We start from the raw sequence: 72089 nt of genomic DNA on the forward strand, positions 1-72089 counted from the left end.
CATTTTCTTCTCTCTCTCTCTCTCTCTCTCTCTCTCTCTCTCTCTCTCTCTCCTCTCACTCCTCTCTCCTTTAAGGATATAATAGATGACAGTATTTTATAATGATATTCTGCTACTACTCTATTAGTGTAAGAACTTCATAGCTTCTGCTTATAATGGTGTATCCTCCCTATGTGTGTTCTCTATTTACCCACAAAAAATTAAGTCAATAACAGAATATGCTTGAGTTCTTAGTATGAGAATCCACTTTTCTGTGCTTTCTATCAGAAATTACTATCATGAGTACTACCCTTATTTGTTTTAAAACCCAAATTTACATAATTAAAATCAAGATACATAATTCTGTCTTTAGATTACCATTTTTCTTTTATTTCTTTTAGCATTCTTTTATAATTGAATCATTTGTGTTTCACTGAGTGATTTTTGAGATTGCTTGCTTATTCTGAGCAAAAAACCATCACATAATACAAAAGTTCCAGCAAATACTTGTTTAAACTTGAACTTGCTATTTAGTTTGATAGCATTTTCTTTTGTTATGCCTAATACCGTTAAATTTTAATTTAAATCCTTTTTGGAGAATTTTATACTTGAGGACTGTGCTTATTTTATCTCTACCCCTTCCTTTCTCCTTCTCCTATGTCAACACCCCCCCAATACACTTCTCTCAAATTTACAAGCTCTTTAACATAATCAAATATAGAAAGTTTCCCTTCTGTGTTATGATTATTCTGTTTTATTTGTGAAATTCTTTCCATATTTAATAATACAAAGATACCTCTCTTGGTTGGGTGTGATGGCACATGCCTGCAATCTCAAACTATGCCATTTGAGACAGAATGATTTTAAGTTCAAGGCCTGTGTGGGTTACATATGTGAACCTGTCCCTAAGACACAAGGCAAACAATTCTCTTTTATATAATCTCACTTTAAGAGTCTTTAATGAAATCAGTGTCATATTTATATTTTTATACTGAAAACAATATTTTAAGACAATTTCTTCAATTTCTTTTTCTATACAATCAGAATCATTACACACTGAACTTTCAAACACACACAGAGCAAACACATACATATACTATACACACACATACACACTCATAGACACACACATACATAGAATGCACGAATGAATAGTACAGCACAGACAGAGAGAGATGGGGTTGTAGGAGAGGGCTTGCTGTTTGCTGATTTACAATTCCTGAACCTGAAATAACTTTTTTAGTGACAACAAGAGATTTTGTTTATATAAAGTATTGAAAGGGGCTTTATGGCAGCACGTATGGACAGAATTGGTTTCTGCTTCTTCCCACACTGAATGATTTTGGCTGCGTTTGGTTTGATTAGGCAGGAGTTATGATATTATGCTCTCTACAGTGAGGACTTCAAGAATCAGCTAGGAGGTCACTTGGTGAAATTTGGTGCAAATATAATTCAACACAGGAGAAATAATTGAGTGACCTAACATCTAATTGACATGGTGATCTCTATAGATAAAACCTCTGAAAAAAGATAAGAGTGGGTTACTCATAACCCTGGAGAATCCAGTGGGTTTTCTCTCTTTTTTTATTGAATATTTTATTTGTTTAAATTTCAAATGTTATCCCCTTTCTCTGTTTCCCCTCTGAAAACCCCTTATCCTACTCCCTTCCCCCTGCTTCTATGAGGGTGCCACCTCACCCACCCACCCACTCCTGTCTCTCTGCCCTGGCATTCCCCTACACTGGGGCCTGAAGCCTTCACAGGAACAAGGGCCCCCGTTCCTTTGATGCCAGACAAGGCCATCATCTGCTACATATTTAGCTGGAGCCATGGGTCCCTCCATGTGTACTCTTTTGTTGGTGGTTTAGTCCCTGGGATCTCTGGGGGTTCTGGTTGATTAATATTATTGTTCTTCCTATGGGGTTGCAAACCCATTCAGCTCCTTCAATTCTTTGCCTAACTCCTCCATTGGGGTCCTCATGCTCAGTTCAATGGTTGGCTGTGAGCATCTGTCTCTGTATTTGTCAGGCTCTGGCAGGACACAACTATATCATACTACTGTCAGCAAGCACATCTTGTCATCTGCAATATTGTCAGGGTTTGGTGTTTGCATGTGGGGTGGATCCCCAGGTGGGGCAGTCTCTGAATGGCTTTTCCTTCAGTCTCTGCTCCCCACTTAGTCTTGGTATTTCCTTTAAACAGGATCAAGTATGGATTAAAAAAGAAGAGCAACCCTGCCAAACTTTACCAGTCATGATTCCAACAGTATCAAGGAACATTGTTTTTCCTAATAGCTAAGAGATAAGAAACTTGTGCTTATGATGTGGCTTCTTTCTACCTTTTCCAAAGTCAAAATCATGAAATCTTGTGCACTTTTATTTGAGATCATTTGGTCTTCCCAAGGTTTGTCCTAATTAATCCAAGCAAAGGACTGATATACAGATGGATATTGTGTGTTTAGACAGACTTTGCCTTGTTGGTCTTCTTAATGTAAAAATTATGATTTTTATATTTGGGAAATTAAAACTTATACATTATGAAAATTTACCATCTCAATTGATTAAAAATAATTATGGTCTACATGGAAACCTTGTGCCCACATAAAATAGTAGAGTAGGACTCATTGGTTCTAGGTCTATAGTCAGGGCACTCACCCATTCACTCCATCAAAAGATGTGTGTTTCCCTGTACTGTTCCTTTCATACCTTGTTTGTTGTTAGCTTCTGTGGTAAGTAACCCATCTGGTCTTGATAGCTAGCAAAGGAAAGGCTGCCACATTGTCAGGACATGCCTGAGACCTTCATCTGGCATAGCTTTAAGCAGTCACCTCAGATTTCATCCAAAGTAGTCAGTTTTGTTGAAAGTGCCATCAAGTACATTTTTTGCCTAGACTTAAAAACCCTAAACTTCAAGACACAACATGGTACAATGTTCATAGGTTGGGTTTTATTTATAGAAAAGTTCAAAAACATAATAAAGGCCATAGAAAATAACCAGGTATGCTCAGTCTTTAGAATTAAAGTCCTAATGTTTGAAGTATAATCCTAGCAGACTTGAATCTAGAAGCAAAAGTGATTTCTTGTTTTGGAAATCTGGAAATAGCAATGAACTAAAATAAAATAGTGTTGGTGAAGTTAGAAAAATAGGTGGAAATAGTTTCTCAGAATATGGTTATGAAGGTTGTGTCCCTAGGAGACAGTATGGCCTTCGAATGTACCTTATAATTAAGGCAATATCATAATGAATTTAGTATCTTGGGGTTTTGAGATGTTATCTTTTTTGCTTTTACTTCAAAAGTAGATTGACCTTGGCTTTCATAATTTTTCATAGTTATATAAATCATGATTTCTGCATTTCTGAACAAACCAAGTCAAGCCAAATTTTGACACTTTCTTGGTAAGAAATTGTTAACATTAGATTTGATTTTTGTGAAGTTGTCATGCATATGCGGAGGATGGAATTCAACTTCAGGTGCTTTTCTAACCCACTCTATTATTTTTTGACACTGGATCCCTCAATGAACTTCCAGCTTACCAAATTGACTAAGTTGAATGGCCAAGGAACTCCAGAGACCTTCTATTGCGGTCTCTCCAGCACTGAATTATAGGTTTGGTCTATCATGCCTGGCTTTTTCCATGGGTGTCAGAAATCTGAGCTTGGGTTTTCATGCTTAGATGCAGTAGACATTTTACTGACTGACCCATCTCCCCAGTCCCACCTTTGCATACTTTCAATTTTTCAATTAAATGGAAATTTGGCTTAGAATAAATATATGTAACATAACAGCACAGAGAATGGTCATTTCTTTGTCCTATATACTTGCCTTTTAGCAAACAAAAACAAACAAACAAAAACAAAAAAAATACCACCAACAACAAAATTAATAAAGAGAATGTTTTTTCTTCATACTTTATGATCTATAATGACAGGGAACAGCTCAGTTTTATAGTAATCTAAAGGTGTTTACCATGTTATTATAGCATAAATGACTAAGTGAAAGCTATGCAGGGAGGAAGATAAGTTTCCCAAGGGCTGCTATGAGCCTTGACTGGTATTTTCATGGTGTTGATTACCAGTGGAAATCACGTAGTCCCAGAACTTAAGCAGGAAGTCATGATCACTGGGTATTCCTGAAATGTCAGGACAAAACTATTTCTGTCTAAGGAAATTATATTCACCTTAGAAGGTTCCAGAAACAGAGTGATGACAGGTTTATGCCACAAACTGAAGATCAATTGCAATGTATGTTTTACCAAATTAAATAGCTTTAGAAATGTTTAGAAAACAGTTGAGACATGTAAAGTTGCTAGTGCTCAATGTAGCACAGAGTATCGCAAAGAAAAAGTTGTCTTTGGAAAAAGATATAGGAAGAAAAGGGAAATTGTGGGTAAAATAGTAAAAAGACGAGGAGAAAGAAAACAGGTCTTTATATCTTTACATGGTTTTTCTCTTGGTTTTCCTTCCTTTAATTCTATCCCTGTCGCTTGGATTAGCAAACTGAGCCAAGAGTCTACTTTAAAAAATCTTGAGAAGCCAGAAGTAGAACAGGAAATCTGGTTAGATAGAGGAAGGCAATTTGCTCAACATGTGGGAGCAATGTTCAGCTTGGTAATAGACAGTCTGTGAGCTGAATTTTTACAAACATGAAAGCCATTAATTTAAAGGAGAAGTCAAATCCATCTTCCACTTGATGAAGCAGATGATTTTTCTTGCATGTTCCCTTTGAAATAATCTTGATCTTTACATAGTTAGAATATATAATAAAATCACAGATGCACCCCAACTTACTCTATAAATTCATTAATGAGTTGGAGAGGCTGCTGCCTTGGCAATGGTGGAAACATATCTTGAATGCTTCTGATTTTCTGATTCCTTGCTCAGCCATTTCGTTGGCCATCTGGATCTCAACCCCTGTTCCCTTCTCAAAACACACATCTACTACTTCCTTCCTGGCACAAGCTTAACCTGACTCTGCAGAACATTGAGTCTTTTATATAATAAGTTTGAGGGCAGAAAGTCTTTGTACTTCATTTTATTTTTCCATATCAAGAAATGTGTTTCATCTTGGATTTGACCTGCATGCTTCCTGCCATTTTTTTTAAGTCAAATAAGTGTTCATGTTGCAGAACCAGCTCTTTCTAAAATAAGAAATCCTGTTTGGTTTAAACCATTCTTTCTTTCAGGGTTATACTTTTTCTTAAACATCTCATTTATTAAAATACTATGTAACAGTATAGTATGATTGGCTAAATCATACATTTTTAAATGTAGAAATCCTTTAGAAAAAGCAATTCAATTTTTCCAAGTGAACAATTTCTTAAAAAGGAAAGGGTTGCTATGGGGCACAGCTTAATGCAATATTTTATATACTGTTTCGATGCTTTCTTTTAAAAGTGAATCACCTACATACAATTATCCTTGTATTTATTTATTGTTTGGTTAAGAGAAATTAACTGGATTATTGACAGGATTCATAGAAAAACAAAACAAAAATAAAAATAAAAACAAAAACCCTGCAACATTTCAAATGACAGGCCATTTGTGAAATGAGGAGTAATCAAAGTATCTAAACTGCAAAATAAAATGATTAGTTCAGATGTCCCCTATGAGCTTGCTACTGCCTCCCACCTCCAGTTTTTTACTTGCACCTCTAAGAAAGTAGCAGTTTGTGGGAGAAGATTGGTTATGGGAGTGCTCTGGCAAGGACAATAATTTTGAGGAAAACATGGGTCATTCGATTCTAGTTACCTGATCTCTCTTAACCTCAACAACACTTGTTCTACATGACCAGCTTATTACTTATTACTTATTACTTATTACTTACAGTTACGGGCTCAGCCTTTTCTTTGATGGTTCATGTGCAGACTACAACAGTAAAATTTCTGGAGCTTAGATCAATATACTTAAGAGTATTCATGGATCTGGTAGGTAGACTGTGTGGTCTTGGACAGGCTGAATTCTGTGGCTGAGAGTCTAATTCAAGGCCTATCTGGAAAGAACAACTATACACATGGCATGCTGTTTCATGACAAGCGAGGGACTTCAAAGATGACAGGTTCAAATTGCTATATCTCCTGAATGTTAGTATGGAATCAATACTCTGTCATTTCTGCCAACATTTCAGTTGAGCAACAGAAGTCATAAGGTCAAGCTCAAAGCCAATGCAAGAAAAAGATTTGTGGACAGAACTCAATCAGTCACCACAGGAGGCATGTTTAGTTTACCATGGATACTCAAAGAAAACAAAAATTTCCATAGAAAAATTCTTTTTTATCCAAATTACAGAAAATACCTATTAAATTTAATTGTATTTATTATGAGTATAGATTGCTATGTATTTATTTTATGTAAAATAGATTATATTTGGGGGCTGAAGAGATGGATTAGTTATTATGTTCACTACACAAGGATGGAGACTTGAGTTTAGATCTCTGACACATATAAAATATGTCAGGTATTGTGACATATGCCTATAATTGCAAATTGTATCACTAGTGATGATAAGATGGGTGGATTTTTGGAGGGTCTAGCTGCCCAGATGGTCTAGTTGAACATATGAGTTCCAGACAGTAAAAACAAACAAACAAACAAACAAACATATAAAAAACAGCAACAACTGAAAACATTGTTTCAAGAAATATGGTGACCTGAGCTCGAGGGATTTCTTGGTGATTAAGAGTACATAATGCTCTTGTAGCCCTGAATTCGATATCCAACAGTAGTGCCTAGAGGTTCATATCCACCTGGACTTCTAGCTTCAGGGATGTCTGAGAGTCCTGTTCTCTGCAAATATGTGAATTCATGTGCAATACTCCCCCTGCCGCCTGCACACTCTTACACAAGCAAATTATTTTAAAAACAGTTAAAATAAACCTTATAAAAATAAGGTAAGGGTCAAGTGAGGATGACATTGTACGTCAACCACTGGTGTCTATGCACAAATGCACGTATGTGCACGTATACACAAACATACTCACATACATATACAAGATATATTTCAAAGAGTCTCAAATCTAGGCACCCATTGTAATTCAATCTTATGAGTTTCTTTAAGTCTAAAAGAAATTATAGTTTTTCCTTGCTTTTCCTTAAGGATTTTAAGCTATATGCAGATTTTAGAATATCTTTATAGTTGGACAACCATGAAGAGTTTTTGAAAAAATTAAGACTTGAGAAAAAAGGAAAGAAGAGAGATAAGAGGTAACTGTAGTTGTTGATATATATTAGAATTTGCACAAGTGCTGCAAACAAAGAAATATTTAGAAGCAAGAAGATACCAAAATTGGTACTGAAATTAAGATCATTAAATGAAGCAAGAAATAGGCATCTCCTGTCAATAATGCACTTTTTAATAATGACCTTATGGATGTTTCAAATATGTTTGCAAAAGCTTGCTATTTAAGCAAATAATTCAACATTTTCTATTTGCCTATATGCTTTGCTTTTTGTTTATAAAATCATTGGTTACCTAATATTTTATTTTATAGTAATTCTTCCTACTCTCTCTGTATCTTCCCCTCTCCCTCTCTTCCTAGTTGTCCTTCTCCCTTTCTCTCCACCTCTTTCTTTGTGTGTGTATTATGTGTCTATTCAGTATATATGTGCTTATTATGCACATGCATGCTGGGGGTTTATGTCATCTGTCTTACTCATTACTTCTTCATCTTATTTTTTGAGACCGGTACTCTCACTGAACCTGGAGCTCACTGAATGGAAAATGAGTTCCAAGGATCCTCCTGTTTCTGCCTACCCAATTCTTGTGCTGCCTGTCCGGTTTTTAAAAGGGCTCTAATCTAAACTCACTTCTTTGTGGTTATACACAAAATGTGTTATTGACATCTCCCCAGTAATGATATTTAGATAGAAAGCATTGATAAGATCCATACTAATCTTTGGTCTTATTTTCAGGAAAAAGTTGGAGGTTATATATTACAAATAAAAGGGTTGCTCAAATCCTCCCTATTTTCCATGTTTTCTGTACAATTTGTCTAGTTATAATCAATTTTTTAATAACTCCCATGATATGAATTGGAAAAACATTTAATCCTAAGGTACTACACAAACACACAAACACATACTCATTTACACATACATGCCCATTCTATGGTGTAGAGTGCATCTATATGTCAGACGCTAATGTTTTTTATTCAGTTTTATTACGCATAATTATATACAATTGTAATTTAAAATGGAATATGGGCTTTAGTCAACTATCTCTTCATAGGCTGAGGCTGAGGAAGCTTTCATGCCTTTTAGGCTGGAATGAAAAACTTGTCACAGCCATTAATTCTACTGATGAAAGGGTAGAGACTTTCCCTGTAACAATGGTCTTTCAGCAGTTTTCCCCAGTAATCCTGGAAGACCTCTACCCCAAACTCTTTGTGGAGCACATCTGCAGATCTAGATGGGGATGGCTACCCATGAATGTGCCCTACAACTTGTTTCATTTGAAAATACACTTGCATCTCTCTATATTATGCTTTAAGGAAGTGAAAATATACTGCTCAATCCAGATGGATAGTTTTATCAATTGATGTATCTTTTTACCTCTGGGATGTGCTCTGGATTAAAAATCTGCTGACGCTGTAATTATACATGCAGGTTATACCATAATATGTAGAAAGATAATCCTCTAATTGAAAAAACATTCATAACACAAATACAGCATCCTCCTGAAATATGTGACCTTTTTCTACTGTTAGGAAACATTTTCTAAGGTCATTAGGAAAGAAATATGGAAAAGAATAAATGGCTTAGACATGAATTGCACTTATTTAAGAGAGACTTTATATCTATAAATTTTAATTTAAATGAATGTCTTAGGACAGTACTCCTTAACTAAAAAATATTGAAAATTTATTAATGTTATTTGGTCTGGTGATACTTCCTATAATTGCTAATTTCCTATCCAGTTTTTACTTTTAAAATAATTGCCCCTTTCTCAGTAGCACAATTGTTTCCCACAAACTTACTTTAGTTGTAGATGTTTCATCCCAAAGGAAAAATATCTTATGTGACAAACAAGCATGATGAGCTCTGTTTATTTTGTAGATTCCAGTTGTCTGCTATGCACACGTACCCTTAGATTCAAGTGTGTTTATCCACTTGGACCTTGGTATTTATTTAGAATTTAGCATTAGGTCCTTGGTATTGTATTTAGAAGTTGTACAGCCTTTGGAACATGAGGCCTAGCTTGCATATGGAGGCCACTAGGACCTTAAGGGTTATTGCCTGCCTTTCCTTCCAGCCAGAACTCTTTGTTTCCTGAACAAGCTCTATGTTTCTGGCTTCCTTCTGTGACCAGCCATCTTCTGCTTAAACTATTCTTCAGCCATATATCCTGCAATTAAAGACTGTATGTGCCCTATATTGTAAACCCAAACAAACCCTTTCTCCTTGCTTCTATATGGCATTTTGTTGAGGCAATAGGAAAAAATCAAGTCACAAACATACTTTCCCAAGATCATTTTTTGTATTTCCAAAAGTCCCATTCATCTGTGTATTTAACTCTATAAAAAATTATACCATTATTGGGAAGTGGGGCAAGTATACAAGTAGCTCTCACTTGAGAAACTGGAAGAGGGCAGGAAAGTGGCAGAAGGGATGGCTGAACCGTGTAGACCTGTGGCAGGGGGTGGTTTGTATTAGATCATCAGACTGAATGTTTCAGATTTCCTAGGTAGATTAGAGTAGCAGAAAAGACAGAGAAGCATGAGGAAATTACTGAATACTTTATAAATGTATAGAGTGGCCTAGCTGCGAGCAAAGCTATCTTAAAGTGGAACTAACTCCTGAAGGTAGTGAATGAGGAGCACCCAAATTGAAAAATAACAATGTGTCTCATTAAAATCTAAAAACAGGCTATTTTTCTTTCCTAGACCCCAGGACACACTAAAAGAGTTACCAACTTATAACGTGAATGTGGGTCTGAACAGTTGCATTCTCTACTAACCCAACCGAAGTATCATAGCTTCTACAATGGAATTTATTTCTCTATCTTAGTTTTGAAATTTAAGCTTTATACTGTCCGATTAGTCTATATGAAGTGTCTTCTTCACATGAGAGTACAAATCCACCCCATCTGGAACATAGACATGATTCAAAAATGACTAGCAATACAGTTAAAACATAACATAGCAGTGTTTTCTTTATGACTTTGGGATAGGCAAGTATTTCTCCTGCAGGGTCCAGGACTGGTCAAATGGTTCAGGGATTAAGAACAGGTGCTGCTATTGGAGAGAATCTGGGTTTGGCTCTCAACCCTGACTTGGTGGCTTACCTGTAATTCCTGCTGCAGAGCATTTGTTGTCCTCTCTGGTTTCCCTGGGGACAAGGTATCACAGACAGACAGACAGACAGACAGACAGACAGACACACACACACACACACACACACACACACACACACACACACAAACAGCATGCAGGCACTTACACCATACGTACATCAAAGGCTTCCTTGCGTACCAGGCATCATGTAATGTACATGTACACATATATGCAGGCACTGACATGTACACAGAAGAGGAAAATAAATAAGTCTTTAAAATAAATAGATACATCCATACAAGTTCTATTTATTAAAGTACTAAACACAAGAAATGTATCATAATACATCCCAGAGAAAAGACTTGATAGATTATACATGAGGTTATGGCACTATGGAGTAACTGGCACCTCTTCAACATATATGCACTTAGAAATTCAGAAGTAGGCTTGCATACATTTTAAGGTAATTCCTTACTCTCCACGTACAAGGATAATTACAGCATGGGGAATATAACACTAGCAAAAGAGATTCATCTTTGCAGAAACATGAATTGCAGTGTGTTAGGCTACAAGTAGCTAATACTCAAGCCAAGCCAGTGTGGCTTAAACATGCATTTCTTATTTCACATAACAAGAAGATGAAGTGAATGGTCAGGAGCAGAGAGGGACAGAGACTATTTTGTTCAACAGATAAAGAGCTCATTCCTTTAGTCTGTCCCTTCTTTGTATTTTTCAAATCTTACAGATTAGCACTTAAAGATATATTTTTGTTTGATCACAAAAGAAAACCATTGCAACCCATTTCCTCACCTCTAAATACATCCCTGCTCCTCTAGAAGTATGAACAAGGGTTGCGTGAACTTTCTCTTACTACAATAATCACTCTCCAGGAATCCATTTTGAAGACTTTCTTAGAATGAGCAACAGTCTCTTCCTAAGGTTACTGCTGATGGGACACCCCTTGTAAAACCAGAGGCTACAGACCTGGATGGAATAAAGAAGTGGGAGACCCTGTGTTGACCAAGTGCACAACAATGTCTGCCACAATAGAGTAGAAATGTTACAATCTACCATGGCTTTATGAGGGACCGCTTCAGCCATAAACCAAAATACCATTTTGACATGCATTTTATGTGGATAAGATGTTTTCTTCTGTTGACATATGGACTTTGCAATAATAAATAAAAATATGAACTGTATCATAAAAGTTTATTTAGTGAATTGGAAATGCAAGATTCTTGAAGATCAATGTTTAATATGATGAATATTTAAATCATTCTTATATTAAAATACGATAATTGTTTTGCCAAATTTCTTAACCATTTTTATTTACACTCATTTGCAAATATTTCAAATATATACAATTACTTTTAACAGTTTTAATTCAATTCTATGATTTTCAATGACACATAAAGTGTTCAGTGTAAACATGATCTCCATCTTTAGTAATATCACCTGTCCTTTACCACAAACTCGCCTGTTTTGGATGCAAAAGGCCTGTTTCCGTAATGCCAGGGACAAGAATTATGAATTAATATTCCAAAACTATGAATTTGCAGCCATTCTGTGTGTACGATGCTGAAGATAAAACTTGTGAATCTACACCTGAGAAGGTTTGGTGTGGTCAACAACTTCCTCTTTCTGATAGTTCTGTTTCCCATTCTTTGCTGTTTCAGGCAGCAAGGACTCTTGTCTCCAGAGACCTCTGGGCCTGACTACAGAAGAGCAGCTGGATAATAGGAAGAGGCAGGTTGGAACAAACTGAGAATTTCTACCAGTGTTTTTATTTGGTCTTGTGAAACATTTCAGGTATAGAGACAGAAATTTGAGATGAGAACTCTCAAAGGAGCAAAGACAGGGAAATTAGATAATCCACTTCAAAACAAAGTGTGCTTGTACAAGCTGCACCACACTCAGTAGAGCAATACTTTTTGAATTTAAAATTAGTAAATTCCTACTCTGGGATGCAACACAGGTATCTGTCCTGGGACTGAGATTTGAGATCTTGACAGTCTATCAATGATATGTTGTTTACAGGACTCTTTTCTCATTTTCACAAATGCCAAGTGCCAGCGATCCCTTTTGAGAAGCCAATGCTGCATGTTTTATGACTAGAATTACAGGTCTTAACTGTCAGACAATATCCGCTTCAATCTTCTTCTGAAACTCTTTTTCCATCTGGTCCTCATTAAGGCCAAAAAGAGACTTCTCCCTTCTAGAAACTAGAGACCAATGGGGACCTTTAGAGAAAATTTCTCTTCATCCCACTCCGTAGATTTTCTTTTGTGTGTACAAGTCTGGAAATTCTGAGCCTACCTCCATGCCCACCTACCTCACTTCTGGAGCTAGCTCCTTTGCAGCCAGACTTGTAAGGAATTTTAACATCCCAACAGAGAACTAGAGGGAGGGTGCCTGATCTGAGAGAGGCGGGAGAAGTTAGGGGCTCTCTTCCTGGGCAAGGCCCAGACCTTGCCCGCCCCCACTCACAGAGTCACAGCTCACGCCCACGAAAGCAAGTCGACTCCTGTGGGCCACCGGCCAGGACTGGGTGGAGGTGGAGGTGGAGGTGGAGGTGGGGGGTGGGCAAGGAGAGTTCGGGCATCACGTGCCTGCTCAGGGACCTCAATAAATGCCCGCGAGCGCTGAGGGGCGGCGGAAGTGCCTGGCACCAGGTCTCTGCACGCTGAGATAGCACCCAGCTGAAGCACTAGGTCCTGCGGAGCTTTCCTTTGTTCCACCTCATCCTCCAGCTCTGGAACACAGAGGAGCCCACTCTGCGAGCTTCTTTCCGGGGCCACACGGCTAACTTTGGAGCCCGTGCCTCGTTGCCCCTCTCAGGTTTTCAAGGAGTCGCGGAGGTAGGGACTTAGGTCCCCAGGGGTCAGCTCCTCACTGAGACTCCAGTGGTGGCCGGCCCTTCGCCTTCGTCGACTCTGTGAAGAGCAGAGTCCAGGCTGCGAGCAGCTGCAGAGACAAGCCGTCCTGCTAGGCTCTGCTCTCGGGGGTAACATCACACTGGAGAGGTAAGGGTGACTGATGCACAAGCCGCATCTAGACCAGTCCAGCTGCCAGGTTTTCCTGGTTCCCCATTTGGAAACAGGATCTAGGAAAAACGCTGACTTGTAGAGAAAGGTCTGGGAGAGACAGGGTAGACGGATTGCAGAGCAATCCTTGGTTTCACCTTGTCCTGGGGGCTCCCTCCCTGCAGGGCGCAGTGAACCGTGGGCTCCTGTTTTGTGTGAGGGACATGCTCTGAAGTTCTTCTGGAGCACTCTTGGCAGGGTATATGTCAAACTTTGCCGGAATATGGGAATATGATTGAATTCTCCCTCTGTGCATCGGTGAAAAAAAAAATTGCTCCAGGGACCTAAGCCATTTATTTGCAGTGAATCACAGGGCCTTTTCCAGGTACCCAGGAACATGGGTATTAATAGTGTTATGAATAGCTTTGAACCAGAGATGAAATGCTGAGATATTGTGCCTTAAAAATAAAATAAAACAAAGCAAACAACAACAACAAAAACCTTTAAAGTTACTACAGAGAATATCAACCTCTAGACAAAAATAAAACACTATAACTAGTACTCATTGCAGGATATGTCATTTAAAACCTTGTAATTCAGAAATTATTCTCAAGCTTTGAGCTTCCGTAGCTACTTTTGCCCTCAACTTTTGGCTTAGTGGGTAGCTTGGAAAAATATTTAGTGCCAAAGGTGCAGTGTGAAATTTATGGGATAATGGAGAGATAAAAATGGAGAGATGTTCAGAATCGGAGTGCTTACGTGTTGGAGTTTGCTATCATAAAATAATTTCATCTGAATCGTATGACATGTCTTATAGCCAAAAGGAGTGGAAGAGCCTGTCTTGGAGATTTTCCCGGGTAAGCCCCGAGGCTATTCATTATGATGTGTAAGGCACAGGAGTGGCTCAGAATGACCGCACTGCTATTCGTGGCTAGAGCAGTTCCAGCTATGGTGGTTCCTAATGCCACTTTGTTGGAGAAACTTTTGGAAAAGTACATGGATGAGGATGATGAATGGTGGACAGCTAAACAAAGAGGGAAAAGAGCCATCACAGATAATGACATGCAGAGCATCTTGGATCTCCATAATAAACTGAGAAGTCAGGTGTACCCAGCAGCTTCTAATATGGAGTATATGGTAAGACATTGTTCACGTGGTGTATATCAAAGAAATGTTCTTGGTGCATAGAGCAACCTAGGTAAATTCCTTCATGGTGTTCTTTAATTTTTTTCCCACTCATTCTGCTTTAATTTTTAATGTTTTCTTCAAGTATATTTTTATCTGGACACTTTTCTGTTCCTGTTTCTGTTGCTAAGAGCTCTTTCAACTTCAGTGTACCTTCAGATTCACTATTCCTAAATATTCTAAACTCTGCTCTGATCAGAAGGAAGGTCATCCCACTCCTAAATAGCTGCTGTATGGACTTTAAATGTTTCTTTTTACATTTAATTCTTTTGTATAGGGGTCACATGCCATGATGAAGAGGTGGCAATCAGAGACCCACTTTCAGCAGTCAGTTCTCTCTTTCAGCTCATGAACTCAGGTCATCAAACTTTGATCCTCAGGCTTGGCATTTAATCTACTTAGTAGAAAGATTATGCTCCAGGGTCCCATAGAACCTTCCTGTAAATAGTGGATCTACACAACTCAGACTGAGACTTAGTGAAGAGTTCTGAATTGTTGGCACACAAGTAGACTTTTGTTTCTTGCAAAATGAAAATCACTTTATATTTGTTTTATGTTCAACTGCTTTAACCAACTTATTGTTTGTGGGCTTCAAAGTATAAATATAACCCTAGACAAAAAAATCAAATTTTAAAGAATCATTTTGTCATTAATTACTTCATATAAATCAACAGGTTTGGGACACAAAATTAGTTCTTTAAAATTATTTGCATGCCTTACATATTTAGACAAACTTTCAAACTGTATTATATTATTACCATGAACTCAGAATGCATTGTGCTAGCAAAGCCAGATAGCCAATACTTCAGTGACAGCAAAGCTTATTTAATGAGCACATTCAAAGGCATACCTTAGACAGGTTGTGTGATGTAAGTAGTTTTAGTGTGTTCCCATTGTCCCTTTTCACCCTTTATTTACATTAGTTCTGCTGGTTATTCCTTTAGATAAATCAATAGAAACATGAAAGTTCTAACTTTTCATTGCCTTTTACAAAATAGTACAATACATTATTTTAACTTTTATTTGAAAATTATTTTATGCTAAAGAAAGGTTGCATTCAAGATACCTCATCAGAACCTGAGATTTTTGGGCTCATGTAGCAGGTAGAAATCCTGGTGCCATCACTCACTGACTGTGTGAATGGCCACTTACTAATGTTTCTCTGATGCATGCTCCTTAAGGCTATCCCAGGAAGGGTTGTAGTGATTAACTGAAATAGCCTGCGGTTTGATTCTTTAAGATAAATATTACAAGGTGACAATATATCATTATGAAATATGTCATGGATTTTTAGACTTCCTAGCACTATTTATACATGGTGTCTAAAAATATTGTTCAGTTCTCAAAATTCCATGCAGGATGTGATATCACAATATTGAATACAAAATGAATATGTTTCTTTTGGAGTGCTTAAGGGAAAAAACTCTCTAAGTTCCTTTAGTAGTGAGCCTTCAATAAAAGCAACTTATGGATCCTCTCTAAGCTTATTTGATGATAGGCTTAGTCTTAAGTGGATTCATGTATGCATGTATGCTTGTGTGTATGTGGTGTATGTGTTTGTAAATGTTCATATGTGTGTGCACATGCTGTGTTTGTAGGTGCATAAGCACATGTATGTACATGCATGTTCAAGTCACTAGTTGGAAATAGATTTCTTCCTCTATCACCCGCAACCTTATTTTTTTGAGACAGGGTCTCTCACTGAATTTGGGATTCCCTGAACCAGCAAGAGTAGGTGGCCAATGAGAGCCATAGTTCCTCTTGTCTATGCTTCTGCAGTGTTACCTTTATCAATTTACACCACCTTCCTGGATTAGGAGAGTGCTTCACTTATGACAGGGCTAAGGACCAAAACCTAGATCCTAGTGTTTATGTGGTAAGTATTTTGTAGATTGAACCATTGCCCCAGCTTCTCCATTGGCTTTTTATTTACAATAAAAAAAGAACTTGGCTCAATCCTACATAAGAGATTGTGATTGGTCACTGTGTGGGACTTAATAATCAGATCATGAAAAATAAGTTTCATGATTCTCATGTCTACTTGCAAAAACAAACAAACCAACAATAACTGCAGAGTACGTATAATGCCTAGTCTGGGATGTTTCTTTGATTTTCATTTTGATTCATTGGTTTCTTCCTATCCATAAAATGTAGATTCAGAAACCAGCCAGGGTTTATGTTGTGTTGCCCTTAGATATTATTAACATTGGAACTATGTGCTGAGTTTAACCAGGCCTGCAAATCTCTGTGCCCCACTATAATAGTAGGAGACATTAATTTTAGAATACATACTGTGAGAGGTTATTTAAAAATAATTATTCTGACTATTACTGATTTTATGATGTTCATAAAAAGGAAAAACTGACACTTTTAGACTGTTGTGAGCTCAATTATTTAAAATGCTTTTATTTTAAATATTTTATTTTCAAAAGGATAGAGCTTAAATCAAAGTTGGACAAAGAGCCATTTTCTGTGTAACTTTTAATGTCCTCTTACGGTCTATATGCCTTTTCAGCTTAATTGTTGAAACAACTAATCTCCATATTTGTAATTGGTTTTTATTATAGTCCTACAACAGCCAAGCCACACACTGACTTATTTAATGTCATATCCTCATTCCTATCTTTACCATCACTTAGTGTGCAGATTTAAATCTATTGAAAACCAGACCTTTTCTTGAAGAGCTTATAGTCTGATGGAGAAAAATAAATAGATATACTTAAAATCCTCACATACCTGGGGCACAAAATTCTTTGATCTGAGGGTATTGAAATTCTCCTTTTTGTGAGAGCTCTTCCAGACTACTTGTGAGGTGTGTCCTGTTTCACAAAGATGATCAACACCATTAAAGGTAAGAGAAGAAGTTGTGGGTAAGAAGTGGAAAGTAGACAAATGCAGATGCCAGACACAGTTAGTCTGCTTTGGGAGAATCAGACTAGATAGGTACAAGCCTAGAGCTGGGGAAGAATCTGGAACCACAGACATGATGATGGAAACTGGAAACCCCAGGGAGAGTTTGTTTCAGCATTAGTTAAGAAATGAGCCTTAGGGCATCAAATGAAGAGACAAGAGATTACCAAGTATAAACACCGGCTTTTGATATATGTACAGCAGCAGGCTTAAATCTTGCCTCTGTTATTTACTGGAATGTGAACTCTGATAGTCTGCTACCCTACCGGGCCCAGGCTATTCAGTGGTAAAACTGGTGGAAAAATACAAAGCCCAGAGGTGACACTGAAGTAACTCTTTTTTCAAGCCTGCCTTCCTATGGATTTATGACTCTGAAGTGTTGTGTGATCATCTATATCATTCTTTTTTTCAACATTGAAAAATAGTTTCTCTGATTTTTGCTTTATCAATTCAATTGAAATGTTTTCAGGCTTACATGGCTCTGTCTTTACTGTCTTCGTGTATTTCCTAGTATGCATGGGGTGGCCTCCATGTAGACACATTCTACAATAACTTCAAACGAAAGCCAAGGGCCTTATAATGTCTGTTCAGTCCTCTCCAAGAAACAGACAAATAACTGTATTTAAGTCCACACATCTGATTTCCCTACCACACACATGAGTGTGCATCTGCTAATCCAGTTCCAGCATCTACGTCACAGATGTTGTTGACCCCACCTCTTCTATTTTGTTCACAACTTTGTTTCTCTACTCAAATCTGCATTGGCATCACACCTTCCCATTTAGCAGACTACACTAATTCATTTGTGTTTTATAGTCTAGTGCATCCTCTTCACCATTAGTAAAGCTGACCTTTCCTTCAGTTTGTCTGTATGGGTGATTCAGTTGAACAAAAGTTCTATTAACTTCTCCTTGGTTAAGAAGTTAAAGGCTCTAGTATTAACTCAGGCAAGGAAGCACCTGTAATCTGCACCATGGACCTCAGCTATCTTGATGCACTTGCTGTTTTGAATGCAGGACATGCTTCTGTAGCTTCTTAATCAATTGAGTATCTTCCATGTTTACATGCCTGTGTTCCACCTCTTCTTATCAGACTCCTGTTTATCCCTCAAAACTGAGCTCAAATGTCATCCTTCTTCCAAAGAGTTTTCTAGTGGACCCACTCCTCTACCCCATTCTAAAATACCTTATTGTACCCTATTTATAATACTTAAGTTTCAGCGAAATATATGCATGTCATTTCTTTTCTAGACTTCAGTTCTGAATACATGTGTTAAATGAAGGCATAACAGAAATAATAAGTAATAATATCTGAGACAATTGTGGAGAAGAGGCATGAAAGAGAAATTAAAATAATATACAGGATAGCTTAATTTCTAATAGTCTTTCAATTTTCTTTAATAGTATTGCTTAGAAACAAAGTTATCTTTTTAAAAGTATTTTTAACTACAAAACCTAAATTCATAGGATTTATTTTTTGTAAAAATATCTGCACTTTAAAATTAATGTGCTTTTCTCTTTGGAAGTTTTTGCCACTATCATGGCAATACTGGAGGAAGAAATAACACAAAAAGCCAGCTTTACTGAAGTTTGTATTCATGGTTTAACTTGCTCAAGTTCAGGAGATGAAACAGAGGCTGACTATATAAGCATAGAGAGAAAGGGTATAAAGGGCTGGGGAATGTTCTGGGGCTTTGTTCCTCCATTCAGCATACCTTGGGATGGTCCTTTATATGAGGCAACACCAAGGGCTCAGCAGCAAATGCAAGCTTTCCCCCTTGACTATCTAGACTCACCATGCTGTTTGCCATGGCTGAGAGTGAACATGGGAAGTGGAAGAGAAAATGAAGACTGAGATTTAATTGGGAGGGACAATATAGGTTTCTTTTAAAATATATATATATATATATATATATATATATATATATATATATTACAAAATTTGAGCACTTGAGTAGTAGAAAGCTTGATTTCAGGATTGTTCCAAGCATAACTGGTTTAGGCTTTAAGTGGTTGAAACTCAGTTGACTACAGCAATACAATGGTGTTTTAACAGTTGTCAAGTTGATAGTGACCAGGAGTGGGTGACAGTATGAAGGTGGTGAGAAATGGTGGCTATATAAATATTACCTCTTTTTAGCTCATGCATCCTGAAAAATTCAAAGAAGCCTTTCTTTAAGATACATAGTGTTGACCTGGCTAGCAGGCAGCCAGGAGACAGAATTCCCTCTCCTTGTGAAAGGCCTGTGTATCCAAGTCGGGATACAGAATTTTGAAGATTAGTGGCAGTTTTCACTCTAGATTATATAAGAATGGAAATCATTATTCATCCTACAAACTTCCAGGAACTTTTAGAATGTTATGAAAGTTGCAGAATGCTGGTTATATGGCATTCGATACAATCCTTGGAGATTAAAGAAGGCAGAATCCACATTCTACCTCTTCCTTTCCCAGGACAGAATAGCTAGTTGTTTCCTACCTACTCTGAGCTCCTCTTTCCAAACCAAGTTTTGACTCATATTTCCTCTATAAGGAAATTTCCTTCATAAGGAAGATGAAAACTGTAACATGGTATTCAGAACAGCATAGGGACCAATGTCTTCCCCTGTCATCACTGTGCTATCATGGGTGGATTATATAAGCTTATTTTTGAAGCAGTACTGTTATGCTTTGCATGTGGCAAGTGACTATGTGTTCTTCGAGAACGGTTTTTGTTAGGGGAAACTAGAGTTTAGTGTTGGAGAGTGTGTAGATATCCACATGAATTTATTAAACTGTGGTTAAACAATATCAGTAGGATTCATGGTATCCAGTCTGCAGCATAAAGTTATGGTTCATGAGCATTCACTCAGTAAAGTCAGGATGAGAACTGGGTTAAAGGGTCACACTAATTGAGAATCCCTGACTTAGACTTATTTCTCCTGTGGCAGAAGGAGAAATAGAGCAAAGTGAAGATGACATCACAGGGTTATTCTGGCGAAGACTGAGCTTGAAGGGACACACCATCCTTAATTACATTTAATGTTCAGTGAAGAGGTGGGGTTTGAGGTAATAATAATAGGGGGTTTGTAGATATTGTCAGGAGTTATACTAGCTGAGGTGGAACTGCCTGAATGAAAGAAAAAATTGTTATGGACTAAAGATTGAATGCTTTGGATTGGCCCAAATTATGGTATTTGGTGTTAAACTAAAAGGAAAGGGCAACAAAGAAACAGTGCAAGGACTCGGCACAGTTGGAGGAGCAGATGACATAGACAGGTTTCTTGTAAGGCAGGAGGAGAGATAAAGAGTTCAACAGTTTTTCAGTGTTGTTAAAAAGTTCATATGATGATGAGCAGTGGTTTCATCAGTGTGGGAGTCCTTGGTAACCTTCATTAAAAGAATGTTAATCATTGATTTGTGCACAGAAACGCTACTGAAGAAATAGAAAAAGGTGAGGGGAGCAGGTGGTGACATCACTCTGACTTTCTGAGATGACACTGGGGAGATCAGAGAAGTGAGAAAGCAACTTATGGGTAAGATCAGAACACTTTTGCTCTTCAGTTTAGGAGAAAATGTGTTAAAATAATGAAGGATCTTACATAATATAGAGAAGGTATAGCTTCCACAACATGATTCCACTAATTTCAGCAGCAAATCTGAGGCCACGTGTGTGAAAAACATTGGATTCAGTTGTTGAAGAAAAGAGATTATATTTGTGTGAATGCTATTGGTTTCTCCAGTGAGTTCTGGAGCTCAGATCAGAGGAAAATGAAGAGGGTCTGATGAAGGAACATTGTGAAACAGTGTCTATGGTTCTTCTATGCTAGGGGTCTTTGTGAGGTTGAGTGTAAGTGGGATTTCCATTACTGTAAGCTCTGTTTCACAGTGCCTAGAGTTTATGAGGACACTGGAGACAAAGATATGACTTGAAACAGAGAATATGTAAACACACACACACACACACACGCACATGCATGCGCACACGCACACACACACGATAATCAGAAATACTTGAAAGCCATTATATACATACCATATAGATACATATTCATATGTATTTATTTGTGTATATATATGCATATACATACTCATACATATAAACCATCATAGTCCTTGTTTAGTATCATCATTTATATTTTAAATATTCAGGGAAAATTATTCCTCAGTAGTCTTTAAAAGTCTCATAGAAAATATTTTTATCAAACTGATTTTAATTCTTCTAGCAATTAAGAGAAACTGAGAGTATAGAGTTTATGTATCTCTCACTGAAAGATACAAATTTTTCACCTTTATGGAATAATTATTAATATAGACAGCATAGGATGTAAATAAGTAAATATCAGTGGAGAGAATCAAAGAGTACAATACATCAGTTGTGTTGAAAGCACGTAAACTCGGATTTGTGTGTTTATAATAGCAGTCTTTGATTTAATAGAAGTTTTGGAGTATATTGTGGTTTCAGTTTCTTTGTTTATGTAAGATTTTTTAAAACTAATTCAACCCAGGAGGAGATTTTCATTTTTAATCTTTAAAAAACCCTAGGCATAGTAAATAGAAACAATTAGCTTTCCCTTCAGCTTTAGAAACCTAAGTTATTGCTATTTATTCAGGTTGAGTGTGACGTGCCACCCCTAATCTCATCGCTTTAACACCTGGACGTCAGTTAATGATGCTGTTCTGGGAGGTTAGAGGAGCTTTGTCCCATGGAGGCCAGCTGGCAGAAGCCATTAAGGATGGGACTTGATGGTCATGCCTACTTCAGGTTCCCATCTGCCTCACTCCTTTCTAGTGGCTACCAAGTAACAAGCTACTGCTTTTCTGGTCACTCTGACACAGGACAGATGCTCTACCATACCTTCCTATTTGTGGTAGACTATAATTCTCAGAAACCTGATCCAAAATAAATGTGTCCTTTTTGACATTGTTTCTGACAAGTATTTTGGTCCCAGTGATGAGCAAAAGAGCTAATACATTATGTAAATAAATAATGTGATTTATTGTGAGAATTTTTACATCATGTATTTTTCTAGGTTTGATTTTCTAAAACTCGTTGGGATATAAATATAGCTAATGAAATTCATTTTTAAAATTTATTGGGCTATGAATGTAGCTAATGAAGAAATTCATTGTCACAAATTGATCCCATATCCACCAATCAAGATGTCACAAAATAATACATTTGTGATTACACACATACACACATACACACACACACATGCACGCGCGCACGCACGCACGTGCACACGCACACCTTTGCATGTGTGCACATGGAGGTTGGGAGTCTTCATCACTAAGCATCTTATTTTTGAGACAAAGTATCACTGTTCCTTGAACTCACAGATTCAACTAGACTGGGTGGTCAAGCTACATCCCCAGTCCATAGTACTCCCATCTTAATAACACATCAGTAAGTAATGTAATGAAGACAATGTAGTCTTCGGATTATCAGAAAGTCTATTAAAAGGTAATAGTACTCACAAAAAGAATTCAAGGTTTCAGAGTTTTGGGGTTTTTTGTTGTTTTTTGGTTTTTTGTTTATTTATTTATTGTGTGTGTGTGTGTGTGTGTGTGTGTGTGTGTATGTGTGTGTGTGTAACACAGGTGTGTTATGGTTACTCTACCACTTGCACCTAAGTCACCCAAGTATGTCTTGCCCACCGTTGGGGATCTGGTGAGATGAGAAGCAGAGAACAAGCACACTTGGACAATTAGATCTCCTCTGGGGCAAATAATTTATTAGGAGTCACAGAAATCTCACAAGATTATGTAACAGATTTCTGCTTTTAAAATTCTCATTTGGGAATTAAGATTCAAACAATGGAGACAGAGCAAGAAGAAAATATAACAACTATTAAATTGTGTGTTTAAACAGATTGAAAGGGTGTTGGAGTGGACACTCCTTTGGAGAATCTCCGAGTAACTTAGAAGAAGGGGTAACAGTCCTGTTGAAAAGAGACTAATAAATTTAGTATCCAAGAAAGGTGACTGTACAAATGTGGACCTAGCTGTTCTGTGTTCTTACTGGTCTTGGCTCCAGGTATTGGGCATAACTTCCATCCAGTACAATTGAGTCATAATTTGCATTTTAACAAGAAGGCCTTCAAAGTGTGGTAGTGGAAGCTGTAGAGGGCCAGCAAAGAGGAAAGTTTGGCTGTAAAGGCCTTGACAGTTGCAAGGCAAGAGAGGAATAAGTACAAATTTTGTAGAGAAATATAGGAATGGTGTCAGATTAGTGTCTGCTCTAGGCTGTGAAGACAGGCTCATTAATGTCTGTGATGTTGAAATAGTATTCCTGGAAAAGAAGACTACTAATACTGTCTTGAGTTTATCTGAATATTAATTTCCATTTCAGAAATTAAACTTGATAAAGAAAAGAAGATTGTTTGAAATGGTTATGTTGCTACTTTCTGTATGATCCTGGAGGCTTCGTTTAGAAGTAGATTTTAAGCGAAGTCCAATTCACATCTCTTTAGTTTCTAGGAAACCTTAATAAACATCCATTGCCTCAGGGTAATGTTGCTTTCTCTGCAGCCTCTGAGCCTTCTGAATGTTCCCTCCTACTACGCAGTCCTTCAGAACAAATGAGGCAGAGTAGTTACAACCTGAAGGCATCCCCAAATTGGAAGGAATGCATTGTAGCCCTTTCCCATAGGTGGGTGTATGTTATATATGTAGTTCGGAAATAACCATGTTTTCTTTTGACATACCTCATGTACCCATTTTATAAAAAAATGGTAATTTTACTGTAGGATGACCTCATATTAGCGCTGGGTGAATAGTTCAGAGGAAGAAAAAAGACTCTTAAATAATCTTGATTTGATTTACAAACCATTTAAATAGTAAGGGTATGAGTTATTGACAGTCTAAAGTATGAAATATTCTTTGTTCTCAAATACATGTGTACTAAAAACTATATATACGTGAACCATGCTGTCATTAGGCTTTAGTAATAATCCCAGGACAGCTAGATTTTTAGGACTTTATTCTGAAAATTTTAAAAATTTTACATCGTTGGTCTTCATCTAGACATTTAGGCATAATTAAATTTGATAAATGATCACTATAAGATTATTATTAATTAATAGTTATTGAATAGGGATTTAAAATTAAATTTAATTATTTGATTTTCTGCTTTAGTCCTTATAAATATATTTATATATATATATATATATATATATAAATATATACATGTATTATAAATGAGACATAGATTCTGTTGTTTCTTGTTTCTCTTGTTTTCAACGTGTTAAGCAAAAAAATAGTTGTTGCTTTTTTTTAAAAAAAAAATCTCTTTTTGAGATTATAATACAGTTAGATTATTTCACCCCTTTCTTCCCTATCTCCAAGCACTTCCGCATTCTCCTCCTTGCTCCTTTTCAAATTCACAGCCTCTTTTTCATTAATTGTTGTTATATCTGTGTATCTGTAAGTACATGTAAGTGAATGAATACATTTTAGTCCTTAAGACATCTTTCTGAGTTATCTTGCATTTTATCTGACACACTTTATAATTAAGGAAGGTTAATTAAACATAAAGTTTGAGCATATTTTAAATTTTATTTCACTTTCTCTATAACAGATATAAACACTCTTTTGGAAAACACAAATTTGTGAGTTTAGAAGTTATATATCCTCTTTCAAAAGTTCCAGTCTCTATGGAAAAATCTCACAGGCCAGAGTTTATAGTCAAGTGCAAAACAAGAAGAAACTGACCTTTGGTAGAGTCTCCAGGCCTTTTCCGTGGGCTCATCTGGGTGGTCCCTGAGAGTGGGTGGTGGAGGTGAGGCTTTCCTTTACTACTGGACCTGGGCCACCATCATCTGAGGGTCTGTACTCTCTTCATTCTCAAGCTGGGGCCAAAAAATCTCACAGCTGCTGATCCCTCTGTGTGGTCTCTCCACAATGTCCTTCCCGCCAATTTTCCCCTGTGGTTGGCTGCATTCTGTGTTGGCTCAAGTTAGTCAAGATGTATTTGAAAAGAGAGCCAAATAGAAGCTCTGTTTTGTAACCTAGCCCCAGAATTCTCTGAGCCTCATTGCATTTGTTAGCAGTAAGTCTCTGATTGAAAGTGAGAGACAAAACTGCGATACCTTGTGGAAGATGAGCATTTAAAAATCAACACAATAGTCTCTAGATATTTTAATTTTTAGCTGTATAAGTTCTATTTGTGGTTTTCCTCTTGTTTTTGTATGTCCCTTAACATGAGGTTGGCCTACTGGTAAAGCTATGGATTAGTGTGGTTTTGCAATGTGACTTAAAGCACTGTGGGAAAGGCTGCAATCTTGTGTTTCAAGGTAGGCAACAAACCTTTTTTTGTTTGTTGTTTCTTAAGGATACTTTACTTTCCAGGTGACTGCCTGGAAACCTGATTATTTTTCCAATTTTCTGATGCAAAAATGGATACAGCATTTTGCTTATCGTCTGGGATTTAACTCAAATTCACATTTCTTGTGTAATTTTTGTTGAAGAGATAACAGTCACTTGAATGATATTTTGTATAATAAGTTAAAATGTATTATTTAACTTAAACAAGTAATGAAAATAATTAATAGCATATTATATCAGTAAATAAAGTTCTTACCGGATTAATATTTGTTGGTAGCATATACTTATGATGTTTTTAGTAATTTGGAATATTTGATATTAATCCAAAATAAAAGTTTTTAAAATAAAAAATAAAAAATTTTTAGTTATAACCAACTATTGTTTACCACTCTTTAATTTTTAGTTGAATGTAGAGATGCTTCAGTACTTTGATAGATAAATAATTGTACACTATAACAAGAATATAGTTATTTAATGTAAACTTTTATTTTTTATAGTGAAAGTATTTTCCATATTTTATATTCACACTTGAACAGGAAGAAATACTTATTATGAAAAATTATATGAATGAGCAAGAAAGAATTCCATACCTATATGTGTTTGTAAATATATGTGCATGTACTTTTGTAAATATGAGGGTATGTACATGCATGTACATGTGGACGTGCACCTGTGTGTGTGTGGGTGTGTGTGTAGATAGGTAGGCCGTCTCCTTCAGGAGATCTTTCAGTTTGTGGTCATATTAGGGTGTTTTCAGTTTCTAAAATCAAGGAGAGAAAAGAAAGCATGGCTTCTTGGACCCCCACTTTCTTCGCTTCTCCAATATCTCACCCCTAAACTATCTGGAAAGTCAATGTTTGTGGTTTTGCTTTTCACTTGCTTTCTAACGTCTCTGGGCAAATTTCTCCATTGCTGATCTGGAATTGCTTTTACTCATCCATTAGTACTCAGCCAATCTCCTGTCTTGCTCTCTTCACATCATTACCCATATACTCCAGAAATCTTTCTGTTCTCTATAGTGGAATTTGCCACTAGTTTTCCTTTACCCTTTCTGAGGTATTTTTCTTGGCTTAAAAAGAATATTATATCATTCTTTACCTTCCTTCCAATTTTAATAATCCTAGATTTTTTTCATTACTCTCATTGTTCTATAACCTTTTTTTGATATAGATGTTATTTATCTCTACATAATTAACCAAATATGTATATCTTCAGGACATATTTTTCCCTAGAACTGCTTTTGCATGTTGTTATAGTCTGTTGGCATGCTTATTACTATTCTCTTGATATGCATATTGCAATCTTCTGAAATTCCTCCAACAGGTACAGACACATGCTTATTTCCCTTATCTCCTTGTGACATTATTACTCCATCATTTCTTCTCTTTGACTGCTTAAATTAAGTCACCAATCAACTTTAAAATATGTACATATCTACGTGTTATTTTGTCCTGTCTGTTCTTCTACAGCCCCATCCCTTAAATTGTTCAAATGTTCCAAACTTGGGACTCTTTTCCTGTCCTCTTATCATATGGAGTCCTGCTCTGAAAGTGCCAATGTACTCATGTATATATGGTTTTGTCTTTTTAATATTATGCTCATTCACAGCCATGTTTTGAATCAGTAAAACCTTGAATACTAAATCCATAACTTGTAAAATTTCATTATGTTATTAATTTGTATTTTGATGTTTTGTAAATTAGTTTTAAATGAGCCAGTCATCTTCATTGAATTTTGTAAATAAGGATAGTATATACATACTTTATTGTAGCCAGAATCAATATTTATTCATATATCCAACAAATTCTTATTTGTCTGTATCTATATAATGAACACAGGAAATAGGTCAAAGGTATAGGCATCAATAAAACAGCTACCTCAGGCAACCCATGCTGTCTTGGGAGAGGTAGACATGAAAATAAACATTGCTATGCATGGTAAGAGTGCCAAACAAAAGAATGTAACAAAGCTTTGAAAGCATCATAGAAGGTGGAGCTTACTTCTGGGGGAGTTGGAGAGGTAACATAGAGAACATGTTAGATAATGCAGGATAGAAAGCCAAGGATAAATTCCTGGCTGGCCAATCACCAAAGGATGCTTAGACCAGGATCAAGTCCTGAAGATACTACAGGCTCTATAAGGAAACCTTGCTCTAGATACCTGTGGGATTTTGTTGGCTACATTAAAGGAGAAAAGTCAGGTAAATTCATTTCTTATCACTCTGGCAATTCCAAAAAAATTAGGGATACTAGAAGAGGAACAGGAGTAGACAGGAAAGTTAACTAGAAATATGGTGGAGAAAAAATTCTAGGTGATATATAAGGGAAAACCAAACCAATGCATTCACTTAAGAAAGAAGGGGAAAAACAAGAAATACATATTTGAAGAAATGTTCAGTTGTGAACATTGTATGTCTGTGTTATATTTCTATTTACCCTGTAGACATGGGATGTGGAACTGGAAAGATCTGCAGAATCCTGGGCTGAAACGTGTTTGTGGGAGCATGGACCCACAAGCTTGCTGCCCTCCATTGGACAGAATTTGGGAGCGCACTGGGGAAGGTAGTGGAAAGCACAACTTTTTATTTCTGGAAACACAAATGTCATGAATGAAATGTTGATTAGTCCATCACTGGCAGTGTCCTAATGCTGGTTGCCTAGGATTAAAAGAGCAGAGTACAAAACAAAGAAAACTCAAATATCTTACCAGAAGAGTCAACTATTTCCTAGCTTCTTTTTGTATCATTTATGTCCTCAAGACTTGTAGCTTAGACAGAGGAGTTTTCTGTCAAGCCTTGTTAATCTACATTGGTTTTAAATGTTTTCTCCCACTCTTCTTGTTACTTGTGATTTTTTTTTTCCTTCTAACAGATACCGACCCCCAACCTTTCATGTACAAGCATGGTATGATGAAGTGAGAGACTTTAGCTACCCATATGAACATGAGTGCGACCCTTACTGTCCTTTCAGATGCTCTGGCCCTGTTTGTACACACTACACTCAGGTAGGCTTTGTGTGAGCTACAGTTGTTTCCTCCAAATTTGCTACTGTAACTACCAGAGAACATACAAGCATGTGTTTTTATTTTTCTTTTTTTATTTAATATGATTACTTAAAAATGTGGAGCATTATTAATCCTTTAGAATAGGAATAAAGATTTCTATAAGCAATAACACTATCAAACAAATCTGAACACTTACCTTAAAAGGTTATTTTAATGACTTTACACATAAAATAATTTAGTATGGCCCCAATAAATATTGTTAAGGAGCAATTTGCCCTCTTTGAAATAATTTGATGCCAATAATATAATTTATGATTGATTTTCACTATTTACATGTGTAGAATTTATAATATATATGGATATGTTTTATATTTCACATTCATGTTTAGGATTGCATGGATTCCTAATCTCTAAGTCAAACAAGGGAAGACAGGTTTGAGTAGACAAAGGTCACTGTTGCCCTCTTTCTAGAATGGGGGGATTTCTGAGCATTGCAGGTTTACTTCTTATACAGACTTCTGTTGCTTTAGTTAGTAAGCTTTTTTATAGAAATGGCCATTGCATAAGATGAAGATGTAAGTTTGAATTATTTAGTAGTTTGTATTTTGAAAATGCTGACATTGTACTACAGAGAGAGCTCTTTGCTTATAAGGTTTTTTGTTTTTTGTTTTTGGTTTTTGTTTGTTTGTCTGTTTTTTATATAAATTGCATAAGAAGCACAAACCAAATCACAGACAAGACAGATGTTGGGCACATCTCATTCTAGCATGAATGATCTCTCTAGGCTTCTTTAGTTTGGTTTTATCCATTTCTTTTGATACACTACTGTCTCATTTCATCTTAGCCCTCCCTGAGCCTCTCTTTTCTCTAACACAGGTGGTGTGGGCTACAAGTAGCAGAATAGGCTGTGCCATCAATCTGTGCCACAACATGAACATCTGGGGGCAGATATGGCCCAAGGCTGTCTACTTGGTGTGCAATTACTCTCCCAAGTAAGTAGACAGGGCAATAATTTCTAATGGATAGTTTTCTTACTGTGAAAATAATTTTGTAATCCTGATTTTTCTAATTTTCAAGGTACATTCATAAAGCATATTGGTTTAATTCCATTATCTTCCATTGCAGTGATTATAGTAGATTAAGTCAATGCATAAAGGGAAAGGACTATTGAAATCTAAAGAAATAAACATTTTTTGTGTTTAAGCTTCATTTGTTTTGCCATTTATGTGTCCAAATTTACTGATTTTGATGAGAGGTTTTCAGCTACACATAGTTGAGATATATGTTTTACATATGTGAAGAAAACATGAAAGATTTATGTTAAAATTTTCACACATCTTTTCTGAGAATCAGATTTAATTATTAAGATGCATAGGATAGGTACATATTCTGAATTCAGTTTTTTATATGTTTGATTTTTAAATTTTTATTAACATGTCAAGTTAGTTTGAAAATTTTCAACAAAACGAGGCAATTAAGCTTAAACCAAAAGGAATCCATACCAAATATATGCAGAAATCTCTATCTTAAGATGCCTAAGTCATTACTCAGGAAAGGATTATGTAATGATGTTTGCATGTCTTAGTAGTGCTGTAAGACGATGCTTTAATGGAGTGGACCATCTCTTTAGGGGAAATTGGTGGGGTCATGCCCCTTACAAACATGGAAAGCCTTGTTCTGCTTGCCCGCCCAGTTTTGGAGGAGGCTGTAGAGAAAACTTGTGCTACAAAGGTCAGTGTTCCACGGGTATATTTTCACTTTGAAACCTTTGTGTGTCAGCTCTGTATAGCACTGTGCTTGTTCCTGCAGTGTGTAGCAAAAGGCTAGGGTTTGCCACATGTCCATGAGGCCTGGAGTGGAATCCCCAGTGCCAAGAAATTAAAAAGGAGTCTAAACCCACATTAGTTGTCAGATGAACCAGAGCACCAGTTCAAGCACTTTAAAGAGGTGATTTTTAAATATGAATAATTATTTCAACTTGTTTTTAAAAGATTCATATAAGGAATCCATTGTGACAGGGATCATGTGCCTACAGAACAGTAACAAGAGTTTTAAACAACTGCTTCTAACACCTATTTCTACCCCAGAAAGATAGTATATATCTTAAAAGGCATCTTAATGTGTTGCTGTGAGATGTCTCCTCAGCTGTCATGTTTAAAGACTTAACACATTAACATAAAATTGGTGGTGTCAAACAAATTTGAAGTCTAAATATGAAAATATGGGACTTAGGAGGTAGAATGCTTGCCTAGCATGCAAGAAGGCCTGGACTGAATCCCAAACGGCAGCAGGTAGTCAGACATGCCTTTAATCTCAGCACTATGAAGAAGGAAGCAGGAGAATCAGGAGTAAAATCAGGAGCTCATCCTCAGCTCTATTGCAGTTCACAGCCAGCCTGAAATACCTTAAATCCTGTCTCAGAACCATGTAATATGAATAAAATGCCCTGTTAATGATGCCTGAAGACATCATTTGTATGTCAAGGATTTGGGTAAAGCCATGATCTTGGCCATCCATGTGGCTATGTTTTACCTTATATTTCCTATATTTTGATGACAAAATGGAGGTTGATGTAGATCAGGTGTACTAGAAAGGCTGGAAGCATGTTCCTTTCCTGCTCAACACTCATGAAAAGCCATGTGTTGTTTGTATTCATGTCTGAGTGCTCCTTGGAAGTGAGAAGTGGACCAGAAGTACCCATTCTGTCTCCCTATCAACTGTCCCTATTTGGTTTCCTTGCCTACTTTGCAGTATGCCCTCCAGTGATGGTCTTTGTACATATACCTTCAAAGCTGCACCTTCTCTGCCCTTCACCAGTAATTGGTGTATCCCTCTTAAAACCAACACTCCTCTTTGTCCACACCTTTCTTCTAGGTTCTGAGTTTAAGAATACAAATGAAAATATACACTTTTTTTTTTACAGCAGGACAGCAATAAGCTCTTGTTATAGGTCAACCCAGGGTGGGAGAGTTTAGTGCCAACCTTGAAACTATTCTCTATTTAAAGTGGAAATCTTTGCATCTTGAAGTTTATTTTAAAAGTCAGAAAATCCAGTCCATAGGAATTGATGCTTGAAAAAATAACAAGGGCTTACCCACCCTTTAGGGGATATTTTCAGTTGGAGGAGGGGGTCGAGATACAGATTTCCTAAGCCCTGGCGCTATTAGAGAACAGGGTTGGTTTCATGTGTCTTTGTGAAAATCAAACACTGATGCCATACTAGAACTAGATTAGAGATGATTCCATTAGACATTAGCTAGGTCCAACTACACACACACACACACACACACACACACACACACACACACACACACACAGATTGAAGGCTAATATGTGCATTTCACTTCAGTGTGGTATACACAACTATTGCCTGTGCCAAAACCTGTGCTGAAAAGAGTACTGTATTTGTAGGTTTTAATTATTTAGGTGTAGAAAAGCATTTGTATAATAATTTGTGCTTATGTAAGTAAAATCCATATTTTTCAATCTTTTCCCTCTGGCAGAAGGGTCGGACCAGTATTATACCCCTCAAGAAGAAGAAACAAATGAAATTGAACGGCAGGAGTCCCAGGTCCATGACACTCATGTTCGGACAAGATCAGATGATAGTAATAGAAATGACGTCATCAGCACTCAGCAGATGTGTAAGAGCTTAATCACATATCAGATGCTTAGACTTTGCATGGATGATAACTCTCCTAGCTTTATTTGCACATTTTCATAGTGTCAGAATATGTTTTAGCTTGGCAATGGCAGCACATTCCTCTTTTAATCCTAGTATCCGGGAGGCAGAGACAGGTTCCAGGCCAGTCTGGTCTACAGAGTGAGATCCAGAACAGCCAAAGCTATATACAGAAACTCTTATCTCAAAAAGAAAGAAAGGAAGTAAGAAAGAAAGAAGGAAAGGAAGAAAGGAAGAAGGAAAGAAAAAATAGCATATCTTAATAGTATGTAAACCCCATTTTAGAACTATTGGAATTATTAAAACTATCTGGGTTTTGTTTGTTTGTTTTGTTTTTAGCTCAGATTGTTTCTTGTGAAGTAAGATTGCGAGACCAGTGTAAAGGGACCACCTGCAACAGGTGGGTGTCAGTTCAATGTCCGCTGACAAGTTAAAAGAACTGTGTGCATTCTGTGCTGGTGTCCAGAAAACTAAAGTTTCTTTCTCACGACCTTCACTTAGATATGAGTGCCCTGCTGGCTGCTTGGACAGTAAAGCTAAAGTCATTGGGAGTGTACATTATGAAATGGTAAGTGGAAATGAAAATTATTCTAGGATGCAAGCTCTTCATACAGTATCTATTTTTAATGTGGAAATTGCAACTTATATCAACTGTATTATATTTTCCTCAGAAATGTCTATTTAGGTTAAGGTTATAGTCATTCGCTTCTTCATATAGAGCTTTAATATCTTCTATCTCTTCCTTCCCTGAAAGCAATCCAGTATCTGCAGAGCTGCCATTCATTATGGGATAATTGACAATGAAGGCGGGTGGGTAGATGTCACTCGACAAGGGAGAAAGCATTACTTCATCAAATCCAACAGAAATGGCATTCAAACAATTGGGTAAGAATCCAAACAAGTTATTCTCTTGGATGAAATGAAATTGTACAGAGCTAACATATTTTTGACCCAATCGTAGAAGAATTTATTAGTTCTCTAATTTTTCAAAATTCATTTTAACTTAGTTTCCATACATACAAGGATGGGATCTTTTTGTTTTGAAGCTTAATAAAATTCTTAGTTTCCCGGGGAAAGTAAGAGGTAAAAGAAATGAAGATATCTTTAATGCAATTCTTGACTAAGTGAAGCTAGTTTCAAGTATCACATGGTGGATGACATCATGTGATGTCCTGTGGCAAGATACTAGCATTTTTGAAGTTAAACTCTTAGGCATGCAATGGGTCATGCTACTGAACAGATATATGGTAAAAACAGAGGAGGATCTTGACTTCAACTTCTGTAGGAGTAGAGCCTGTCTCAATCGACTTAAGGTAGAAGCAGTAGGTAAACTGGTCCTGAGCCTGCATGTGAATGCTGACCTCCTCACGCATATTTAATTGCTTTAACATGGAAATGATGGCAGCTCCAGTTATGGAAGAACCCTGTGGCAATGTGGAAGGAAAAACCAATGGGGAACAGCTTGGGATTATTTTAATGCTTTACAATTTTTTACTGTGCAAATTTATGTAATGCTATTTTCAGGCATGTATTTGGCATAGTTGGAGCACATTCCCCCATATTTCATATGCTAATTAGAGGCAACTTTAACTCAAAAGATATCTCCATCAAACTGGCCTAGAGGGATGTCTGTGGGAGCATTTTCTTGATTAATAATCAATGTGGGAGGATCTAGACCACTGTGAGTGGTGCCAGCCCTAGGCAGGTGGTCCAGAGTTGCATAAAATGCTAGCAATCCATGAGAAACAAACTAGGAAGCAGTGTTTCTTCATTATGACCTCTGTTTCAATGTCTGCCTCTAAGTTCTTTCCCTTTGCGATAGACTATAACCTGTAAACGAAATAAACCTTTTAATCCCCCCTCAAAAAAAATTCTTAGTTTTCAAGAGATTCAATAAGTATATTAAATGTATAGTTAGTCTCTAGGCTGAAGAGATGATTCCTTGGTTAAAATCACCTCACTCTTCCAGAGGACCAGAATTTGGCTCCCAGCACTCACACTAAAGGGAACAACTGTCAGTAATTACAGTTGCAGGGAATCCAACTACCTCTTCTTGGAATTGTCAGGCACCAATCAAGCACATGATGAACATAAATACATATGCAAATAGGCAAAACTCTTACAAGTATAAAATATATTTTTAATTATATATAACTTTTAAAGTAAAGGAATACATCTTTCAGCTATGACAGAAAATACCTTAAAGAAGGCTAATTTATTGCATGTTATTTAATGCAATGAAATATTTTATTTCATGCAATGGTAATTTGGCTAATACAATAAATATGATTACTAAGTAAGAGAAGATTTTAAAGAATTAAGCATGCAATGTACTCTTATCATTTTTGCTTGTTTATTTAAGTGCAATTTAAACACAGGAAAAGCTTTGATTCACTTTCTGAGTGTTTCAAAAATTTAGTATGATGTGTCTCATTCTAAAAGGGAACATTTTCATGTGTGCTTCAAAGTAAAGCAGTGTACCCTTTTGAAATGTCTTTGAGTAGTGTCATTTTTTTCTATGTAAAAGACAATATTGAACTTCACAGAAGAAACTTTCCTTAGAGATTGGAACATATATTCCTTGTAAGTGTGAAATTGCATGAACTTTAACAGATGAAATTGGAATTCATTGCTGAGTATAGTGGTGCACTTCCTAATCCCAGCATTTGGGAGACAGAAGTAAGCATATCTCTGAGTTAAAGGCCAGCCAGTGAGTGTCAGGACAGTCAGGACTCATGGTGAGACTCTGTCTTGAAAAAACAACAAAAAATGGAATTCATAATTATAAAAAATAAACTTTAGAATGCTCCTTTCAAATCGGTGTCCTGACATTCTGTGTGTACAGTTATGTGGTTTTACTCATTGACAACGTCTCTTCTTAGTACAACTTATTAGTTTATTCACTTAGGAAAATGCATAAATCATGATTAATAAATTATAGTCATTATTGAAGCAGCATTATTAAACTGGTAATGTTATTCTAAGGGACAGTCTATCTTAAACTTCATTTTTGACTATCATAGAAGTACTAATGAAATATGAAATGTGATACATTTTTAGTTTCTGCATTTTGTGAAGAGAAAGATCTTAATTTGTAGGATCACTTAAATGAGGAATATTAAGCACTGAATATGAAACTGGTAGAAATAACTATTAAGGTTTTACATCTTTAATACTAAACAAGATGAAATATTACTTGCAAATTAAACAAAGCTCAATAACATGATTTTTAAAAAAAAATTAGTCTCTGCTATCCTGTTAAAAATTATAATATATCGTGGTACATCTAATCTTATTTCCATTTTTTGACTGGATGATTCATACAATAAGATGTTTATTCATTTACTGTAGACCTTTTAACAAAAGGGAATAATTGAATAAATAACAGTTGTCATTTTGAGACATTTAAGACAGTTGTCATTTTGCAATTTTTTATGTTGATTCTTTAGACTTAAACTGTCTGTGAAAAAAGGACGAGTCTATAGATTTACTGTGAATAAATGATGTGTGCTTAAACTATTTGTCCAGACAGTTAACAAACGTTTTTAAAGATTTAAAGTCCTAAGCAGTACCAGGAGTTACACTGTATAAAGCCCAAAGTGATTGACATTTCTTTTTTTGTCCTCAGCAAATATCGTTCTGCTAATTCCTTCATAGTCTCCAAAGTAACAGGTTAGCACTATTTTCTTAACTTGATCTCTTACTTTGTATGGGATGTTTTGTAAAGGAATTCACTTGTTTTCTGCCTTCATTCTTCAGTTCAAGCTGTGACATGTGAAACCACAGTCGAACAGCTCTGTCCATTTCATAAACCTGCTTCACATTGCCCCAGGTAACCCTTTTCAGAGTTTCTTATCCTTGTAATAAATTTAGCAATTTGCATATGTGCACATGTATCTGTATAGTCACTTAATGTGTACCACTTTGGTCTGTAATACCCGTTTTTATAAAATTCTGGTTCTAAGGTTTAAAATTTTTTATGATCTAGTCTTGCTTCTTAGAGGGAGTAACAACATGTGCCCCAGAACCTCTACTGGACCTTCTCTGAGTGTTGGTTGTTCCATGGTATAAGAATTTATGCATGTGATCACATGTAGATGTGCCACACAGGGTTGTACTAGTTCACATAATCTATTATAATAAATGTCACATTGGGTAGTATAATCATCACGAATTTATTTGTCATAGTGCTGAAGATTTGAAGTCCAAGATCAAGGTGCCACTGACTTGATCACTGATGTGACTCTCTTTCTAGCTTGTAATTGTCCTTACATGATGTGAAGAGTTCTTTCCCTTCCACCCTTTTTGCAGGGGCACTAATCCAAGTGGACAAGAGTTCATCTCTTCCGACCTCATTTAGCCAAATTCACTCAATAAAGGCCCTGCCTATCTCCAGAGAAATATGGGTTAGGATGCATGTGGGACTGTCTATAACATTCATTCTACAACAATTTCTTCTAACAGAAATCAATGTGATTCACACTTAACATTGACATGTGATTCCTAAATTAGAGGAATCTAATTGCAGCTGGTAACCTAAAATAATGCCAATTAGATAGGAAAAGGATTCTTCTTTTGCTGTGTATAGGGAGGCTCTAGCTTTCAGATGTGGTGTGAACAACTTATCTTAAACATAGATACAGTTATCCTGTATCCTTAAAGGAACTACCTCAAAAAGTATGGGAAGATGCACAATTTACAGAATTTTCATGTCCTCAAGGAACCCAATAACCTTTGAAGTAAATATTAAATATATAATTATTATTCTTCAATATTGATGTAACCTTATATGCCTCACTGTGAATAATTCAAAATTTAAATACCTTTTGAAAGCCTAAATGAATGATGAGCAATTTTATTCACAGCTTACAAGCAAATGGGAGTCAAGTTCTGGCTATTAGATCACCCCTTATCAGGAACATATGGAATAATAGTACAAACAGCATAAACAAGCACCTCGCTCCATCTTTCTTTACTTGAACTTGTTCAAGAAGGAAGAGGATCAAGTTGCAGCTGTTGGTGCAGACAGTTAGGGGTAAGAACACAGTTTATACACACAGCATGAGCCTAGGGAAAGGTAGTTGGTTTGATAGCCATAGGAGGAAGACGAACTCCCATTAGTTTTTACATTTAATGAGATCATTTCTAGTCAGTGGGGACATATTTCAGCTTTCAGAATCTCCAGCCATGTTCTTTATAATAATCCACCCTCCAAAAATTATTTATCATTTACCTTTAAATGGTTTTGACTTATGTATTCAACAAAGTATACATAGTATTGAGTGTTATATGATGTTACAAAAGTTTTTGAAGTAACAACTAATTTCTTGAGGAGGATATATCTTAATTGGTAAGGGTATTATTACTGTTTTTATTATTATTATTACTGATATTATTAGAAAACTCATGGATGTGATCATGTTCAAGGTATTTTCATATAGTTACAATGGTGAGTCATGTATACTATGTAAAGTAATGTTTTTACAGTTTTAAGTAAAACTATTTGTGTGTTGTGGAGGGGAAGAACTATACACACAGAGATACACAGAGGCACTAGCAGACACACATAGAGAATACCAATTAAGAAGTAATATGGTTTTTTAAAAATATTAATTGATAGTTTCTTGAATTCTAAGAATGTATTTCATTATTATGAACTGGATGTTTCAACTTAAAACCAAACTTTTGGAAGCTTTTTAAAAATTAGCATAGTCAATCAGATATTAAATGTCAACAGGCTATCACAAGAAAGAGCATTCCATGCAGAGAAGAGAAATGTAAAGGCCCTGAGGCATGAGCACATAGCATATTTTGTATGTTGCAGGAATAACTAACCTTGACCAGAACAAGGAAATGAGGTAGAAGAGTCATGTATAAATTTACCAAATGAAGAAAATATTGTAAGGATCTGCTCATTTATTTTCAATTAGGGAGAAAGCCTTTGGGATTATTAGAAGGGATCGATGGCATGTTAGGACTTCCATCTTTAGTTTAAATACATGTAAATTGATGGAGGAGAATCAATTCAAGCAAAGTCAAAAGGGAGGTTGCTACTGTAAGTAACACAATGGCCGATCTGTACTTACCATGATTTAAGCTCATTGAGGGATACCCTGAGCATGGTTGCATTAAATGCAAGTGGTAAGAATTACTGTCCAGTTGCATGTAAGGCACTAGATAAAGAGGAACCTATTTACTATAAAGGCTTTGTAAAAGATTCCTGCAATAGTGGATTTACATTGTGTTGTGATGGGAAGTGCACAGAAGAGCAGGACTTGATAGGAGATAAATTTTATTTTGTGCCAGATAAGATTGAGATATTTGTTAGTTGTAAGAGGAAGTGTTGAGAAAGCAGCAGGCATTCACAGTGCAAATAAAGACATTCCAGCCAAAGATGTGAACCGGAAATTAACTGTTTGTAGATGAAACTAAGACCATGACCCTGAACAAGACACTTAAGTTGTGAATGAAGCAGATAGTGAATGACAGGCTGGCACACTGATTTGCCGAGTCATGCCTTTATTAAATTCTGCCAACACTGAGTTTCAAATGCAGTTCCACGGGGCTTTGTTTATGCTTTTTTTCTGCTTTAAATCCTGAAGTCTGCTGACTAAACATAAACAAAAACCCAAACGACAACAACAAAACATGGACTTAAGTGAAAGGAAGCACTGTGCCAAGTGCTGGCTCGTGCCATAGATCTCTTGTAGGAGAGATGAAGGTAAGTAGACCCTGCATACTGACTTCATTTCTATATAGATTTCATGTATAAGAAGCACTGAACATACCAGCTTTCTTTATGTGTTTGTTTTTCAGAGTATACTGTCCTCGCAACTGTATGCAGGCAAATCCACATTATGCTCGTGTAATTGGATCCAGAGTTTATTCTGATGTAAGTATGCTAACTTATGCAGTTCCCAATATCTGTGAGGATCTAAATATATGTGCTTATTTAGGTCTGCATATATGCCCTATATAGTCATGGGATTGTTTCTGAACTGCTATACATATTTTCAGAATAGCTAATTATAAATGAATATTTACATAAAATATGCTTGTATAATTATTTATTTTCACTATTTTACTGCATGTCTTTCCTGTTTATCAGACCCTAAAGGACAGGGCCTGGAGGCATTCTTAGGAAAAAAAATTCAGTTTGTTTCTCCCCAATCTTTCTTTTGGTTCTTCTGTGTCTGAAATATGAACTGGATATATATATATATATATATATATATATATATATATATATATATATTTTCTTTTTCATATGCTCATTGCCAAGGAGGCATTTGACACATAATAAAAGGTCACATACAGGTAGTTTGTTGTTGTACATATGAAAGGGAACTAACTGCCAGCACATTGTAATGTGGGACTTCAGGGTAGTTAGAACAGGATCTCTAGTGGCAATGGCTTCAGAATGAATACACTCATTGCAGGTGCCTTTTGGAGTATTGATCACTAGAGGGTTTTAGGAATATCAGTTCTAGTGTGAACTGTTGGTGAGTGTAGATGCAGCAGGCACCAGAGACAGCTTTGCTGGGTTCTGTAAACATAAAAACTACTGCTAATAGGAGGGAGGAAGGCAGAGCAAGTGAGAGGAAAAAGGAATAGACTATCCCACAGAGATAGAGATTTTGTATTTTCATGATGATGAATTCAGATTTCATGCAGCGGATATTTGGAAGGCTTTGCAGATTTTAAAGGAGTTACAAAAACAAATATAGGAAGTCTCATGGTGATGTATGAAGTCGGTGAAGTAGTCTAGAAGTTTGATTCCACAAGGAAACCTGAATTATGTACTTTTCTCTTACTTTTTTTTAATCAGTCAGTTAAGGACCAAATCCTTCCCAGTTCAGCTCCCCTTTTGATGTTGATCCCAAGCTTCTGGCATCATGTTTGCTTCAGGAATTCACTCATCCATGCATTTGGGTTCAGATTTTTACACCTAAAATACATCTTTTTGAAAATTATGTCATTGTCACGCCTTTTATTTCTCAAGTGTTACTATTTGCTTTGTGAGGTGGATAGTGAGTTAAGATGCCAGCCTTCTTTCAACTCTTTTTCCACTTTGGCCTCACTTTGTTACTAAGCAATGTGACGTTTGTGATGATTAATTGTGAAGTTCTTTGGAGGCAGCAGCTGGGTGATTCAGTTGCTGTTTTTTGTCTGCCAGGCAACACAGAGTCAGGAGATAGAACACAAAAAGGAGTCACTCCTTAGAGGTTTTTCCTTAAAGTTCCATAACTTCTCATTTTAGTCATGTCTGATGAAGTCTTTCAAAATCCCTTCCCCACTGTTCTGCCTGTAAGGGAAGTTAACCGTCTACCCTGAGATGATTTTAAGACCCTATCTAAAACCTGCAGATAATATGAGCTTAGTGAGCTGGAAGATTCTTATCCCACAGTAACTGCAGAGCTGTAGACTAAGCCTCCCAATCTTCTTAGCTCCATAAGATATGTAGTCTCTCCAGTTAAATTTGGTATGGAATGGTAGGGAGGAATCACCCAGCTTTCCTCCTGTTGCCTTCTCTTCCCCTGCAAGTTGCTCTCTTTCTGCTTGTAGAGCTCAATGAATGTTATGTTTCCTGCTACTATGGGCATCTTTTTTGTAGTTTACTACAGAGCATACTAATTCAGACTATGCTCAAAATTCTGCTATATTCACAAATGAAATGCATCATTTCAATAATATATTCTTCTAAAGTATGGGTAGGAAGAAACTTGACCTCTGAATGCAGGGAGAATGTCTGTTGACTGCATGCTTGAGAGCGAAACAGCACTCTAAAATACCTACAGGATTAATCATCATCACATGGAAGCATTTCTGGTGGCTTGAGGGGAGAATGCTGATTACATTATTTCAATAAAACAAGAATAATACTGAAATGTGCAAAAATTACTTTTAATTTAGTCTATTATGAGCATCTTGCATTCAGTGACCAATGAAGCATTTAACCTGCTGTGTGAGGTGCCTCCACCTCAGAGGAAGGACGTGAAGTCTTTGACATTCTGCATTTCGTAAGAGAGCAAAGAACAGAAGAAGGATTAGACATCCTAGCCTTCAGGCTCTAGGAGCTAATAAATCCTGACTGATGCCCAGAGGTCAGCGCACAGACATGCACACTAGTGTGAACTTTAGACATTTTATGAATTCATCCCTATTGTGAACTGAGAAAAGAACCCAACGGACACCTGCAACAGGTTGGGGAAAGACTATTGGGAGGAAAAATGGATTGTAGGTTACTGAAACAAGCCAGGTCCTTCCTGTCCTTGATAACCAGCTATTGATTCATTTCCATAGAACATTTTGATGGAAGCCAATATTTGGATTGAGAGAAGACTTTCATGGTCCAAAAGTAAGGTTTTTGACTTTGGAAGGAAGACAGGAATTATAAACATTGAAAATTTGGATCAGAGACATTAAATAAAGCTTCCCCTTCATGGAATTCTTGTTTAGCTTGAATTTTGTAGCTGAGTATGTGAGCACAGCATAGTAAAATGTCTGTGCATAGATTATTTTCATCAGGAAAAAATATTTATTATATTCTGACAAATATATCTTAGATATGTGAAGAGCTACGGTTGAGTTGCTTATACGTAAAATCGGAAGTAGGGAAGGGAGGGTCATTTCCTCTATATTGTGACTGTTCCATCACACATGTCCCAATATCTCCCAGCAAAAGTTGAGAATTATGAATGGTGACAAATAGTGCTTGAAGAATTGGAAGGAATTAATTTGGTCTGTATTACTTTGGTTTTAAAATTCTGCTGGGACAGAGCAAGTATTCCCAATATTGGTGGTGGTGAGATTTCATATGCCAGCTATGTTTAGCCTCTACATTCAAACTTGCAAGAACTGGTTTGATGTATTACTTCCCAAATACCACATTATGTGTGAAATATTATGCAATAGCTGCTCACTGGCTATACTACAGAGTGGTAGCTAGGCAAGTCAGCATGGGATTTCTTCCTAATGGTAGTGATTGTCTTCACTTGCTCAGCTGTCTAGTATCTGCAGAGCCGCAGTACATGCTGGGGTGATTCGAAATCATGGTGGTTATGTGGATGTCATGCCTGTGGATAAAAGAAGGATGTACACTGCTTCTTTTCAGAATGGAATCTTCTCAGAAAGGTAAAGTCTTAGCAAAACATATACTATTTTACATTTTAGTAGACTCTTTTACTTGTTGCTACTCCACAGTTCTACTTAGAGTACTGTCTGAGTGACTGAACTATGTGTTTCCTTTGAGCCCTTGCATGGCTGCTGTTCCTTCTGGGATGAGAGGAGCTGTAGTACCATATGTGGCTGTCTCTGGCAGGCTTATGAAGAAACAACATGGAAATCGGATTACTCGGAGAACTACTCTTTTGTTAATTGATCTTATAAAAAGGAAATTACCTTCATCCTCTTTCAGATTTTCTAGATTAGCTTTTATATTTCTTTAGAAGTGTGCAAGGCACTGAGTATTTCACTAATCCAGTTATATGCCAAAATATTTGACCAACACAATGATTCTTCTTTTCCCTAGAATTAATTTCTATTTTTTTACTGCTTTATATTTTTTATTAGATATATTTACACTTCAAATGTAACCCTTTCTCTTTTTCATAGACACCCTATCACATCCTCCCTGCTTTTATGAGGGTGTTCCCCCTCCTCAACCACCCTCTTTCTCGAATACCCACCCTGACATTTCCTTACTCTGGGGGGGGGGTCCAGCCTTGGCAGAACCGTTGGCTTCTCTTCCCACTGGTGCCCAACAAGGCCATCCTGTGCTACATATGCAGCTATAGCCATGGGTCTGTCTTTGTGTACTCTTTGGGTAGTGGTTTAGTCTGTGGGAGCTCTGGTTGGTTGGTGTTGTTGCTCTTATTGGGCTGCAAGATCGTTCAACTCCTTCAATGCTTTCTCTAACTCCTCCAATGGGGACCTTGTTTTCAGTTCAATGGTTTGCTGCAAGCATTCACCTCTGTATTTGTCATGCTCTGGCTGAGCCTCTCAGAAGACAGCTATATAAGGCTCCTGTTGGCATGTAATTCTTGGCTTTATCAATATTGTCTAGGCTTGGTGACTGTATGTGGGCTGGACCTCCAGGTGAGTCAGGCTCTGAATGGCCATTACTTCAGTCTCTGCTCCAAACTTTGTTTCCATGTCTCCTCCTATGAATATTTCTGTTCCCCCTTTTAAGGACTGAAGCATCCACACTTTGTTCATCCATTTTTTTGGGCTTCATGTGATATGTGAATTGTATCTTGGATAATTGGAGCTTTTGGACTGATATCAACTTATCAGTGAGTGCATACATACTGTGTGGGGTTTGTGCGTGTGCGTGTGCGTGTGATTGGGTTGCTTCGCCTAGGATGATAATTTCTAGTTCCATGCATTTGCCTATGAATTTCATGAAATCATTGGTTTTGATAGCTGAGTAGTCTTCATCGTATAGATGTACCATATTTTCTGTATCCATTCCTCTGCTGAAGGGCATCTGCATTCTTTCCAGCTCCTGACTATTATAAATAAAACTGTTATGAACATTGTGGAGCATGTGTCCCTGTTGTATGTTGGAGCATCATTTAGGAATATGCCCAGGACTGATGTAGCTGGGTTCTAAGGCAGTACTATGTCCATTATTCTGTGGAATTGCCACACTGATTTCCAGAGTAGTTGTACCAGCTTGCAATCCCACTAACAATGGAGGAGTGTTCCACCTTCTTCACATCCTTGCCAGCATCTGTTGAGACCTGACATTTTGTTGTTAGCCATTCTGCCTGGTGTGAGGTGGAATCTCAAGGCTGTTTTGATTTGCATTTCCCTGATGAATACGGATGTCAAACATTTCTTTAGGTGCTTCTCAGCCATTTGTTATTCCTCTGCTGAGAATTCTTTGTTTAGCTCTGTACCCCATTTTTAAGTAGGTGTATTTGACTCTCTGTAGTCAACCTTCTTGAGTTCTTTAATTAAATTGGATATTAGCCCTCTATCAGATGTAGGATTGGTAAAGATCTTTTCCCAATCTGTTGGTTGCTGTTTTGGCCTAATGACAGTGTCATAAACATAGTTTGTTTACATAGTGGATTACTTTTATGGATTTCCATATATTGAACCATCCCTGAATCCCTGGGATGAAGCCTACTTGATCATGTTTATGTGTTCTTGGATTCAGTTTGCAAGAATTTTATTGAGTATTTTTGTGTCAGTATTCATAAGGGAAATTGGTCTGAAGTTCTCTTTCTTTGTTAGGTCTTTGTGTGGTTATGGTGCAAGCATAATTGTAGCTTCATGAAAGGAATTGGGTAGTGTTTCTTCTGTTTCCATGTTGTGGAATAGTTTGCAGAGTATTGATATTAGGTCTTCTATGAAAGTCTGATAGAATTCTGTACAAAACCCAACTGGTCTGGTCTTTTTTTTCTGGTTGGAAGACTTTTATTAACTGCTTCTATTTCTTTAAAGGTTATGGAACTGTTTAGATGATTTATCTGATACTGATTTAACTTTGGTACCTGGTATCTGTCTAGAGAACTTTCCATTCACTCCAGATTTTCCAGTTTTGTTGAAATAGGCTTTTGTAGTAGGGTCTGATGATCTTTTGAATTTCCTCAGTATCTGTTGTTATGTCTCCCTTTTCATTTCTGATTTTGTTAATTTGGATACACTCTCTGTTCCCTCTAATTAGTATGGCTAAGGATTTAGCTATCTTATTTATTTTCTCAAAAAGCCAGCTGTTTGTTTGGTTGATTCTTCGTATAATTTTTTTTTGTTTTTTTGTTTTGTTTCTTTTTGGTTGATTTCAGCCCTGAGTTTGATTATTTCTTGCCTTCTTGGATATATTTGGTTCTTTTTGTTCTAGAGCTTTTAGAACAGGGTGCTTTCTCTAGTTTGTTTTTGGAGGCACTCAGAGCTATGAGTTTTCTGTTAGCATTGCTTTCGTTGTGTCTCATAAATTTTGGTATGATGTGCCTTCATTTTCTTTACATTCTAAAATGTCTTTAATTTCTTTATCTCTTCCTTGACTACCTTGATTTCTCTCATTGAGAAGACTGTCATCCAGCTTCCATGTATCTGTGGGTTTTCTCTCGCTTTTGTTTTTATTGATGACCAGCCTTAGTCTGTAGTGATCTGATAGGATGCATGGAATTATTTCAATCTTCTTATATCTGTTGAAGCCTGTTTTGTGACCAATTATGTATAGGTCAATTTTGAATAAGGTACCATGAGATGTTCAGTACAAGGTACATTCTTTTGTTTTAGGATGAAACATTTCTGTTAAATCTGTTTGTTTCACAACTTGTGTTAGTTTCTTTATGTCTTTCTTTACTTTCTGTTTCCTTGGGTGTACTTTCCCTCCTTGTGTTGTAGTTTTCCATCTATTATCATTTGTAGGGCTGAATTTGTGGAAAGGTATTGTTTTGGTTTTCTCATGGAATATCTTGGTTTCCCCATCTATGTTAATTGAGAGTTTTGCTGAATATACTACCCTGGGCTGGCATTTGTATTGTCTTAGGGTCTGTGTCACATCCTCTTAGGATCTTATGGCTTTCATAGTCTCTTTTGAGAAGTCTGGTGTAATTCTGATAGGTCTGCTTTTATATGTTATTTGACATTTTCCCTTACTGTTTTTAATATTCTTTCTTCATTTTGTGCATTTGGTGTTTTGACTATTATGTGACAGGAGGAATTTCTTTTCTGATCCAATCTATTTGGAGTTCTGTGGGCTTCTTGTATGTTTATGGGAATCTCTTTTTTTAGGTTAGGGAAGTTTTCTTCTCTAATTTTGTGGAAGATATTTACTGGCCCTTTAAGTTGGGAGTCTTACCTCTCTTCTACACCTATTATCCTTAGGTTTGATTTTCTCATTGTGTCCTAGATTTCCTGGATGTTTTGGATTAGGAGCTTTTTGCGTTTTACATTTTCTTTGATGGTTATGTCAGTGTTTTCTATGGTATCTTCTGCCCCTGAGATTCTCTCTTCTATCTTTCATAATCTGTTGGTGTTGCTTGCATCTATGACCCCTGATCACTTTCCAAGGTTTTCTATCTTCAGGATTGTCCCTCTTTGTGCTTCCTTTATTGTTTCTATTTCCCTTTTTCAATACTTGATGGTTTTGTTCAATACTTTTACCTGTTTGGTTCTGTTTTTCTGTAATTCTTTAAGTGATTTTTGTGTTTCCTCTTTAAGGGCTTCTGCTTGTTTCCCTGTGTTGTCCTGTATTTCTTTAAGTTAGTTATTTTTTGTCCTTCTTAAAGTTCTCTATCATCATCATGAGATGTGATTTTAAATACAAATTTTGCTTTTCAGGTCTGTTTGGATAGCCACTGTTTGCTTTGGTGGAAGAACTGGGTTTTGATGATATCAAGTTGTCTTGCTTTCTTTTGCTTAGGTTCTTCCACTTGCCCCTCTCCATCAAGTTGTCTCTGGTGTTAGATTGTCTTGCTGTCTCTGACAGTGGCTTGACCCTCCTTTAAGCCTGTGTGTCAGCTCTCCTGTAGACCTGTTTCTTTCAGCCAGATCTGGATTCAGATAGCTGTGGGACCAGGTCAACTCTGGGAGTAGGCAGAATCGAGAAATGCCCTGTCCCAGACTGCTCCTGGGTTTGTGTGTCCTGAAGGTACTAGGTAGGTTCCTCTTCTGTCAGGAATGTGAGCAGAAGTCAATAATTTCTTTTAAGATTTTAAGGCCTAGGATTAGTGTGATGTAAATGAACTCTTTCAGGCTATCTTATGTTGTCCAGCTCATTAGTGAGACATATTTTTATGACTTGGGAAATTTTATCTACTCAGTTTATTTATTATTATTGATTATTATTTATTATTTTATTTAAAAAAGAAATAAATGTTTAATAGATTTTTAAAATCATCAGTATTCCATTAATTTATGAAGATACTTAAGTTTTAGATATTTCCTAAAACATATTGCAAAATTATAGCAGAAAGGATTCAGGCTTCTAGTAGCTTCTAAGAGGACAAAGACTATCATGTGAAGAGTTCAGATTAGCAATCCCAATCAAGATTCACTCATTAAGTGTCCTTTTTTTCCATATGGGAGTATATCAGGAAGTCATGGCTGAGAAGGAGACTTTCTGCATCCTGGATCATGACGTTGCTAAGCAGGCAGAACTCACTACACTTTTATAATCTAAGTTCTAGGCTTCTTTAAGCCTTCACACTTCTGAGATTCAATTTAAAACTTATTTTAAGGATACATGATATCCTAACAAAACTGAGGATAACAATTAATTTTTAATTACTGTGAATATCCAGCACTGTCAATGTCTCTGGTGGAGGCTTTGTACCAGCTGAGTAATGCTGAGTGCCTTGAAATCTAATTAGTATGTATATTAACTGAGGTTCAAATTGGTTAAGTGGTTAATATGCCCAAGTTCATATAACAATCAAACACTAGGATTAACACATTCTGTATAAGTTAAGAGGTGTAGATTCCAGAGTATCACTATGTACAAGGAAGAAACACATCCACTTCCCAGAGCCTGTGTTCTGTACCCTGCAAAAAGAAAAATGATTTTACATTAGCCTGCTACGTGCTTGTACACCTAACATGTCATGTCAGTGTATCATGTATGCTAATTTCCTCATTTTCTCTCTCTCTAAAATCCTTTCCCTACTTATTATATGAGAATAAATATAGAAAGGAATTTTATTTTGTCCTTTGGAATATTCAAATGTATCGATTGCAAATCAGAATTTTGTATGAAACACAAATAAGTCATATATTAGAATAAAAATACATAGTTTTGAATTACTTTCATTGTTTGCTTAAAATAAAAATAACCCCCAAATGACATTGGTTGGAGAGAAAGACACCACACACACACACACACACACACACACACACACACACACACAGAGAGAGAGAGAGAGAGAGAGAGAGAGAGAGAGAGAGAGAAGAGAGAGATTTCTGTACTTAGGTCTTGGAAATGATAGTAAACTAGTTAGGAAATGATAGTAAGCTAGTACTCTACAGCGTTGCTTAACTATCGGCCAGGTTCTAAATTATAAATAGCTACTAATGTGATAAACCAATTGCAAAGTGCAGTCTCAGTATCCCTACAACAGGGGTGAAAGAGCAGTTGCCTAACTCCACTATATTAAAACTTAAGGAAGCAATTCATGATAATATACCCCAGATGCTGTGAAACTCTGGAGTAGCCACTGCTCTTCATTAGCTTCTCAACTTAGTTTAGTAATGTTTAGTCCAGCAGGCAACAGCTATCTAGAGGATTATGTAATCCTTACCAGGGCTTCCCAGAACAGTAAATTATGGCAGTCTGAGACAGTTGAGCCATCTGACTTCATGGAGCTACTTGCTTGAATGTCCTCACAGAGCATGACTTACTGGGAGGATAATATGTACAGATGACTTAATGTCACTTTTGACATTGCAGTTTACAGAACCCTACAGGAGGAAAGGCATTCCGGGTATTCGCTGTTGTTTGACTGGGAACACTTGGAAGAAAAACAGAAAGCCTGCTCCAAGTACCACATTTCTGACATCTATATACAACTGTAACAATACTGTACAGAAGAGAGCAAGTATTGCCAGCCCACCTCCAAAGTACCAATGTATGCCATTCTTGATAGACAAAGTCTATAAAATAAAACATGGGACATTAGCTTTACGGAAAGTAATGAACATTTAATAGTTTTAGAAATCCTGTGTTAAATATTGCTATATTTTAGCAGTTATTTCTACATTTAATTTCATAGTCATGATGTTCTACATTTCTTATATTATATTATATTATATTATATTATATTATATGGTGCTTTGTATATGCCACTGATGAAGTATATTTAAAGTGACTGTGAAAGCCCCTAGAGAATTATCTGTTCCTTGAAAAGCAATCAGGCCTAAAATTTAAAGAAACTTTTAAGTCACTTTTTTGTTTTCAGATGAGTCCAGTATTGTGTTATGACTATTCTAAATCTCTATCTGCCTTACCCTTAGGACTGGCCAGTTTTTCTCTTGTGTTAAGTTGCATTGTGTCAAATGTTAAGTCTTGATATTGCACTCGTTATTTTGTATTAAAGTAATCCTTATATATCCAAGTGAAAATATTTGGTTCCTTGGGAGGGGTCACACTGCCATGTTCCCCAGGCAGTGTTGGGAGAACACTCCTGGTGTCATATAGTAACTAGAGAGTGAGATGGCAGAGTTTGCTAGCATTGTTAGAACTGAAAAATACATTTTTGTTTGTATCCTGGCAAATACTCCTGCAGGCCAGGAAGTATAATTTAAAAAAGTCTAATGATGATGAACTGGTGCATTACATTATTATTATTACCACTGGTTTTCATAATGGCAAACAACTTTATGTATAAACCTTTCATTAGTGTGATTCTATGGTAGTGATTTATTTGTTTCTGTAAAAATATATTGTGCTTTGATACTTAAATTGTGTAAAATGTTAGTTTTTTTATTCCTGCTGGTGAACTTGTTTTCTATAAGCATATTAAAATTAATCAGTTTCAGAAGATTATTTTTACTTTTAAATGCATACTTTGACTTAGAATCATTCTAAAATGAATAACCAGAGTTGATTTTACTTTTCTAAATTTGACTTACTGACATCAATATAAATAAGTGCTTACTAGTAGAAATGCACAGAGTCCACCTAATCATGCAGATATTTGTTTTGAGGAAAAATAGTCATTTACTCAGAAACATTATAAGAAAGAGAAATGTTGAATAAGAGGAGAGCTATGAATTTTATAAAGGAGAAATGAAGTATCAGAAAATAAGGTAATGATTATAATTATGAAAGAGCCATATAGAAAATAATTCAAATACTTTTAAATGAGTAGGGATGTTAAAGCCAATAAAATGGAGATCATTTCCATGCAGGGATCAGGGAAAGCCAAATAGGTAATACAAAAGAGAAATGAAAAACAGAGACTCAGAAATTATTTCAGAAAAGTAGTTTAAGAATAAGGCAAAATTACAAGGTCATTTGTTGTGAATTGGCCAGCAGTTAAATTGTTCAAAAGGTAATCAAGAGTAATAAAGCATAGTTTCCTAGAATTATTTTTCCCAAAATACACATTACCAATATATTTTCCATACTGGGACATTTTCATTGTATGTAGAACTAGATTTCATAAGGACATTTTATACAAGTGTTTAATTGTAACTTTCTTGCATGTATATGCATGCATGCACCTGTCTTTCACCCAGTTTGTGTTCTGGTCACTGATCTCCCTAAAGAATGTCCATTACTTTTGACAGTCCTTCAGACTGGTCTCTAGTTAAGCTTCACTGGAAATCTTTCCTACTGGTGCACTATCTCCACCTTACCTTTATCCTGCTTTACTCCTTTCCAGGGCATCAACCAAACCCCAGTAGAATTGTTCCCTTCTTTTAATTTCCAATGCCTAAAAAAACTAACCCTATTTTTAAGGCACTTACTATCACATAGTTTATTTTCTCTATAAAATGTGTCTTTGGGTAGCCCACTTAACTCTTTAAATTTCCATCTTACTGCCTATAAAGTGGGACATGTGAAACCTTATAGAGATTGAAACATCATGTATGATGTGGCAAAACATATTAGGCATGCAACATGCCATCAAAGTATGTTAGTTTTTATTATATTCATTTTAATATCCATTTTCTGTGGTAAAACTGTTCATCTATTGAAATAATCTATGTATCTTAATTTTGTTAGGTAGTTTGCATATGCCAATGGCCATTTTTTTCTTCATATTTTATTCTATGAGAATTTCATATTATGTTCACAATTCATTTTGGTCATAGCATCCATAAATCCCTCCCTCCAAGCCCCCTGCGGTCATTTCCCCAACACAACTCCTCAATTTTAAATCTTTGTTTTGTATAACCCACTAAATACAGTTAACACTTCCCATACATGAATAGGTATAGTGATTGGCAAGGAGTGACTTTCCTTCCCTTAATAGCCATCACCTGCTAAAATGGATTTTCAAATAGATTTGAGAAATTAAGAGCCTCTTTCCCATCCATGCTGGGACCTTTTGACTGATTTGAACTCTTGAAGGTCTGTGCAGGTAACCACAGCTGCTGCACATGTGCAGCATGAGGTCACATCTAGAGGTCAGAATGACACAGCACTCCTCCCCATCCTCTGGTTATTAAACTCTTCTCTTTCCCTCCTCTAAGTCTGGAATGGCTGTGCCAGGACTGAAGAACAGATTTCATCTACAGCTTAGCACTTTCGATCACTTATTCCCAGCACCCTGCACCATGAACAGTTACACCTTGATGTTAACTGTTACCCACTTCAATAGGAAACTTCCCTCACCAAGGTTGAGAGCAGCACAAATCTATAGATATAAACACTAATATTTAGTAGAAAACACTTTGACAACAAAGATTACCAGAAACACAACACCAAGAGTTTTACTCTTAGAACTGACAATTTCCCTAGCCATGGTGACTATGTTTACAGGACTAAGCTTAATTCCTCTCTCTGTAACAGTCCTTCAGTTCAATCAGGAGAGCAGTTGGAATTTCCCATGGAAATTCTACTATTTTGCATTCTTGGACATATTTTGTCTGGCAAATCATATTGTATCATGCAAAGTACAGAGCTAGGTAAGACCATTGATGCCTTTTATTCCCAGCAAAAATCTGCATTAGCATGTTCCAGTACTGTGAAACCTAGCCAGTAGTGAGAGAGTTTCTTGGTCAGTTCCAGATTAATTTTCCTTTGTCTTGGGACCTAAATGCATGGTGTTTTAAGAAAAGGGTCTTACCCATAGTTATAGTGGGCAACCAGGAACTATGAAAACAACCTAGATTGTTTTGAGTGCCTCTGGGGTACACCTCATCAATAATTCAACCTATGCATGACTAGTGTTGAGATTTCATTTAACAATCTCTGCCTTCTGGGAGCATGTTTTTCTTCACCCATGCAGGATACTTCTGTTTAAATGCTTTTAAATAAATATTTATGCATAGTGTGTGTGTGTGTGTGTGTGTGTGTGTGTGTGTGTGTGTGTGTGTGTGTGACTTACACATGAGGAGTCCATAAGGCTTACTCATGCATGCTTAGTTTTTTTCTCTATTTCTCTTTTCCTTTACCCTTGATTTCCATCTTGTATTTAATAATGTAAATTTAAAATCTTTACCTCTTGTTAATATTTGTTTAATTCTTGGAAAACCATAATTTTTCCTAATAATATGGGGAGCTAATCAAAGAAACAGTCTATGATTTTTGAATCTCCAAACTTCATATTTGGAGTTTTAGATAATTTTCATGCAAAAATTCTGTTGTTTAGTTGATATAAAGAAATTATGAGGTGTGAGTCCTATTCTGGCAACACAATATTAAAAAACTAAATAAATATACAATGAAATGTTTCATTAATTCATTAGCATTAAGACTGACCTGAATCTTAGCAAGGCAGGTGGGAGCTGTTTATAATTCAGCAGTTAATGCTGAATAAATCAGTTCTCTTTCTTCTTATCACTGCATCACAATACCAAAATAGTGACTAATTTTTTCTAATTGAAACCGTATTGGTTATCAATTATGGTTATATTACAGTCAGGATGATGAGAAGCAGAGGACCTGTATATATGTAATTCATAAGTTCAATTCAAAAGAAGCATGCAGAGAAGATGTGGAAATCACATTTTGGTATTCTAAATGCATTCATTGACTTAAAATATAATGCAAAGGGAGAAATCACAGATTGAGTCTTTACGTTAAAAAATAATTTTTAAAAAAAATAATAATTTTTAAATGACTCACATGAGAATACCATGGCTAGGAACAATAAAGTGCAAAACAAGTAAATAAACAGTGTTGCCTTGCAGAACTTTCTAGTTTCATTTATTAAGAAAATCTTCTACAGGCTATATTGATCACTGTAGAAATTCTTAGAAACAAAAGTGTTCTCCAAAAATAGATTCTCGTTAGCAAGATAAATATCATGCTTTAATCAAATGCATGGTATGATCTGTGAAGATTGTAGCACTGTGTACCTACAAAGGTATAATGATAGTAAAGACATCTCTGAGCATTGATAGTAAATACTGAGTACTTACAGATGCAGAGGTATGATAATGGAGAAGAACAATTCTTGCATTAAAAACAGAAGGTACAAGTTATTGCAGAGACATTCTAGACACAACAATTGTCTTAAAGACAATAGTTTAGGTACATCATGAAGGCAGATACACAGAGATATTTATCTTATCAGTCTGGAGTAATAAGTGCCAGTGCAGAGAAAACTCGCCATTATCTCTTCCCCATCTAGCATCATACTCACCTAGGGATCAAACATCCTCAACCCCTCAAAAGACCAAAACAGTGTATCATTTTATAGCTCAGACAAGCCTAGAGCTTTCTGTACAATGCAAGTTGTTTTGAACTTATGAGCAATCCTCTTTCTTAGCCCCAGAATACTGAGATCAGGTATGGACCTCCATATCCAACTCTATAAGGTTAAATATATATTGCTAAATTTAAAGAGACACCACTATGACACAATACACAATACATTCAGTGGCTTCAGCATTTGATTGAAAAATATATAGATATGAATGACATCAACCTAAGGAATTTATATTAATGGTGAATAGTTTGACACTATTGGGATCCAAGAAGTCTGCCAGTTAATATAACTGGCATTTTTGTAACAGTGGTTTGCACATGAATATATGAGGGAGAAAGAATTACATACATTCAGGGGAAGATATGTCATTGTAATCTTATACATTATTTGTTTTTAATAAGTATCCAGAGATAGGAGATTATATTCCTGCTTTGGTACTAGTACACACTCTCAATGTTGAGTAACATTGTTTGGGACCAGAATTTATAAATAAGTCATATCTCCATTTCTCTATATTTAAAATCTTTATCCCTGCTATCTGATGATCTTTGTTAAATGATACCATTCTTCATCAACTAGATTATGACATCACTGAAAAATAGACATTTTATAATCCTGAAAAGTATCATGAATTTGCAGTATGCAAGAAGATTGTAAATGAAGAATAGAGATTTTGATTTTATTGAAATTGGTCCATAAAATACATTGACAAGAAAATGGCTGAGATAGCACCAGAAAAGTAGAAGGCTAATTGTCCTCATTACCTTATTATTGCTGTGAAAACACACCATGAGCAATACATATTATAAAGAGCATGCTTAATTTGGCTTATGGTTCCAGACAGCTGGAGTCCTCGTGACTGACTGAAGCCATGGCAGCAGGAACAGCTGAGAGTGCACATATTGAACCACAAGTAGGAGACAGAGGGCATATGGGCAATAACAGGGCTCTCTTAAACTTCAAAGTTCATGCCCACTGAAACATTACTGAAACCTCAAATCCTTCTCAAACAGTTAAATCAACTGAGGACCAAGTATTCTAAAATGTGAGCCTTGGGATGCAATCACACAATCAACCATAAAATTTGATTGAGTGGACTACTTTTTCCAGAGAATAGAATGAGTAATTTTTCCTCCCTCAATTCATCAAAGAACAGAATATTATAAATTTTATAAATAAAAATACCATACTCATAAAAGCATGGAAATCCTGAAAACATGGTAGCTATGTGATTGGCTAATATACTTTACACTTCCAGAATGTATCTTCTTAGACATCATTCATTCTTCCTCAGACTTCTGCTGCCCTAAGACCCTCAAATATGTTTAAGACGTGAAAGTGGAAGTGCTAATAAAACGTAAACACAAGTAGACAAATCTCATATCACCTGACACCAAGATGCAAATATTATAAAGTCATATCAAAAGACATCAACAACTTCAACAACTGTTTATAAGAACTATGCTTACCAAGCAAGAGTAGGCTACTATTGAAACGAAAGTACCAGATTTTGGTGATTAGCTAAAACTCAGTGACTTGATTCCTGGTTGTGAGAGAAGATTGACTTTAGAGGTCAAGTGTGACCTAAAAGTAAGAATTTTATAACCAGTGTAGAAGAAGAAAACATAACCAAAAGTGTTGTATTTGAAACTGCAACAAAATATGTATATTCATCCAAATGTGTGATAATATTAAATTGTATGGCATGTGAAACTCAGGGCAAATCATGACTGAACATGGAGATTTAGTAAAGACATTTTATGTTATCATATCAGTTTTGTTTCATTTTTTGTTAGGTACTATGTAAGATTTGCTAAACTTTTATTAAAGGTAATATTATGTTCATAACTTTCTTATAATATATGAGGTTTAAATGGAAGAACCTCGTTAAAATTACCTAGTTCTTTGAAAATACTCTGCAGATTATTCTTACATGTGCATAAACATATGCAGAATAGGATGATGGAGTTAAAATAGTAGATTTTCTCATAACTTGCATGGATTTTATTTCAGATTTTCATGAACTGTTCTCAATTATCTTTAAGAAAATGTTTTGGAATATGATTTAGACATAGAGAATGGGTACTGAAAGTTTTTTTTTTCGATGAATTTTTTTATAGTTGTTGTAATTGCAGAACTACAGACTGTCTCAAGAGAAATGTATACTTTCAGTTATGGAATCTGAATGGTGGAGACTTAGGTCTTGGAAATACCCTAATGGTTCCTTTGATGGTGTTAGGGGATAGTGATCATCTCTCCCATGTGCTTCTCTTGTCATATCTTTGTTAGCTAGCAATTTATTCATTCCTTGGATTTGGCACAGATCATTTTCCACAGAACCTTATGTTTGGGTATGGCTCTGTTACAGATTTCCCCTTTCAATAAGGGTGTCAGATGAGTTGGATTAGAGATCCACTCTATTCTCATCCTTATCTTAAGTAATTACATCTGGAATGGCCCTGTGTCCAAATACAGTTACATTCTGAAATACTGGCCATTTGAACATAAGCATGGGAGATAAGCAACAGAATTTAAACCGTAAGTATTCACAAACTTATACATTAATATATGCCATCATGAAAATCAAGATGAAAGCATTTCCATGGTCCTCCCCAAATTTTCCTGTGTTTTTCTGACAAGTCTCAATTTCCTGAGATTGTGGGAATTAACTTTTGAACACTGATATTTATCAGAATTTTCTGCAGTTCCCTCTAATTGTGATTATCAGTATCTACTGGAACTGCTTTAAATCTAACTCCTTTTGTTATTTTTCATACATTTTTCTTATCATTGGATATTATTTTCGTCTTACAAATGCACATCAGATTGCTTATCCTTTCACCTGCCAACTGGTATCAACATTGTTCTGTGTCTCATCTTATGGGGAACAAGGTACATGGACACTTCATGAACAGTTCTTCACACATATATTTACTTTCATTCATTTGAGGTAAATAAGTAAACTTTAGGTCATGTGGTAGACATATGACTGAGTTTAACTTGGTTGAATTATTGTTTAAGGTGTTGTTTATTCCTGCAGTAATGTGAGAAGACCTTTGTTTGAAGATAGGCAAACTTGATAATTTTACTCTAATTTGGGTATTCAATGCATGTGTAATGACACCTTCTGAGCTTTTGCATTTATGTAACAGCTAAGTCTATTGAGTATCTTTTCAATCGTCATTTGTTTTTGTACCTTATAAGCTCAGTGCTTGTTCAAATCTTTTGCCCATTTAAAAGTTGTATTATTGAGTTATAGCAGTGAGATTATTTTACATGTCCTTGACTCAAGGTCTTTGTATTAATACACAATTCAAATATTTTCATCCTCTTAGTAGCATAGTAGCAGAAATTCTAAATACTGATGAAAAACCAACTTGATAACCTTCATTGTTTCATATACTTTTTGTGTCATGCCTAAGATAAATATAACATGTTGCAAGGATTTTCTCTTAAGTTTTCTTCTATGTATTTTATAATTATGTAGTTGTATTGATTTAGTTTTGGTGCATTGTGTAAGTTAGGGGTATTAATTCATGTTGGTTTTTTTGCCTACAGTCATTTAGTTTTCCATATACATTTGTTGAAAGGACTATTCTCTCCCGACCTTATATTATGACTACATTAGAAAGCCAATTTCTAGAAATACTCTTCGAACAATGTCTCATGATGATTTAAGATAAGCAACTTATATCATCTTAAATGTTCCTACAGCTTTGTTAACAAAAGGAAAAAAATCAAGTGTAGTTTAGTGATAGTTTATTTACTCCATATATCAAAAATATTATTACTATTGACTTTAAATTATTTGGAAATTTTATTCTGAGATTAATTTGTTTGATACTATTATCACTCTAGGCTTTTTATGACTGAGCATGAAAGATCCATTTGTACCATTTATTTAACTTTTTTAGAGATCTAATTTGTATGCATTGTAGTATATGCATTATACTGAGCATACGATTTCCTAATGACTGGCAAATACATAGCTAACTAGCAAACACCACTGTTTTCTTTGGTGCAGAAGCTAATTTGATGCTAGTTTGCTGACCTTGTCTGTCACTATTCTAATTCTACAGTCACTGCTCTGTCTTCTGCCATGATTGTATTAGCTCCTATAGAATTTCAGACATGAAATTAATGTAACTTTTTGAATCTGGCTTATTTCATATATGATAACATTTCACATATTGACACCATGTTGTTGTATGCTTACATAATTCCTTGCATTGTTCTGAATAGCACCCTGTGATATGAAGGTACTATGCTATATTTCAACATTACTCATTAAAGATGTCATAAATAAAGCCTTTTAGAGAATGCTTTGCAAAGTTATTGGTATGGTTTGTATATGCTCAGCCCAGAGAGTGGCACTATTATAAGGTATGGCCTTGTTGGAGAAGGTGTGTCACTGGGTGTGGGCTTTAAGACCCTTATCCTAGTTGCCTGGAAGTGAGTCTTCTCCTGGAAATCTTCAGATCAAGACATAGAATTCTCATCTCCTCCCATGCTCCAATGCTTGTCTGGATGCTGCCATGCTCCCTCCTTGATGATAATGGACTGAAACTCTGAACCTGTAAGCCATCCTCAATTAAATGTCCTTTATAAGAGTTGCCTTGGTCATGGTGTCTCTTCACATCAATGAAAACCCTAACTAAGATAGTACTGGTGTGTGTGTGTGTGTGTGTGTGTGTGTGTGTGTGTGTGTGTGTCTATGTGTGTGTGTGTGTGTCTGTGTGTGTGTGTGTGTGTCTGTCTGTCTGTGTCTGTGTCTGTGTGTCTGTGCATGCATTTCTTTTATAAATCTCTACACAGTTTTCTAAAATGGTTCTACAACTTTAGTATAGCCTCCAAAAATATATGAGAACTAGCTGATAATCATCTCCTGTATTATTGTCATGTCAATATGTGTGCAGTGAGATTGCACTATAATAAAGTAATTTTTTTAATAAAGTTATTTTTAACCACTCTATTTCTTGTAGTTTGAAATGGTATTTTTATTATGGGATTCAAGTAAGTCTTGGTTGTTTTGTGTGTGTGTGTGTGTGTGTGTGTGTGTGTGTGTGTGTGTGTGTGTGTTTATTTTCAAAATAACACATTTAATTTATTTACATTTTTTTCACTTTACATCTCAAATATTAGCCACCACCCCATCTCCTCCCAGTTCACCTATCACACAGTTCCTCCCCTCATTTCCCTATCCTCTTCACCTCTAAAAAAGGGAAAATTCCAATGGGTATCACCCCACCCTGGCATAAGTCACTACAGGACTAGGCAAATGCTCTCCCACTGAGCCCAGACAAGGTAGGGAAACAGGATCCATAGGCACTCAACACATTCAGGGACAGCCCATGCTCCAGTTGTTGGATGACTCACATGAGGACCAAGATGCACATCTACTATATATGTGTGGAGGACCTAGATCCCAGCCCACGCTTTCTCTTTGATTGGTTGTTCTATCTCTGGGAGCCCTTAAGCATCCAGGTTAGTTGAATATTGGTCTTCCTGTGGAATCCCATCCAATTCAGAAACCTCTATCCTTTCCCCAACTCTTCCACAGACTCCTCAAGCTCCATCTAATGTTTGGCTGTAGGTCTCTGCATCTGTTTCCATTTATGCTAGGATACTGTCTGTCGTAACAACAAAATTAACATTAATAGTGTCAGGGATTTGTTCTTACCCATTGGTTCTTTCTCAATTTGGGTCAGTCATTCATTGGCCTTTCCCTTTGTCCCTGCATAATTCACATTTTTGGGTCAAAGGTTTTGTGAGTGTGCTGGTGTCCTTATCCTTCCACTGAGAGTCCTGCATGGGTTCAGGAGGTGGACACTTCAGTCTCCATATTCCCCACTGTTAGGAGTCTCAGCTAGAGTCACCCCCATGGACTCTCTGGGGCCTCCCATTGTCCTGGGATTAAAGCTGGACTTCAACAACAACACAAGCAACAGATTCAGTGATCACTGGGTCCAGCAAGAAAAAAAGACATTAAATATGTTCTAGAAATCAATAAAAACAAAGACAAAACATACCTAAAATTATGGGACACAAAGTAGCACACCCAAGTGGACTAGGTGTCAGGAAATAATGAAACTAAGGACTTAAGTCAATCAATTAGAAACAGAGAAGAATACAAAGAATCAAGAAACCGAAGACCTGGTTCTTTAAGAAAATCAACAAAATAGACAAACACTTAGCCAAACTAACTAAAAGGTAGAGAGACAATATCCAAATTAACAAAATCAGAAATGAAAAGTAAGACATAGCAACAGATACTGAAGGAATTAAAAAATCATTAGGTCCTATGAAAACACAGGACACATCAGCTTCCATCTTGGGACTGGAGATTAATAAAAGCATGTGATGATAAGTCTGCAAGGAATCCTTAAATCAGAGTAGTCCTAGACTGATTTACAGTTATCTCTCTGTGATGGATTTCAGTCGTGCTGAAATGCTTTCTGTTATAAAAATTGCCATGGTCATGATGTCTCTTCACAGCAATGAAATCCTAACTAAGATCTGGTCATTCTGCTTTCCACTCACATGGTATTTTCTGTCTGAATGGAAATAATGATTCAGAGGGCATACTGTTTGAATGCAAGATGTCAAGCACTTACTGAGAAGTGTCTAGGCATGGTAAGAAAGAAAAAGGAGGGCAGTACCAATAGGAGAGACACAGGGACACTATCAGACACAGTTATGCCTATTATCCAAGTAGTGGAACAATCAGATATCAGTTTACAGTAACTAACAAATAAAAAGAATAGGGAAGTGGAAGAGGTACAAGAAAAGGTATTGAGGAACAATTAATTTAAAAAGAGGCCATGCATTTGAATGAAAGCAAGGAGGGGTATATAGAAGAGTAATAAGAAAGGGAAGAGAGAAATGGTATAACTATATTATAATTTCAAAAATAAATGAAATAGTATTTTTACTCTAATAAAAACTAAAAATCAGAACTGGAATCTGTCAAAAGCAAACATTTTCAACTGTAATATAACTGATGGAATGAAGACTTGTCCAATGCTAAGATGCAAACTGATCAAAAGATGATCTAATGGGTAACTGTCTTTATTCTAATTAGCAGAACAAATGAGACTGTTAATAGTAATTAACCTAGAAGTTAACAGATCTCCCAGTAACATTGCCTTCTTTACGTGTACAATTGACCTGAAGTCCCTGAAAGGAGTGCATGCAGAGTCCTGAGATGGAAATATTAAACAGACATTATCAAGAAAGAACAATATTATATATTTATATAGGAAAATGGCTATACATATTAATAAGTAGTGATAACATGTAATTGAAATGTACATTATCTCACAATTGCCCCTTTAATATATATTCAATGAAGTAACTTTCATTGCCCATACTTGGAAACTTGGAAGTGTTTTATGCTTTTTCTTCTTCTGAAATAATCTATAATCACTTTAAATTGCCAAGTCTAAGTTTTCATGTTTCATCTTCTCATTTGTACTAAATATTATATTGCCAAATTATAATGTGCTGCTTAAGATAATTGAAAAGTTCCCTGTGGTACAGAGGTCCTCTGTGTTCCAGATTCCAGCATGTTTCTATCAGATGCCTCTCATGTACCACCTATCCTGGACTTGGACCCTGGTGTCTGTAAATGAGAGAAATACTCTAGATTTTTCCAAAAATAAAAACTCTGCACCCTTGAGAACAGCTGAAAGATTAATAATTTCTAACAGAGGTCAGAGTCATTATTACTTATTTCATGACATAAAAGTGTCTGCTGAGGGAACGAGAAGCCGAAAGCTCACCAGTAGAGTGAGGTCACCATTGGGAACTTCAGGAGATGGCCTGAACATGGCTTCCCTAGAGACTTTATGCTGAGAGTTTGTAAACCCCTATTTAATAACATAACTTTTATTTCCTCTCTCCCTCAGGCTACTGTAGGCATTTCTGCTGGATGTTGTACCTGACTTGATGTTTTGCTGTCTGCTCTTCTTACCTATCTGTTACTTGCTTTTAGATCTATTACTTTTGCTTGCTCCATGTAATAAATTTACTCATTTTGAACACATAAAAAGTTATCCTTCATCATTTTTTGAGTCCATTCAGGACAAAATTATTTCGCCCTTTTTTAAAAATAAAAGATCAATTAAATATTTGTCAACTCAACTCAAAGTTAAGTCTTTCCTTCCCTCTCATCTGTTATATGTGTAGCTACTGAAGCTGCTCTAGTTCTACAGGTCTTCTGGTTTTAAATGTGTCTATTCTACTTCAGGTCTATTGCATCTGACTTCAACAGTGGTCATCTATCTATCTTTCTTTCTTTCTTTCTACCCATCCATCATCTATCATTTCTCTATCGTCTAATCTATCTATCATCACCTATTATCTTACTTTCTTCTCTCCCTCCTTCTCTCCCTTCCTCCTTTATTTACTCCTCTCTTTCATTCTTTCAATTTTTTATTCTTAGGGCTTTTTTATTTAACTATCCTTAATTATTCTATAAGGTCTCATTCTATCTCACAGGACAGAGTCAAGCTAACAAGCTCTAGTTATATCTTCCAGCTTTTGTACAATATTGTTTGCAAAGGTGAAGAATTGAGATGTTTCCATGTGACTTACTCTTATCTCTGAAGACTTCTTATAATATAGATAAGAATATATTATCTCAGATACCCTATTGCTGAGAAGTTCTGGAACATTTCATCCTAAAACTAAAGAATATAACAACTTCTCAGCACCTCACGGTACTTTCTCCAAAATTGACCATATAATCAGTCACAAAATGGCCTCAACAGATCTAAGAAGATTGAAACAATCCATGCATCCTATTTGATCACCACGGACTTCAATAACAATACAAACCACAGAAACCCGACATACTCAAGGAAGTTGATAACTTGGATAAAGAAGAAATAGAGAAATCAGTTTCTTGAAAACCAAATCCAAGTACACATCAAAAAGATCATCCATCATGATCAAATAGGCTTCATCCCAGCAATGCAGGGTGTTCATCAACATAATTAACTATATAAACAAATTCATGGGGAAAAAAGCATATGATCGTCGCATTAGGCACTGGGAAAGCATTTGAGAAAATTTGGCACCACTTCATGGCAAAAGTCTTGGAAAGGACAGGAATTCAAGGTCCATACTTAAACATAATAAAAGCAATATACAACATTTCAGTAGCTAACATCAAACTAAATGGAGAGAAACTTGAAGCAATGCCACTAAAATCAAGGACTAGACAAGGCTACCCACTCTTTCCCTAGTTATTCACTACACTACTCTAAATCCTATCTAGAACAATCAGACAATAACAGGAGGCTAAAGGGATACATATTGGAAAGGAAGAAGTCTAAATATCACTATTTGCAGAGGATATGAAAGTATACATAAGTGACCCCAAAAATTACACCAGAGAAGTACTAAGCCTGATAAACAACTTAAACAAAGTAGCTGGATATAAAATTAATATAAATAAATCAGTAGCCTTCCTCTTCTAAAAGATAAACAGGTTGAGAATGAAATTATGGAAATGACCTATTTCACAATAGTCACAAATAATATTAAATACCAAGGTGTGACTCTAACCAAGCAAGTGAAACATCGGTATGACAAGAATGTTGTCTCTGAAGAAAGAAATTGAAGAAAATCTTAAAAATGGAAAGATCTTCCATGTTCATGGATTGACAGGATTAATATTGTAATAATGGCCATGGCCATCTTACCAAAAGCAATGTACAGATTCAACACATCAAAATTACAACTTACTTCTTCACAAAGATAGAAAAAGCAATACTCAACATTCAATTGGAATATCAAAAAAAAGGATAACCAAAATTGTCTTCAACAATAAAAGAACTTCAGGGAGAATCACTAGCCCTGACCTCAAGCTGTATTACAGAGCAATCATGATAAAACTGCATGGTTTTGGTACAGGGATAGTCAGATAGGTTAATGGAACAGAACTGAAGACTCAGAAGTGAACACACACACTTATGGCTCCTTGATTTTTGACAAAGGAGTGAAAACAATCCAGTGGCAAAAAGGTACCATTTTTTTTTAACTTGAGTATTTCTTATATACATTTCGAGTGTTATTGCCTTTCCCGGTTTCCAGGCAAACATCCCCCTCCCACCTCCCCTTCTTTATGGGTATTCCCCTCCCCATCTTCCCCCCCTTGCCGCCCTCCGCCCAACAATCTAGTTCACTGGGGGTTCAGTCTTAGCAGGACCCAGGGCTTCCCCTTCCACTGGTGCTCTTACTAGGATATTCATTGCTACCTATGAGGTCAGAGTCCAGGGTCAGTCCATGTATAGTCTTTGGGTAGTGGCTTAGTCCCTGGAAGCTCTGGTTGGTTGGCATTGTTGTTTATAAGGGGTCTCGAGCCCCTTCAAGCTCTTCCAGTTCTTTCTCTGATTCCTTCAACAGGGGTCCTATTCTCAAATCAGTGGTTTGCTGCTGGCATACGCCTCTGTGTTTGCTGTATTCTGGCTGTGTCTCTCAGGAGAGATCTACATCCAGCTCCTATCGGCCTGCACTTCTTTGCTTCATCCATCTTGTCTACTTGGATGGCTGTATATGCATGGGCCACATGTGGGGCAGGCTCTGAATGGGTGTTCCTTCTGTGTCTGTTTTAATCTTTGCCTCTCTATTCCCTGCCAAGGGTATTCTTGTTCCCCTTTTAAAGAAGGAGTGAAGTATTCACATTTTGATCATCTGTCTTGAGTTTCATTTGTTCTAGGCATCTAGGGTAATTCAAGCATTTGGGCTAATAGCCACTTATCAATGAGTGCATACCATGTGTGTTTTTCTGTGATTGGGTTACCTCACTCAGGATGATATTTTCCAGTTCCGACCATTTGCCTACGAATTTCATAAAGTCATTGTTTTTGATAGCTGAGTAATATTTCATTGTGTAGATGTACCATATTTTCTGTATCCATTCCTCTGTTGAAGGGCATCTGGGTTCTTTCCAGCTTCTGGCTATTATAAATAAGGCTGCGATGAACATAGTGGAGCACGTGTCTTTTTTATATGTTGGGGCATCTTTTGGGTATATGCCCAAGAGAGGTATAGCTGGATCCTCAGGCAGTTCAATGTCCAATTTTCTGAGGAACATCCAGACTAATTTCCAGAATGGTTGTACCAGTTTGCAATCCCACCAACAATGGAGGAGTGTTCCTCTTTCTCCGCATCCTCGCCAGCATCTGCTGTCACCTCAGTTTTTGATCTGAGCCATTCTCACTGGTGTGAGGTGAAATCTCAGGGTTGTTTTGATTTGCATTTCCCTGATGACTAAAGATGTTGAACATTTCTTTAGGTGTTTCTCAGCCATTCGGCATTCCTCAGCTGTGAATTCTTTGTTTAGCTCTGAACCCCATTTTTTACTGGGGATATTTGTCTCCCTGCGGTCTAACTTCTTGAGTTCTTTGTATATTTTGGATATAAGGCCTCTATTTGTTGTAGGATTGGTGAAAATCTTTTCCCAATCTGTTGTTTGCTGTTTTGTCCTAACCACAGTGTCCTTTGCCTTACAGAAGTTTTGCAGTTTTATGAGATCCCATTTGTCGATTCTTGATCTTAGAGCATAAGCCATTGGTGTTTTGTTCAGGAAATTTTTTCCAGCGCCCATGTGTTCCAGATGCTTCCCTAGTTTTTCTTCTATTAGTTTGAGTGTATCTGGTTTGATGTGGAGGTCCTTGATCCACTTGGACTTAAGCTTTGTACAGGGTGATAAGCATGGATCGATCTGCATTCTTTCAGCACCATTTGCTGAAAATGCTATCTTTTTTCCATTTGACGGTTTTGGCTCCTTTGTCAAAAATCAAGTGCCCATCGGTGTGTGGGTTCATTTCTGGGTCTTCAATTCTGTTCCATTGGTCTATCTGTCTGTCTCTGTACCAATACCATGCAGTTTTTATAACTACTGCTCTGTAATACTGCTTGAGTTCAGGGATAGCGATTCCCCTAGAAGTCCTTTTATTGTTGAGGATAGTTTTAGCTATCCTGGGGTTTTTTTTATTCCAGATGAATTTGCAAATTATTCTGTCTAACTCTTTGAAGAATTGGATTGGTATTTTGATGGGGATTGCATTGAATCTGTAGATCGCTTTTGTAAAATGGCCATTTTCACTATGTCAATCCTGCCAATCCATGATCATGGGAGATCTTTCCATCTTCTGAGGTCTTCTTCAATTTCTTCCTTCAGAGACTTGAAGTTCTTATTGTACAGATCTTTTACTTGCTCAGTTAAAGTCACACCGAGGTACTTTATATTATTTGGGACTATTATGAAGGGTGTCGTTTCCCTAATTTCTTTCTCGGCTTGTTTCTCTTTTGTGTAGAGGAAGGTTACTGATTTATTTGAGTTAATTTTATACCCAGCCACTTTGCTGAAGGTGTTTATCAGCTTTAGTAGTTCTCTGGTGGAACTTTTGGGATCACTTAAATATACTATCATATCATCTGCAAATAGTGATATTTTGACTTCTTCTTTTCCGATCTGTATCTCTTGACCTCCTTTTGTTGTCTGATTGCTCTGGCTAGAACTTCAAGAACTATATTGAATAAGTAGGGAGAGAGTGGGCAGCCTTGTCTAGTCCCTGATTTTAGTGGGATTCCTTCAAGTTTCTCTCCATTTAGTTTAATGTTAGCAACTGGTTTGCTGTTTTAATGTGTTGTTCATAGCTCAAACTGAGTTAATCACTTTAGTTAAAGTCAAATTTGCCATACATGAAATTATTGCAATTAATAATTCTTCACGTAATTCTGAATATATACAAACTGAAAACAATTGTGGTTTTGCCTATTTTTTAAATTATGATTTAGGATATTATGTCAAGCAAAAATTTTTCTGTAGTTTATTTAATATTAATTGGTAAGTTGTTTCTTTTTTAAAGGTTTATTTAATATTGTATACACATTAATACCCTTTGATTATATGACTCATCTCCATTATTATCTCTTACCCTCTCTCACCTCTCACTGAATTTCTTCTTACCACAAAAACCTCTCTTCTACTTCAAACATATTTCTTTTTTAAGGCATGCTACATTTAATTAGAATTGTTAGCATGAGCATAGGTTGTAGATGGGGGTTACTCACTCAAACAAGGGAAACTTAATAATGCACATACCTCTAAAGATATGGCTCCCCATATGACAACAACCACTAACTACTTATAGATCCTCAGGGGAGGATGGCATTTATGAACCCATCAGATCCCTGATGATATCATGCTGGTGTGCAGGTAGCCAGAGCTGTTGCATGTCCACAGGTGCAATAGCCACATCATGTGTGGAGTCAGTGTTTTCCAGTACCCTTTTCATAGTTTTGTTTACATTATTTCTTCCCTTCTTCAGCTATGATTGTTGAGTCATGGATAGAGTGATATAGATATTTAATTTAGGTCTGATAATTCAATAGGTACTCTGAACATTCAGATCATTTATAAGTCATGCACTTTTCCACAGAAATAGAAACTTCTCTGAGAAAGGGGTATACTAATTTGTGCATATAAATACAAATACTTAGAAGCTAGTTCTAAAACATCTATTTTGCAAAACCACACTAATTGATTGCCTCTAAAGACTATGACCTCCCTACCTGTGGGCTTTTGACCAGATTTAACTTACCAGACATGATTTCCTCCTGTAGAATAGGATCCAATTCAACTACACATCAGTGATCACCCCTTTAACAGTCACTCTACTATTGCACCAGTGTGCTTATCTTGTCAGGCAGCTTCTCCATTTATAAGTTGCAAACAATAGTAAATCAAAAAGTCTTTGCAGGGACTCTAGCACATATTGCCTGACCTGAGATGTTCCACGGTTATGTAATAAAATTTCTTCATTACTGAAGGTAACAGTGGAAGTGAATGTGTGGCAGACCAAACCTTCTAACATCTTGGTCAGGAACAAAAACAAAGAATTGGTAGAGCTCATGACCCTATGATCTAAACCATATCTCTAATCATCTCAAAACCTCATAGCTTCACATATATAGGTTCAGACACATCCCCAGAGTATAATTCTGGAGACCAAGCCACTGGTACATTGGCTTAGGAAACATGTAATATATAAACAATGCCATTATTAGCACATCATTTCTTTGTATCTACATATACTCCTTTCCTTTATGATACCACATATTATAAAATGCTGATACATTTGGTATGTGATAGAATAAATATGATATTGGTTTAAGTTTTGTGTTTTTTTTTATAAAGTCCAAACTGGCATCAGATTCTTTTATAGCTAAGGATGATCTTGAACTCATGAACCTCCTGCTACCATCTCCCCAAAGTTTATATGATAAAAATGCACTATCAAATCCAGTTTATTAAGTACTTGGAATCACACTCATGTCTCTAGGCAAGCATTCTGCCAACAGTTTCATAGCATATTTAAATGCTAAAATATGAGATAAATATTATTTGCTCTATTAAACTCATAGTAAATTAAATATTATTAGTTATGCTATATTGTCTTTGTTTCTTATTCAATCTATTTAAATCCATTACAACATTAAATGTTTTCTTTATGTCATTAGGAAATATAGCAACCATTACTGAAGCATATTCTTTCACAGTAAAAGAGGAATAAAAAGAAGACATGCCTACAGATAATTTCTATTAGTTCTAATAGTTCTTCCTTAGCTATTTTGGTCAATACGATATTCTGTTTAACAGTAGCCTGTTCAGTGTAGCCTTGCCAGAGAAAGTGAGGCTGATGCTCATCAGGCAAAGACTATTCCATGTCCTCACACACTGAGTAAATCTTTGCTTATTGGGAGGCTTGCCCACTGCTTGGAGTGCTTTACTGGAAAGGAGAAACAGATATAGATGTGAAAAGTCAACTTTAGTAATGGAGAAATGGAAAAGTTCAGGAAAATATAAGAGGCAAAGATTTTCTTCTACAGTTTTTCTTTTTAATTTGAACTTTTAGGATGAATTAAACTGAAGTGCATTTTTGTATAATGAAGCTGAAGAATGATTTGAAAAATCAACCAAGAAATCTTCCAGAAAGCATAGAACTGCTAAAAGATGCTGAGACCAGCAACAAAATTATGCAACTCATTAAGAATTTCAAGAAATAAAAGAGAAAAATACAAGAGATATTTGAATACATGTACCCAGTATTGAAAATAGACTTGTGTTTGCAGGTTTAAGAGTCTAAGATAAGAGACTAGAAGCCATACTTACTATAGATTTTTAAGAATAACACAAAGAAAATATTTTAAGTATTTCCAGAAAGAAAAAATAGAGAAAAAGTAAATTACAGATGATATACACATTTTCACAAGACCACTGCAATTATTAAAGAAGTAATCTAAGTATTAAAATAAAAACATTAAATTTGTAGTGCTTTTAGGTCAATCAAACTAACTCCTAATGTAGAAGAATGTGAGTCTCAGTCACAGGTTTTCATACTTTGTGACCTGGAGAATGACATATTGAAAACACCCTTGACTGTGGCACTCAGTTGAATGGGAGAATGATTACAAAGTGGTTTTAGGAAGAACAGCTTATCCCTGCTCCCAAACACCATGGGGGAAAGAGCTCATAGCCCAGACAGGTGGGCACTCCTGAGACTGTTGGGCAGGAGAGACCACAAGTACTGTCCACCCTTGCCCACATCCCTGGTCCAAGAGGAAACTGTATAGGGCCTCTGGGAACAAGAAGATAGGGGCATGTGAGCTGCAGGAGCCCAAGGGTCCAGACTGTGTCCGGATCTGAAGGGACCCGGTCAAACAGTTCACTGCACGCAAATCTCATGGGAGGGAGAGCTAGACCTTCAGAGGGGCAGACATGCTTGGGAAGACAGAGGAGACTACTCTCTGACCACATTTCTGACTCAAGAGGGAAACGCCTAGTACCATCTGGGCCCCATGTGCACAGGAACCTGGGAGAAGGCAGGGCAGGTCCTTCTGTTTGCTGCCCTCACGAGAGCTGAAACCCAGCCTTGAGGAGAGACTTCAGGTCCAAGACAAGAGGTAAGACCAACTTTTCTCCTCCAAGTGACCTGCCTGGTGGACTTAGAACACACGCCCAGAAGAACAGCTGAAGGCCTATAGACAGGAAGGACTACAAGCCTGAAAGCAGAACACTCTGTTCCCATAATGGGCTTAAAGAAAACAGGAAAACAGGTCTAATGTACTCCTGACACACAGGCCTATAGGACAGTCTAGTCACTGTCAGAAATAGCAGAACAAGGTAACACCAGAGAAAATACTGTCAGAAATAACAGAACAAGGTAACACCAGAGACAATCTGATGGCAAGAGGCAAGCGCAGGAACCCAAGCAGCAGAAACCAAGACTACATGGCATCATCAGAGCCCAGTTCTCCCAGCAAAGCAGACACTGAATATCCAAAACACAGCTGAAAAACAAGATCTAGATTTAAAATAACATTTGATCATGATGACAGAGGACTTTAAGAAAGACAGGAAGAACTCCCTTAGAGAAATGCGGGAAAACACAAACAAACAAGTAGAAGCCTATAGAGAGGAAACACAAAACTCCCTAAAAGAATTACAGGAAAACACAGTCAAATAGGCAAAGGAACTAAAAATGGAAATAGAAACAATAAAGAAAGCACAAAGGGAGACAATCCTGGATATAGAAAACCAAAGGAAGAGACAAGGAGCCGTAGATACAAACATCACAAACAGACTACCAGAGATAGAAGAGAAAATCTCAGGAGAAGAAGATTCCATAGAAATCATCGACACAATTGTAAAAGACAATGAAAAATGGAAAAAGCTACTGGCCCAAAACATACAAAAAATGCAGGACACAATGAGAAGATCAAACCTAAGGATAATAGGTATAGAAGAGAGTGAAGACTCCCAAGGGCCAGTGAATATTTTCACAAAATCATAGAAGAAAACTTCCCTAACCTAAAGAAAGAGATGCCCATGAGCATACAAGAAGCCTACAGAACTCCAAATAGATTGGACCAGAAAAGAAACCCCTCCTGTTACATAATAGTCAAAACACCAAATGCACAAAAAAGAAAGAATATTAAAAGCAGTAAGGGAAAATGGTCAAGTAACATATAAAGGCAAACCTATCAGAATCACACCAGACTTCTCACCAGAGACAATGAAAGCCAGAAGATCCTGGGAAGATGCCATACAGTCACTAAGAGAGCACAAATGCCAGCCCAGGTTACTGTATCCAGCAAATCTCTCAATTAACATAGATGAAAAAACCAAGATATTCCATGACAAAACCAAATTTACACAATATCTTTCTACAAATCCAGCCCTAAAAAGGATAATAAATGGTAAAGCCCAACACAAGGAGGCAAGCAACACCCTAGAAAAAGCAAGAAACTAATTGTCTTGGCAACAAAACAAAGAGAAGACAAGCACACAAACATAATCTCACCTCCACATACAAAAATAACAGGTAGCAACAATCACTATTCCTCAATACCTCTCAACATCAGTCGACTCAATTCCCCAATAAAAAGACACAAATTACCAAACTGGATATGCAATGAGGACCAAGCATTTTGCTCGCTACAGAAAACACACCTCAGAGACAAAGACAGACACTACCTCAGAGTAAAAGGCTGGAAAACAACTTTCCAAGCAAATTGTCTGAAGAAGCAAGCTGGAGTAGCCATTCTAATATCAAATAAAATTAATTTTCAACTAAAAGTCATCAAAAAAGATAAGGAAGGGCACGTCATATTCATCAAGGGAAAAAAATCCACCAAGATGGACTCTCATTTCTAAATATCTACGCTCCAAATACAAAGCCACCTACATAGATAAAAGAAAATTACTAAAGCTCAAAGCACACATTGCACCTCATACAATAATAGTAGGAGATTTCAACACCCCATTCTCATCAATGGACAGATCATGGAAACAGAAATTAAACACAGACATAGGCAGAATGAGAGAAGTCATGAGCCAAATGGACTTAATAGATATTTATAGAACATTATATCCTAAAACAAAAAGATATACCTTCTTCTCACCACCTCATGATACTTTCTCCAAAATTGACCATAAAATCAAGTCATAAAACTGGCCTCAAAAGATACAGAAAAGTAGAAATAATTCCATGCGTCCTATCAGACCACCATGGTCTAAAGCTGGTCTTCAATAACAATAAGGGAAGAATGCGCACATATACATGGAAGTTGAATAGTGCTCTACTTAATGATAACCTGGTCAAGGAAGAAATAAAGAAACAAATTAAAGACTTCTTAGAATTTAATGAAAATGAAGGTACAACCTACCCATACTTATGGGACACAATGAAAGCTCTGCAAAGAGGAAAACTCATACCTCTTAATGCCTGCAGAAAGAAACAGGAGAGAGCATATATCAGCAGCTTAACAGCACACCTAAAAGCTCTAGAACAAAAAGAAGCAAATACACCCAGGAGGAGTAG

At 36.5% G+C, this 72089-nt stretch overlaps 1 protein-coding gene across 2 annotated transcripts; it reads left to right on the forward strand.

The window, feature by feature from the left end:
- Positions 1 to 12569: 12569 nt before the first annotated feature.
- Positions 12570 to 49884, forward strand: Crispld1 (cysteine rich secretory protein LCCL domain containing 1). 2 transcript variants are annotated; one of them, XM_032890677.1, is made up of 15 exons: positions 12570 to 13270; positions 14088 to 14407; positions 28114 to 28232; positions 28542 to 28674; positions 29551 to 29666; positions 30305 to 30405; positions 32178 to 32318; positions 32696 to 32756; positions 32858 to 32924; positions 33111 to 33241; positions 35985 to 36028; positions 36116 to 36188; positions 39173 to 39248; positions 42360 to 42490; positions 48759 to 49845. In XM_032890677.1, the coding sequence occupies exons 2-15, from the start codon at positions 14150 to 14152 to the stop codon at positions 48808 to 48810; spliced, it is 1503 nt and encodes a 500-aa protein (XP_032746568.1). In that variant the 5' UTR covers positions 12570 to 13270; positions 14088 to 14149; the 3' UTR covers positions 48811 to 49845. The 2 variants fall into 2 exon arrangements, with proteins under 2 accessions (XP_032746568.1, XP_032746569.1); XM_032890678.1 differs by lacking the exons at positions 12570 to 13270; positions 14088 to 14407; positions 28114 to 28232; positions 29551 to 29666 and having other exon boundaries at positions 28607 to 28674; positions 48759 to 49884.
- The last annotated feature ends 22205 nt before the right edge of the window (positions 49885 to 72089 follow it).

This window comes from Rattus rattus, chromosome 1 (assembly GCF_011064425.1).
Source record: "Rattus rattus isolate New Zealand chromosome 1, Rrattus_CSIRO_v1, whole genome shotgun sequence".
Lineage (NCBI taxonomy): Eukaryota > Metazoa > Chordata > Mammalia > Rodentia > Muridae > Rattus > Rattus rattus.

Coding starts and splice junctions, on each gene's coding strand:
- Crispld1 (XM_032890677.1), top strand. CDS start 14,150: ATGATGTGTAAGGCACAGGAGTGGCTCAGAATGACCGCACTGCTATTC. Junction 28,233..28,541: donor TTGGGAGCGCACTGGGGAAG/GTAGTGGAAAGC, acceptor TCCTTCTAACAG/ATACCGACCCCCAACCTTTC. Junction 39,249..42,359: donor GATCCAGAGTTTATTCTGAT/GTAAGTATGCTA, acceptor TCACTTGCTCAG/CTGTCTAGTATCTGCAGAGC.